Source organism: Macaca mulatta, chromosome 1, assembly GCF_049350105.2.
Source record: "Macaca mulatta isolate MMU2019108-1 chromosome 1, T2T-MMU8v2.0, whole genome shotgun sequence".
Classification (NCBI taxonomy): domain Eukaryota; kingdom Metazoa; phylum Chordata; class Mammalia; order Primates; family Cercopithecidae; genus Macaca; species Macaca mulatta.
The window spans coordinates 17,442,225-17,514,313 of NC_133406.1; the positions used below are offsets into that span (position 1 = coordinate 17,442,225).

Below are 72,089 nucleotides of genomic sequence, written 5' to 3' on the forward strand. Positions count from 1 at the left end.
CACCATGTTGGTCAGGCTGATCTCAAACTCCTGACCTTGTGATCCACCCACCTCAGCCTCCCAAAGTGCTCGGATTACAGGCGTGAGCCACCCCACCCAGCCGATGTAGCTTTTTAAAAGTGGCAAAGCCACTTACCTCCTCAGTGACTCAGTTTTGTCTACAAAAAGATAGCAACATCCCCACCTTTGTTTTACTCTCTCAAAAATGCGATGAGGGTAAATGAGATTAAAAGATGTTTATGATGTGGGGAAATAATTTAAAAACAGATAGATACAAGCTTTGAGCAATAGAAATGTGTGTATGTGTGTTGTCTACGGATACACTTATACATATCCATATGTACATGTGTGCCATTAGATGGCAGCAGGAAGCTAATTCATAACAAAGTCAGCTTCAGCCAAGTTTTTCCCTTTATCAGACAGATTTCTTGTGACTTGGTCTCACTGACTCAGTCTCAACAGGATTCTCTATGTCTCTGTCTCTTTGTCTTCTCTCTTTTTCCCTGTCTCCTTCCTCTCTTTCTACCCCTTCTCCCTCTCTCCCCAACTTAAAGAAAACACCTTTTATTAAATTATGAAAAATGCCAAATGTGGCCGGGCGTGGTGGCTCATGCCTGTAATCCCAGCACTTTGGGAGGCCAAGGCGGACAGATCACAAGGTCAGGAGATCTAGACCATCCTGGCTAACACGGTGAAACCCCGTCTCTACTAAAAATACAAAAAATTAGCGGGGTGTGGTGGCAGGCGCCCGCAGTCCCAGCTACTCGGGAGCCTGAGGCAGGAGAATTGCGTGAACCCGGGAGGCGGAGCTTGCAGTGAGCCGAGATCATGCCACTGCACTCCAGCCTGGGCCACAGACCAAGACTCCGTCAAAAAAAAAAAAAAAAAAAAAAAGCCAAATGTTCACAAAAGGAGAATAGTACAGTGAGCCCTCATCAACCCAACACACAAATTCAACTAATTCTGCCATACTTGCTTCAACTCTCCATCCATTCTTCTCTCCTTCCCTCACTCCCCACTGAATTTTAAAGCAAATCTCAGACTTCACGGTTTTCCACCTATATACTTCAATATGCATATGTAAAAATTATGATCATATCCATACATAATCATAATACCATTGTGAAACTTATAACATGAATGATAATTTCTTAGAATCTTATCATGTCTCTTTTCAAAGGTTTGAAACAAGAATGATGGCCATATTTTACATAATTTATAATTTAGCAAATAGAATATTTGAATAATAAACCAATTCCATTTTGAAGGTTTCTGATGTAGCACTCTGTTTAAAAAAAAAAAAAAACAAACAAACTACTTGAGAAAAGTATGGATTGATTGTATTGGAAGTTGCAAGGCCTGAGGAATGTTTTCCCATGATTTTAGTCCTTCTCATCAATGTTCTATGCCTCAGTTCTGGTAACCCCAGAATGATGCTGTTACCTGACAGTATTCTAATGAAGATTAAAGAAATAACATCTGTTAATCTTATTAAGTTCACTGAGGCAGGATGGGGCTGGGTGCTGGTAAATGGAGCAGATAAATGATGTGAGCCATCTACACTTTATTTTTCACGTTGAAAAGTCATTATAGAGAAACTTTCTCCTTTGGTGCACGTACTGATACTTCAGAGCACGTATGAACTATGGTAGGTAGGAAAGTCGTGCCAGAGACTACCTCTTAGTAACCTTAGCAGAAAATTACAGCGTAATGCCTACAGCCCTGGGAAGAGACACATATACATCCATTTCACACCATGTGGAGTTTACATAACTGAATCAGAATTTTTAAAAAGGAATCTGGTTGATAATTGTTCCAGAATAAATCAACTCAATTTTTCAGTAAATATCAAAAACATTCATAAGACCTAGGTATTCTACTTTCAGCAATTTATACTAAGGAAATAAACATAGATGGAGGCAAAGATGCAGTTACAAGGACGTATGTGTCAGTGTTGTTTATAAAAACAAACTTTTAAAAAATAACCCTTAAATATTCAACAACAGAGATGGGTGAATAAACTGCATTATAGAACCATGATGGGATACTTTGTAGCTATTAAAAATCACCTGGTAGGAATACATTGATTAACATGTAAATGTTTTGACAATATCTTTAGTGAAAAAAATCATGTTATAAAATAGTACAGGCTGGGCACGGTGACTCACACTTGTAAGTCACACTTTGGGAGGCCGAGGCAGGTGGATCACCTGAGGTCAGGAGTTCAAGACTGGCCTGGCCGACATGGTGAAACTCCATCTCTACTAAAAATATAAAAATTAGCTGGGCATGGTGGTGCATGCCTGTAATCCCAGCTACTCAGAAGGCTGAGGCAGGAGAAGCGCTTGAACCCAGGAGGCGGAGGTTGCAGTAAGCCAAGAGCATACCACTGCCCTGCAGCCTGGGTGACAGAGTGAGACTCCGTCTCAATAATAATAATAATAATATAGTATAAAGGCATCAATTCCTCTTTAGTTTAGCTGTATTTATACATGTGCACATATACCTGTGCACACACACACACAGAAATGAGATTAGAAAGACATGGAGTAAACATAATGCTAATAGCAGTTACCTCTATAAGCAGAATTATAAAAGCTTTTTTTTTTTCTGCCTCTAGGTTTTTCTATAATGTGCATATAAAAAATAAGTAAAAAATATTTTTCTTTCAAAAATTTGACTAGCAGATCTGGCAACATGGAAGACAGACCTAAAGTAGAATGCCACATACTATAAACACAAAGAAATAACAGATACAAGGAAAATAGAAAAGCAAATCCCTTAGAAATGTGGAAGGATCTGAATACGGATTGGGATGCACATTAATTAACAAAGCAGCTGCTCACAGTTGGAGGCAAGGTGGAGATGAGGTCAGTGTTCCCTGATAACAAACCAGACAAAGATGTCATACACATGCCAAAACACTACAGACCAGTATCTATGAATACTAACACAAAAATCCTCAACAACGTACTAGCAAACTGAATCCAGCACATAAAAAGGATTATACATCATGACCAAGTGAAATTTATCCCAGTCATGTGATATTTGAACATCAATGAATGTAACAGCCATATCAAGAGAAGAAAGGACAAAAATTGTATGATCATTGCAACAGATGCAGAAGCACATGATAAAATCTGACACTCTTTCATGATAAAATACTCAACAAACTAGGACTAGAAGGGAACTTCATCAGCCTGATAAAGGGTATTTATGAAAAACCCACAGATAACATCACACTTAATGATAAAAGACTAAAAGCCTTCTCCCTAAGATCAGGAGCAAGACAAGGATGCCTACTTTTGCCACTTCTGTTCAACATTGTACTGGAGGTTCTAGACAGAGCAATTAGGTAAGAGACAAAAATAAAAGGCATCAAGATTGGAAAGGAAGTAAAACTACCTGTAGTTGCAGATGACATGATTTTGTATGTAGTAAACCCTAAGGAATCTGCTTTAAAAAATAAAAAATAAATAAAAACTATTAGAATAGGCCAGGTGTGGTGGCTCACTTCTGTAATCCCAGGACTTTGGGAGGCCAAGGCAGGCGGATCACTTGAGGTCAGGAGTTCGAGAGTAGACGCCAAAATGGTGAAACTCCGTTTCTACTAAAAATACAAAAATCAGCCAGGTGTGGTGGTGCATGCCTGTAGTCATGCACTACATGACTCAGGTGGGGCTGAGGCACGAGAATTGCTTGAACCAGGGAGGTGGAGGTTGCAGTGAGCCAAGATACCACCACTCCACTTCAGCCTGGGTGACGAAATGAGACTGTCTCAAAAAAACACAAACAACAACAACGAAACAAGGCCGGGCATGGTACTCATGTCTGTAATCCCAGCACTTTGGGAGGCCGAGGCTGGCAGATCACCTGAGGTTGGGAATTCGAGACCAGCCTGACCAACATGGAGAAACCCTGTCTCTACTAAAAATACACACACAAAAAAATTAGCTGGGCATGGTGGCGCATGCCTGTAATCTCAGCTACATGGAAGGCTGAGGCAGGAGAATCGCTTGAACCCAGGAGGTGGAGGTTGCGGTGAGCCAAAATCATGCCACTGCACTCCAGCCTGGGCAACAAGAGTGAGACGCCATCTCAAAAACAGACAAACAAACAACACTATCAAAATAAATAAGAACACTGTCCATGAATGTTCATAGCATTGTTCATAAGAGCCAAAAAAGTGGAGACAACCCAAATGTCCATCAACTGATGAATAAATAAATAAAATTTGGTGTATCCATACGACAGAATATTACTCAGCAATAAAAAGAAATGAAGCACTGATACTTGCTGCAACATGGACGAACCTTGAAAACATGCTAATTAAAGCAGCATGCTAATTGAAACATGCTAATTGAAAGAGTGGAATTTTATGATTCCATTACATGAAATGTCCATAACAGGCAAATATATACATATAGAAGGTAGATTAGTTGTTGCCTAAGGCCACGGGGGTAGGGGGGGTTAAGGGTAATTGAGAGTGGCAGGTAATGGATATTGGTTTTAGGGGGAGGTAATAAAAATGTGCTGAACTTGATGGTGGAGATGGTTGCATAGCTCCGTGAACATACTGAAAACTTTTTTTTCCAACTTTTGTTTTAGATACAGAGGGTACATGTGCAGTTTGTTACATGGGAATATTGCATGATGCTGAGATTTGGAGTATGGATCCCGTCACCCAGGTAGTGAGCATAGTACCCGATAGGTAGTTCTAAAATTATATTTCAAGAAAGTTGTTAAAAGAAGACAATACATAATCTCAATTTGCTCAGACAGGTAAAAGTATTGGAAATGAATAAACAATTAGATGTTGTGGTTATGCACATTTTAAAATCCCAAGGAATAATTAAACCAACTATTAGAACAAATAAGAGTTTGGACACATTGTTAGACACAAAAACAATATAGAAAAGTCAACATTGTCCTCGTGAAAATGTCAATGAGAAAGTAAAATTTTGAAAAAGATACTATTCTCCCCAATAACAACACTTATGGGACCAAGGAATAAACGTATCAAAAAGAGCAAGATCTCAAGCCAGACACAATAGCGCATATCTGTAACTGAGGTGGGAGAATCGCTTGAGCCTAGGAATTCAAGTCCAGCCTGAACAACACAGCAAGACTCTAACTCTTGAAGAAAAAAAAATGAGCGCGATCTAAAAACAAAATTATAAAGCTTCACTGAAAGACACAAAAGACACAAAAGAAGACCTAAATAAAATGAAGAAATATACCATGTCCATAAATGGGAAAGCTTAATACCATAAAGATGGCACTTCTCCAAATATTAATTCAGGATAATTAAAATAATAAAATGTTAAAGGCTAACAAGTTGGTTCTAAATTTCAAGGAAGAGAAAAGGAAAGAACCTGAAGACCATTTTGAAGAAAACAAGATGGGAATAGTTGCCCTCTCATTTATTAAAACTCATTATAAATGTATAGTAATTAACGAGTGTTGTATTGGTGCAGGGACACACAAACAGACCAATGGAATAGAAAAGAGAGAGCCTAGAAATAAATCGTGATTCTTATGAGAACTTAATATAATAGAGATGGTGTTGCAAATTGATAGGAAATTTCAAAATAAGCTTCAGATTGATTCCATACCTGAATAGGAAAGAGTGAACCTTTAAGACTTCTAAAACGTTTTAGACACAAACACAAGATAATAAATATACGATTCAGGGTATGGAAGAAGTTCTTAAATAAGACAACAAAAACACAAAAAATGTAAGAAATTTGATGGCATCAAAATTTCTCTGTAAAAAAGACAATATACTCTCAACCATAGACCAGGAGAAGCTATCTGTAAACAACTACAAAAAGGAGAAAAGGGGGAATCAGCAGTTTGGGGAAAGACAATTTAATAGAAAAATGTCAAGAATATAAGGGCAAATAATATATAGACAAAATCTGGGTGGCTAAATTTTTCATTGTAAAGATATTCACTATTAGATTAAACCTCATTAAATTGCCAATACTTGATAGTTTTAGCTCACAAAAATGCGATTTCATATAGGTAAAATTAGTAGCAGTAGGAGAATTAAAAATTAACAGATACCATTGGCCTACTGTGGTGGCTCGTGTCCATAATTCCAACACTTTGCGAGGCCAAGGCAAAGGGTCACTTGAAGCCATGAGTTCAAGACTAGCCTAGGCAAATGGTGAGACCTCATCTCTACAAAAAATAAGGAAATTAGCCAGGCACAGTGGCCTGTGCCTGCAGTCCCAGCTACTAGGGAGGTAGAGGCAGAAGGATGGCTTGAGCCCAGAAGTCTGAGACTGCAGTGAGCTATGATCACACCACTGCACTCCAGCCTGGGCAACAGAGCAAGACCCTGTCTCCAAAAAAAAAAAAAAGAAAGAAAGAAAAAAGAGAGAGAGAGAAACCATTAAAAATCCATTAGATTGACTATCAGGACTCACAAAATTATGTGGAAACATAAACTATTAGACAGTTGTAGAAGAAAGCTTAGATTGGTAAAGCACTTTGGCAATACCTAATAAAGTGGAACGTACATATACCCCTAAGACTAAGCAACTTCACTCCTTCATAATCTTCCTAGAGAAATTCTTACATAGGCACGCAAGGAGATAAGCCAAAGATACTGTATTACCCAGAGTCCTCCAGAGAAACAGAACCAGAACCAACAGAGAGAGAGAGAGAGAGAGAGAGAGAGAGAGAGAGACTCTGTGTGTGTGTGTGTGTGTGTGTGTGTGTGTGTGTGTTTAATTATAAGGAATTGGCTCACAGGATTACGGAGGTTGAGAAGTCCCAAGATAGGCAGATGGCAGGCTGGAGACCCAGGAGAATCAATGTTCAAGTCCAAAGGCCTGAGGACCAGAACAGCTGATGTTATTAACACTTGTAAGTTCCAGTCTAAAAGCCAGCAGGCTCCAGACCCAAGAGCTGATGTCTCAGTCTGACCCTTTTTTTTTTTTTCAGGTGGAGTTTTGCTCTTGTTACCCAGGCTGGAGTACAATGGCGCAATCTCAGCTCACTGCAACCTCTGCCTCCCGGGTTCAGGTGATTCTCCTGCCTCAGTCTCCTGAAGTAGCTGGGATTACAGGTGCCCGCCACCACACCCAGCTAATTTTTGTATTTTTGGTAGAGACGGGGTTTCACCATGTTGGCCAGGTTGGTCTTGAACTCCTGACCTCAGGTGATCCACCCGCCTCAGCCTCCCAAAATGTGGGGATTACAGGCGTGAGCCACCGCATCCGGCCAGTCTGAGTCTTAAGGCCAGAAAAGACCAATGTCTCAAGTAGCCAGGGAAGAGGACTTCCCTCTTACTTAGCTTTTGTGTTCTATTCAGGTCTTCGACTGATGAGCAGAGGCCTACCCACATTAGGAAGGGCAGTCTGCTGCATTCAGTCTGTCAATCCAAATGCTAATCTCATCTAGAAACACCCTCACAGGCACACCCAGAGTAACGTTTGGTCAAAAGCTTGGGTGCCCATGATCCAGTCAAGTGGACACATAAAATTAACCATCACAGATACTCACTTCAGTATTGCTTGTAATATCAAAAACTTGGGCTAGGCATGGTGGCTCACGCCTGTAATTCTAGCAATTTGGAAGGCTAAGGCGGGTGGATTACCTGAGGTCAGGAATTCAAGACCAGCCTGGCCAACATGGTGAAACCCCATCTCTACTAAAAATACAAAAAAAAAAAAAAAAATTAGCCGAGCATGGTGGCGGGTGCCTGTAATCCCAGCGACTTGGGAGGCTGAAGCAGGAGAATCACTTGAACCTAGGGGACAGAGGTTGCGGTGAGTCAAGATCACAGCACTTCATTCCAGCCTGGGTGAAAGAGCGAGACTCTGTCTCAAAAAAAAAATAAAAATAAAAAATAAAAAACTTGGAAATAATCTAATTGTCTATTTATTCTACAAATACGCACTAGGCATTCATTATGTGCCAGGGACCATTCAATATGTTTGGGATACACCAGTGAGTACAAAAGACAAACATTCCTCTCGTTGACGAGGTGACGTATTAATAAAAGAAGACAAACAATAAGCCTAATACCTACCTAGGGTATATATTACTTACAAAATACGGGAAAGCTACTTTCCACAACTTGAAGGATACCATTCATATGATATTCTATGTAAATGCCACCCTCTGCAAATGTGTAAGGCAATAGTGGGGTGGGGAGTGGGTGGCAAGTGACAATTTAAGTTAGAAGATCAAAGTAGGCATTATTAAGTAGGTGACAGAGCGCAAACTTAGATGAGGGAATTATTGCGCAGGTATCTGGAGGAAAGAGCAAACCAGGTGGAAGAACCAGACTGTGTAAAGATCCAAAAGCTCGAGGCTGGTGAGACTGTGAAGAGAGCCAAGGGGAGAGGGTTAGAATAAGATGAAGTGGAACAAGGGGTAGGGCCACTGTAAGGACTTGAGGGCTTTTTAGTCTGAATGAATGAGTAGCCATTACAGAGGTTTAAACAGTGGAGCAAAGTGATCTGATTCCATGTTGAAGGGATCACTCTGGCTACACTTACAGGGAAGCAAGGATGGAAGCAGGAAGCCACTACAGTAATTCAAGTGAGAAATGGTGATGGCTTGGGCCAGAATGATGACAACAATGTTGGGTTCTAGATATATTTTGAATATAGAGCCTATAAAAATCCTGACAGATTGGATGTGGAATGTGAGTTAAAGAGAAGACTCAAGGATAACTCATATTATGCCTGATCAACCGGAAGGATGAAGTTGCCATCAACTGAGAAGTGTGTAACCCATGGAGCAGGGTTTTTTAAAATTTTTATTTATTTATTTTTGAGACAGAGTCTCGCTCTGTCGCCCACACTGGAGTGCAGTGGTGGGATCTTGGCTCACTGCAACCTCTGCCTCCCGGGTTCAAGCGATTCTCCTGCCTCAGCTTCCTGAGAAGTTGGGGTTACAGGCATGCACCACCGCGTCCAGATAATTTTTGTATTTTTATTAGAGACAGGATTTCACCATGTTGGCCAGGCTGGTCTCAAGCTCTCGATGTCAGGTGATCCACCCACCTCGGCCTCCCAAAGTGCTGGAATTACAGGTATGAGCCACTGTGCCCAGCCATGGAGCAGGTTTGAGGGGAGAAGACAAGCTGAGTTCTGAACATGTTTACCTTACAGGTATATTACACATTCATATGAAAATGCTGAATTGGGAATTAGGCATCTTGAGTTCCAAATTGGAAATTAGGCATCTTGAAGAGATATCTGAGCTAGAGTTGTTCAGTGTGTAGACAGTATTTTTTTTTTTTTAAATAGAGATGTGGTCTATGTTGCCTAGGCCAGATTACAATGGCTACTTACAGGCAAGATCATAGTGCACTACAGGCTCAAACTCCTGAGCTCAAGGGATCTTCCTGCCTCAAATTCCCAAGTACTGGGACTACAGGTACACCACCACTCCCAACTAGATAGTATGTAAATCCATGAGACTGTAAAGACCACTATAGGGGGTTTGATGTAGCTAGAGATGAGATTCAAGGATTGAGCCTTGTTAGAAGGTTAAAGCCATGAGAAGGAACCGGTAAAGGAGACTGAGGAGCAGCCAGTGAGACAGGAGAAAGACCAAGAGTGTGGTGTCTGGAAGCAACTGGAAAAGTGTCAAGGAGGAAGGAAGGGCCACCCGTGTCAAATGCTGCTGACAGGTGGAGTAAGATAAGGACAACAGGTTAAACACTGGACTAAACAATAAAAGACATCTTGAGAAGAGCAGTTCTGATGAAACGTAAGAGACAAAAGTCCGAGCAAGTTCAAGAGAGCATGAGAGGAGAATTGGATCTGGAAAGTACATACATCTCCTTCAGGCTTTGTTGCAAAGGGGAGCAAGGAAATGGAAGACAGTTGATGGTGAAAGGGAAAGATAAAAGGGCTTTAAGACAGGCAAAATGAAGTGTTTATATGCTAGCAGGGAGCTGCAATGGAGAGAAAAAAAAATGATCATTCAGGATAGAAGTGAGCATTGCTACAGCAGTCCTTGAATAGATGAGTAGGACCTAATTCACAAGTGGAGAGGTTGGCTTTAGAGAAAAGCATGAATACTGGTAGGCAAGAAGGCAGAGTATGTGAGTGCAAGTGAGGTCAGTAGATGCGATGAGATTGTGGAAATTCTCCCCCTTATTACTTGGATTCTCTTAGCCATTAGCCAAAAGGGAGGGTGGGGAGGAAGAATGGGAGTTAGATGAAACAGGAGACAATGTGTCATATGTAACAGTTATCAATGAGAGAAGAATGAATGGACTAAGGAAACACAGTATGATTGTCAGGCAGTATTTGAGACCCACAAGAAATTCACGGTCATAAGGTTAAAATGGGACCAGTCAGTATGGCTATTTTTCCTTTATTTTCTTCAGTGTCAAAGGGGCAGGGAGTAGCTGGAGGATGGATTTAATCTGGGCTATAGTTTTGCCAGTGTGTATGATGAAGAGGGGAGCAAGGGAGTTGAAGAGGTATGAAAGGAGTGGTAATGACTGCAATGGAACTGAAGCTGGAATATAAAAGAGACTGCAGAGGGGTTAATGAGCAGGTGAAAGATAATAGGATCAACAGAGTTAAGGTCCCAATGGGGTCTAAGGACTGTTGAAGCTGGGATACTGGAAAGGGGTAAACTTGAAAGATGAGAAGTGATAAACAGAATGGATGCATAAAATTGAGAACATGAATGGGTAATGGTAAGGTCTTGAGTATAATCATGAGGGTGAGTAGCAAGAGCTACACTCATCAAGAAAGAAGAGTGTGGCCAGGTGCAGTGGCTCATGCCTGTAATCCCAGCACTTCGGGAGGTGGAGGAAGGTGGATCACTTGAGGTCAGGAGTTCAGGACCAGCTTGGCCAACATGGTGAAACCCCGTCTCTACTAAAAATACAAAAATTAGCTGGACGTGGTGGCTCATGCCTGTAATCCCAGCTACTTGGGAGGCTGAGGTAGAATTGTTTGAACCAGGGAGGCGGAGGTTGCAGTGGGCCGGGATCATGCCACTGCACTCCAGCCTGGGTGACAGAAAGGAGGGAGAGGAGTCTGGGGTACATCAGATTATAGGAGAAGGGAAACTGATAAACTGGTCTATCAGTTTATGTGAGTGCAAGTGATAAACCGATAAAATGATTTATCAATTAAATTGATAAACTGGTTTACCAATAAACCAGTTTATCAATTAAATGGATTAACTAGAATTGTCAGCTAAAATGGATTAACTAGAATTACACACATTGATGCATATAAATCTCAAAAACACTAATATTGAATGAAAAAATCAGTTGCCAAAAGATACATACACTGACATTATTTATATGTAAAATTTTAAAACCAAACAAAACATAAACTGTTAATGGGTAGATAGTTATATAGTAAAAACATGAAAATGTGTATCAGAAAAATATATATTTGAATTTCTAGTTGGTAGTTGCCTCTGGAGATGGCAGGGTTGGAGTCAGGTTCTGTAACATTTTAACTCTTTAAAAATAGCCTGAAATAAATGTGGTTTTAAGAAGTTTAAAGCAACTAGTTGTGGATACTTAGGAAACAGAGTTTCCTGTGTATTCTCCCTGTAAGCTCATGACCATGAAATTCTTGTGGGTCTCTTACAAGGCTTCATATGATGTAACTCAAGATCAGGAAGTGATTCCAGCAGCTATTCTCACTGTTTACTAAAGATAAAGTTTCGGGGCTGGGCGGGGTGGCTCACGCCTGTAATCCCAACACTTTGGGAGGCCAAGGGGGTAGCTCACAAAGTCAGGAGATAGAGACCATCCTGGCTAACACGGTGAAACCTCATCTCTACTAAAAATACAAACAATTGGCCAGGCGTGGTGGCACGCGCCTGAAGTCCCAGCTGCTTGGGAGGCTAAGACAGGAGAATTGCTTGAACCTGGGAGGCAGAGGTTGCAGTGAGCAGAGATCCCGTCACTGCACTCCAGCAACACAGCAAGACTCCATCTTAAAAAAAAAAAAAAAGACAAGGTTTCTGGCTTCTCTGATCTACCTTCCAGAAACCTACATCTTTTTACATCTCAAATCCTCCTCAGAAAAGATTGAAACAAGATGAATAATAATACCAATATTATCTTTGGTTTTAAGCTCTTTACATCAGAGAAAACCTAACAAATGTGCCACCTCTATTTTCAGGCTTGCTCACTGCTTCCCATTTGAAAGAAAGGGACCCAACAAACACTATCGTCAATTTGTATGGATTTTTCTAGACATATTCTGTGCATTTTAAAAACATACATATTTTTAATTTTTTTCACACAGTTGTGACATATACAAAATTTGATTTAGTTAAAATAGCTTGGATATCTTTTCATAACCATACATGTAGAGCTGTCTCTTTTTTTTTTTGAGATGGAGTTTTGCATTTGTTGCCCAGGCTCAAGTGCAATGGCGTGATCTTGGCTCACTGCAACCTCCACCTCCCAGGTTCAAGCGATTCTCCTGCCTCAACCACCCGAGAAGCTGGGATTACAGGCCCGTGCCACCGCACCCTGCTGATTTTTATATTTTTAGTAGAGATGGGGTTTCACTATGTTGGCCAGGCTGGTCTCGAACTCCTGACCTCAGGTGATCCACCCACCTCGGCCTCCCAAAGTGCTGGGATTACAGGCATGAGCCACTGTGCCCGGCCTGTCTCATTCTTTTTAAAGGCTTTACAGTATTTAATTTATAGTTTTGCCATAAATTATCTAACTTGTTCTCCATGGAAGGACATTTATATTTCAAACTTTCTGATACTTGAAACAATGCTGTAATGAGTATTTTTTGAATATGTAAATTCACAGATGTATGAATACACTTGGTAGATATTGCCAAAATCCCTCCATATAGGGATCAACATTGATTTCCACTTTTCACAGCAGCATATGAGTGGCCATTTCTCCTAGGTCAACAGAGTATTCTTGAACTTCAAACTGTACCCCATCTGATAAAAGTGGTAAAATAGTTTAAATCTGTAATTATGACAGAGATCAGCCATCTTTTCCTATGCTTAAGAACCATTTGTATTTTATATCTGAAAACTCTCTCAGTCAGCATTCAGTCAGGAAAACAGAAGGCACTCAAGTATTACACTCAGGAAAGGATTGAACCCAGGTGCTTCCAAAACACTGGAAGGGCTGGAGGAAAGGAAGGTCAGGGAAAGCTGCCAGTGAGTGCAGGAAATCAAGAAGTCACAGGAATGGCAGGAAATCACAGCTGATGATCTCAGCTGCCTGCAGCACTGAAGCAGGTGATTAACAAAATGCAGAAGGTCCTGCAGAACCTCACGTATGCCGTCTGAACAAGCCTATATACGCCTGCCCGCTGGCTGAAGGAATAACAGCTTGTTTCTCTTTTGCCTTCCAAATAGTACACGTGCCTCTCATTAGCAGAATGAAAATAAACCCTCTTAGCAAGAAAATCAAGGAAGTGTGGTTTCCAGGCTTCTAGCTCCTACAATAGAGTTTGGAAAGCAAGTCTGAAGTTGAGTATCAACGGGCAATGCCCAGCACATTGGTTACTTGGTAACTTTTTGGTTACTTGGGATTCATACACATCCTGCTAGCAAGGTTTAAACTTCCAAACATCACCTAATGTGATGCAATCAGGGCATGATAATCTTTTTGCTAAAGGAGACAAAGTCCTGTCAGTTCCTATCTCCATCTCTGATATTCATTCCTTTTAGCGCAATACAACTTGCCTTTGCCATACTATAACTTGAAGCCTAAATTAAAAGGTTAACCAACACTAAACACCCTATATAAAAATAACAGAGTAAAAGGGAGGGAGGAAAAGACACAAATGGCCTATATATGTGTGTGTGTGTGTGTGTGTGTGTGTGTGTGTGTGTGTGTATATATATATATATATATATATATATATATATATATATATATATCTCAAAGCAAGGAGAAAATAAGCATTGTGACTAATGTCCTTGTTGCTGCATCTAGTCCTGAGGTGATAGTTGATATTTATGATTTCCTTCTACTACCCATCCTATGTTCCCTTCCTGTGTATTCAAAACTTCAGTTAATTGAGGTTTTTTTTGTTTTGTTTTGTTTTCACCTGGTGGGTGACCCAAATCTTCACTCCTGAAGAGGCAGTGCCATTAGGATTCTGCCTGTTTGGTGTTGCTAGTCTTTTACCCATTTTACCTCCATACATGGAAGTACTAAGAAGTGTCCCAGAGAAACTCCTGTGTGTGTGCATGTATGTGTGTGGTATCAGGTAGACAAAGGCAGCTTTAGAGGCTTTTGTGGGCATTATGGATATGGAAAAAAGTTTTGTATTTTGAGTTCTGTGTTTTTATGTCACCCAGATATTGTTCTGTCATGTTTCATAAAGCAACATTTAGGATTTGGAAAATGCAACTGCTTATATTATTCAAAAGATCATCGACAATGGTTACAAACAAGACCTTCTCAGAAAAAAAGTAGACCAGTAAGGATGACTTTTATCTTAAAATCTGAAGATATAACTAAAAATTAACTATAGATATTCCTTTTATTCTGCAAAGGCAAAAAAAAAAAAAGATTTTTCTTGAGACACATAAATCATATATACATAGAAAACAATCAGAATCGGTAATCTCTGAATTAAAATCAGTGTGACTCTACAAAAGGAGAACTTTAGGGGAATAGGGTGCATAACTATGGAACACTCATTCAAGAGAACTTCATTTAGTGTCTGCCGAGACGGGCGGATCACGAGGTCAGGAGATCGAGACCATCCTGGCTAACACGGTGAAACCCCGTCTCTACTAAAAAATACAAAAAACTAGCCGGGTGAGGTGGCGGGCACCTGTAGCCCCAGCTACTCGGGAGGCTGAGGCAGAAGAATGGGGTAACCTGGGAGGAGAAGCTTGCAGTGAGCTGAGATCTGGCCACTGCACTCCAGCCTGAGCGATAGAGCGAGACTCCGTCTCAAAAAAACAAAACAAAACAAAACAAAAAAAAAAAGAAAATCCAAATGCTACATAAATCCTGAGAACTGCTTCATGTAGTTAAAATCCTAATAGATTGGGAAAGCCTTTGATGGTGCATGGGACCTTAAGAAAACATCTATGTGATGGCTAACACTGAATGTCAACTTGATTGGATTGAAAGTTACAAAGTATTGATCTTGGGTGTGTCTGTGAGGGTGCTGCCAAGGAGAGTAACATTTGAGTCAGTGGGTTGGGAAAGGCAGATCCACCCTTAATCTGGATGGGCACAATCTAATCAGCTGCCAGCTTGGCTAGAATAGAAGCAGGCAGAAAAATGTGAAAAGAGAGACTGGCCTAGCCTCCCTGCCTACATCTTTCTGCTGTACTGGATACTTTCCACCCTCAAACATTGGACTCCAAGTTCTTTAGTTTTGGAACTCGGATTGGCTCTCCTTGCTCCTTAGCCTGCAGACGGCCTATTGTGCGACCTTGTGATCGTGTGAGTTAATACTTAATAAACTCCTCTATCTCTCTCTTTATATATATATATTCCATTAGTTCTGTCCCTCTAGAGAACCCTAATACAATCCATACCAGGTGGTTCTTAGTTTTAGGTCAAAAATCCATTTGAGAAAGATATGAAAGTCATGAATGTTTCTCTCTAGAGAAACACTCTTTAATGCCAGGCATGGTTGCTCACGCCTGTAATCCCAGCACTTCTGGGAGGCTGAGGTGGGTGGATCACCTGAGGTCGGGAGTTTGAGACCAGCCTGCACAACATGGTGAAACCCCACATCTACTAAAAATATAAAATTAGCTGGGTGTGGTGGTGCATGCCTGTAATCCCAGCTACTTGGGAGGCTGAGGCACGAGAATGGCGTGAACCCGGGAGGCAGAGATTGCAGTGAGCTGAGACAGCGCCATTGCACTCCAGCCTGGGCAACAAGAACGAAACTCCGTCTCAAAAAAAGAAAAAAAAAGTAAGAGACACTAACATAATATCAGAATTTCACTCACATAACTTATATAACACAATTGAGTTCTATCCCTTTCAAATATCACCATGGAGGTGTCATGATTATCCAAGGGCACAACATGGAACATTTTTGGATTCCTCTTATGACAAGGGTTCTTAATCTGGGTTTCAGCAACATAGTTTTAGAGCATCCACAGATGAATTGCAGAGGATCTATGAATCTCCTTACATTATATGCAAAATATAATTACATATGATTATGCATTTTATATAATTGTGGATATAGTCTATCGAATGAGGTATATTCCTGGGAGGCTGAGGCAAGAGGATAACTTGAGCTTGGGGATCTGAGACCAGCCTGGGCAAAATAGTGAGACCTTGTCTCTACAAAAAAGAAAAGAAGGCTGGGTGTGGTGGCTTATACCTGTTACCCCAGCACTTTGGAAGGCCGAGACGGATGGATCAAGTGAGGTCAGGAGCTCGAGACTAGCTTGACCAATATGGTGAAAGCCCGTCTCTACTAAAAATACAAAAATTAGCAAGGTATAGTAGTGTGTGCCTGTAGTCCCAGCTACTCGGGAGGCTGAGACAGAAGAATTGCTTTAACGCCGGAGGCGGAGGTTGCAGTGAGCCAAGATCGCACCACTGCACTTTTTACTTCCGTATGGTTGGTAGTAACATTCCCTCGTTCACTCCTGATTTTAGTAATTTGAGTCTTTTTTTCTTGATCAGTTTAGCCAAAGGTTAATTTTGTTGATCTTTATGAAGAACCAACTTTTGGTTTTGTTGCTATTCTCAATTATTTATTATTATTTTTGGATGGAGTCTCGCTCTGTCACCCAGGTTGGAGTGCAGTGGCTCACTGCAACCTCTGCCTCCTGGGTTCAAGAAATTATCCTGCCTCAGCCTCCCAAGTAGCTAGGAATACAGGCACATGCCACCACATCCAGCTAACTTTTGTATTTTATAGTAGAGACAGGGTTTCGCTACGTTGGCCAGACTGGTCTCAAACTCCTGACCTCAGATGATCCACCTGCCTCAGCCCCCTAAAGTGCTGGGATTACAGGCGTGAGCCGCCAGGCCCAGCCCTCAATTGTTTTTCTCTTCTGTATTTCATATTTCTGCTAAAATCTTTATTACCTTTCTTCTGCTTGTTTTGTGGTTTAGTTTGCTCTTTTCTGATTTCTGAAGGTTGAAGTTTAGGTTATTAATTTGAAACCTTCTTTAAATGCAGGCATTTAAAGCTATAAAGTTCCATCTGAGCACAGCTCCACTGCATCCCATATGCTATTGTGTATCAACTTTTTCTTTCCATTCACCTCAAAGTATTTTCTAATTTCCCTGTGACTTCATCTTTGACCCACTGGTTACTTGGGAGTACATTGCTTAAGTTCCACCTATTAGCAAATTATACCACTTTCCTTCTATTGATTTATAGTTTCATTCCATTGTGGTATAAGAACACGTTTTGTATGATTTTAGTATTTTTAAATTGATTGAGACGTGTTTTGTGGTCTGAAATTTTGCAAAGAATGTTTCATGTGCACTTGAAAAAATATGTATTCTGCTGTTCGGTGGAGCGTTCTGTATGTATGTCTGTTCAATCCAACTGGTCTACGGAGTGGTTCAAGTTCCTTACTGATCTTCTGTCATGGTGTCCTAGCCATTGGAAGTGGGGTACTGAAGTCTAGAATGATTACTGTTGAATTTTCTATTTCTCTCCACTTAAATTTTGCTTTATGTATTCTGGGGCTCTGTTAGAAATGTGTGTACATGTATACACACACATATATAATTGTTATGTATTCTTGATGGGTTGAGTCTTTTATTATATGTTGTTTCTAGCAAAAAAATAATTTTCTTAAAGTCTATTTTGTTGGATATTTTTCATATAGCCACGCTAGCTCTCTTGGTTATTGTTTGCATGGAATATCTTTTTCCATCCTTTTACTTTCAATCTACTTGTGTGTCTGAATCTAAAGTAAGTCTTATGCAGACAATAAAGGGATGGGATTAAATTTTAAAATCTGTTCTGCCAATCTAATTTAAATATCATCTTTCTTTGAGGTACCTTCAAAAAGCCCCAGGGCTCTCATTGTGTACTTTAAAAATCACTGACGGAGGCTGCGCACGGTGGCTCACACCTGTAATCCCAGCACTCTGGGAGGCTGAAGTGGGAGGATCACTTGAGGTCAGGGGTTTGAGAACAACCTGGCCAACATGATGAAAACCCCATCTTACTAAAAATAGAAAATTAGCCAGGCATGGTGGCACGTGCTTGTAATCCCAGCTACTCAGGAGGCTGAGGAAGGAAAATCGCTTGAACCCAGGAAGTAAGTGGAGGTTGCAGTGAGCCGAGATCACGCCACTGCACTCCAGCCTGGGCAATAGAGAGCGATTCAGTCTAAAAAAAAAAAAATTTCACTGATGTAATACGTGCCAGAAATTATTTAAGAAAGAAATATCCCAATATTCTTTCAGAATTTTGTCAGCAACTTACCATATGACCTAGAACCAGTTTCTTTTTCTATTATAGGTGAAAAATGTTACCACACGATGCCATCATAGAAAGCATTTTAAAAGTGAGACACTCACAGTTGGCGTAACACCCACAGTATTAAGTGTGATGCGAACTGTGGAGATATATCAGTAGCAACGGCACCAACTCACCTGCAGTGAGCTGACTGCCTACCCAAAGTCCCCTTCTCCTCTAATAGCAAAGCCCTGAATCAGTTTATCACGTCTGCCTTTCTCCCCTAGGAAAAATCCACTGGTGTATTATTATTATAGACTCCTTTTCCAAGGACTGGTTTAGAGCAATGTAAATGTTATCCAATCCGGTCAATGAAATGTGAAGAGATGTCTTCCCTGAGAGCTTATGGAAAAGATTTTCTCTCTCTTAAATGCACAAGAAGTCTCTACCCTCTCATGTTAAACAGTGTCAAGTCTTCATGATGCCTGGAAATACAGCAACTACCCTGCAATCAATAATGGAGTTCATTTGAGGAGAGCATAACGACAGAGGGCAGGAAGAAAGAATTCTGGGTCCCTGATGAAGTCACTGAGCAACTGAGTCAACCAGGTTAGAAACCATCCCTACCTCTAGCCTTTAAAGAAAGAATCCCCAATATTTAGCTATTCTACATTAGGTTTCTGTTTTAACCAAAAATTCTACAACAGTTTTATTAAGTATTTCTCAATATCATCAGACAATAAGCTTAATTGCTATATTGTAATATTTTATTCAAAAGACTTCCATTTTAACCATCTGTAAAACATTTAGCCATCCATTATTATTGGACTTTTAACATTATAAATTTCACTTCAAGTGGCAGAAGGAACAAAAAATATGTGATGGGACTTTCGGCAGTATATCTTAGAATAGATATTCTAATAAATATTTGTATTAAAGATGAAAACCATTACCGCACACAGTGCCATCATAGTAAGCATTTTAAAGTGAGACACTTGGAGTATGTTTAGATCGTCTCCCATCCTGTAGTGAGCTGACTACAGGTGAGTTGGGAAACCAAAAAAGCCACCATCACTAACACAAACAAACAGAATTTACTAGGCATGTCCATGTTTTATTTTCTTTAGGTGTTTTTCTGGAAAATTACATTTTCAAGGAATCAGCCCTTACAAACAGAGCTAATTTTTCAAAAAATAAAACCCAGTATCTAGATTCTCAAAACTTACAAAACCAACTGAAAATGTCTGGTTGTCATGCTCAAGTCAATTTCACATCACAAGTAATCATCTATAACTAATTTCAGTAGGCAAATTCCAATTCTAAATATTACTAATGATTACCATTGTTATTCTCAACTGTGTTGACAATTGTCTTATTGCTGAATTGTTCATAATACATTTTCTTTGGCAACTTTATTAACACCACGGGACAACTAAAGGTCTGGATTAACTTAGTATTTCAAAACTTCATTATAATTATTTAAATGTAAATGCTAGACTTAAATTATTTAAATTTAAATGCTAGATTTAAATTATTTAATTTTAATAAAATTTAAATTTAAATGCTAGAATAGGAAAGCCTCCAAACATGCCTAATATAACAAAAACAAAAATTGCTAAATAATCACTACTAAAAGCATTTCCATTGTATGTACAAGCATATAATTCAACTTAACTTTACCAACAAAAATATTATAATTCAGCTCCAATTCTCTATCAGACCTTCTGTGATAAAAAACAAAAAAATAAATGGAGAAAGTAACATCTGGGCACCTGTCAAATTTTTATGGAAGGTTGTTTTGTATAAATTTTAAATGGCCTAAAATCAGACAGAATGTGAATTTTTCACTATAATACTTTATAAACTTCTACTTTTTTTTTTTTTTTTTGGATGGAGTCTTGCTCTGTTGCCCAGGTTGGAGTGCAGTGGCACAATTTCGGCTCACTGCAACCTCTGCCTACTGGGTTCAAGCGATTCTCCTGCCTCAGCCTGCCAAGTAGCTGGGATTACAGGCACATGCCACCACACCCAGCTAATTTTTGTATTTTTAGTAGAGACGGGGTTTCACCATGTTGGTCAGGCTGGTCGCGAAATCCTGACCTCGTGATCTGCCTGCCTTGGCCTCCCAAAGTGCTGGGATTATAGGCGTGAGCCACCACGCCCAGCCTAAACTTGTATTTAAATTATATATTGATAGCTTATTCATTTTTAATTCTTGTTCCATGGAATAAACCTATTTTTGAGGCTTGGCACAATATTAACAAGAAATTTAAATAGGAAGCTCAAGTCCAGAAGTTTAACTAAAAAATCTTTTCTATATATAATAAAATCACCAACTTAAATTACAAATTGCTTCCACTAAAAATTATCACTCCAAACTTCAGAAAAAGTAAATTAAGATAGGTTATGGCAAAAAGTGCACTGTGAAACAGGTTCACATTACAAAGATAAATGATAAAGGTTAACCAGCAAAAATTCAAAAAGGCATATATGCAAACATCTGTATGCAAACTTTCATGAATAAGATATAAGAAATGATTCATTTCGCTAATTTTATGTACAGCTTGTATACAATTTAAAACAAGTACAACTGAATATGTTTCTATGTAAAAGCCACAATAAAGTTAAATGAAATACTAAATAAGTCTTACAAATTGGTCTCTTAGGAGTTCTCAAAAGAATTAGTAACTGAGTAATGTTATTCTAAGAAATACCCTCTTCTTGATCTATCATTTCTGTTTTAACTGAAAACACATCTGCCAACATATGTTTTGGAATTTCTGACCCTCTGACTTTCAAGGCATAACAAGCATTCTCCACTTTGGCCAAACTTTGTTTCAAGGTATACAGCTTCTTAGAGACCTCGTAAGGTCCAGTGTTGCCAATGAATGAAAACCCATCATAAACCTGACGTAAAAACTGGCTCACTTCAAAGGGGGTGTCAATGTCCCCATTCCCCACACTGTTAATACACATCCGCATCAATTCTCCAGTTAAGTCAGCCACTCCCAGAAGGTAATCGACAGGTGTGACTCTCAGTCTCCAAGTACCAAACTGCTCATCCTGTGTATCAGAAGAAGGCTGGTTTAAAAAAAAAAACAAAAGACTGTGAAAAAGAGTGAATATAGCATGTATCACATTTATTATAGAAGTACAAAATCAATAGCAAATCAGTCATACTAATTTTTTCTAAATAAAATAAATCTATTTTGCTTAATAACCATTTGGGATGTTACAGGAGGAATCTGTGCCCTGGGTAGTGAATTGAACCATATGCCTTCAAGATGCTTTTGAAATGTATCATTATGAAACCAACTATTTCCAACTCCACTTGACGTACAAAATAAAAATATTCTTAAACAAGGCTTAATAACTTTATTGCAGGACAATTACTTACTTAAATGGAAAATCATACGGCCCTCCAAGTTTGTGATCCATTAATGTTTTTCTAAGTTGCTCAGTCTTTTTCTGGCCTCTTGTCTTTCCCTACTCAGCACTGACCATCACAATTTATTATTCTCTCACTGCATCCTCAATTCCCTTAGACTGCTGTATTTTCTACTGCACCTACCCAGCAAAAACAGAATCCTCAATCAACACTAAAATCTACTCATTAGTCCTTTATTCAGGTGGCTGAGTACCACTCACCAAGTTAAAAAATGGTAATCACAACTGCAGAGTTTTTACCACTACAAATTACTCTCCAATCCTTTTACTTATCATTAGATGGTTCTCTCTCCAGCCTCTTCAAACACGATTTCAAACCTTTCACCCTCAGTGCTCTACTCAAATCCCAAACCTCTTCACTTTCAGTAGACAAGCTTGCGCAACTTCACTGACCTGGTCTCATTTGCCAGCTTACCTAGCACAATTTCTCGCAACTGCCTTCATCCCTACCAAAAAAAAAATATTTATATCCACAGCCATCTTTACCTTCTATCCTCCAGTCTCAGATGATGAGTTGTCCCTCCTCTTGTTTGAGGTTAACTCTTCCAAATGACCTTGACCCATCTCCTCCCACCTCTTCCAGGACCTTGCTTCATAAGGTGTATGCCCTTGGGCAAGTTATTTCATCTCTCTAAACCTCAGTTTCCTCATCTGTAAAATGGGATAACAGTACCTACCTCAGAGGTTTATTTTAAGGATTAAATGAGATAACATTTACCAAGTTCTTGGCATAATGCCCAACACAAAGTAAATATTCAACAAATGCTAGCTGCTATCATGATTACTATCATCATGAAATCTCTCTCCACATCAATTTCCCTCTATTGAATTCTTTCTGGCAGAGACAATGCCTAAATTGCTATTAAAAGACTGTATGTATAAAAGGGTAGTTGAAGTTTCAGTTACATCAAAGGACATTTTAGGTAGTGGGAACTACAAAGGTGTGCAGGTAAGAATTGTGCATTTGAGGAACTAATAATTCTTTTGATTCAAGTTTAAAGGAAGTTACATAAATGTAAGCTGAGAAGAGGGAGATAGCTTTCTTAAGATCACTCTTTGCTATGTATCTAATATATGACTCCTAACACTGAACTCTGCAGAGACCATCTGGTGCAACGTCCTCATCGTTTAGCGTAAGAAATCAGGCCAGAGAAACATCACAGGTAATATGATGTTGAGCTATGGGAATATGATGTTGAGCTATGGGAATATGATAGCTAGTTAGTGGCACTATTGTTTCTAATCTATTTTTCTGCACATTTGAAATTTTTTCACAAAAAGTTTTTTAAATAAAGATTACATAGTTTTGACAATATTCTCAACAGGCAAGTAAGAGCAAAATACCTTTCCCAATCAAATTCCCAGAATTTTCAGCACCACGCATCTTTAGCACTAAAACTTATTTATGAACATAGTCTTAATTTGAAACGTGTGTATGAACATTATAGCCCCATAATCTTAAAATAATCTAGTACCTAAGTCCTGAAAACAGTACTCTGACTCTCAATTTTCTGGCCTTTTCCCCAATATTTTCATTTTGAAACAGAGAGAACTTGAAAGTGTGGAAACTTCCCTAATATTATGTGAGAAGCAGGGTCAAATAGGCCTGCTTTACTTCTTTGTGCAATTCAGTCTACACTATACGAATAAAAAATATGAAGAAATGTTACTTCTCAAAATAAACTTCCTCCTTAATACACTTTATATAATTTAAAAAGTTAATACATGGCTTCCTTAAAGTAAGTTATACCTGTCATGCCAAATTAGTCTCATTTGTTTTAATATTTTAGCTGATATTCAAGAAAATATTATTTCTACAGTGTCTTCCATCTCCTGCCTACCTATCCTGAATATATGGTGTTTTTAAAAGTGATTTTAAAAAGATAAAAAATATGAAAATTTAAAAATTTTATTTAATTTGATCTTTAAGTGTACTGGTATCTCTGAAAGTATCAAATAGTCAATACAGCTTACCTTATTGCCTGAATGTTATATCTTGAAACCCAGAAGGAAAAAAATAGTATTTGTTTAAAAGTCAAACTGCAAAGTTTTTTTTCTTAACTCAGAAAAGCTACATAAATTTCAGATACAAGCATTATTGAGTAAATGATTAACAGCTCTCACTATATAAAAACTACTTTATAACAGCAAACTACTGAGCACTCCCGTGTCAGGTGCTATATACAATGTATATTACGTGTCAGGTGCTGCTGTATATTGCCTAATTAATAACCTTTAGGTCAAATCCTTTAAAACAACCCTTTGAGGTAGGTACCTGATGCAAGGGATCCCTGTAGCACACTGTGAGAAGTGCTGGGAGAGCAGACAAGGGCACAGGCTTGGATTCCAAACCTAACTTCAAATCTTAGTTCTGCTACACTTTTTAGTTGTGTGGCTTCTGGTAAGTTACCTAACCTCTCTAAAAGCCTGTTTCTTTCTGTGTAAAATGAGAGTAATAATGCTTACCACATACGGTTAATACAAAGATTAAATAAGATAGTGCTTACAAAGGGCAGGTGAAAAATAGAGAGTAAAACCAAAAGAGGACTTACAGTAAGCACTCCATAACGCTTTAGGTAAAGAGCATTACTTTCCCAATATGCCCAGAGTTGTTCTTGTTCTATCCACTAACTGAAATATTTAAAAAGACCATTTCCTAGTTGAGACTCTACAAAACCACACTTTAGAAAGAACATTCCCATCTCAGTCTCAGCATAAGCCAATAAATCTACTAGAATCATCATACTGTTACATAAATTATATCATAAATGTGAAATAAACTTTAAATTCTCACAGTTTTATTTTCTTTCCCATTGTCGTCGGTCGTAAATATCAATTGTTTATTAATTTCATCCATACTAATTAATGATCGTGTTTTGATGAAGTGTTGAAAAGAGACAGCTTCCACATATTCCTGTAGTCCTGAAAACACGACAAAGAAAATTAACTCAGAATAAGCACTTAATTATAAGAATGTCATAATAAAAAACTTCAAATTGATCATCATCTAGCTCAAAAAAAAAAGCTTAATGGATGCCTACTATAATGCCACTACTAGACTAGATACTTGGAATAGAAAGAATGGCATGGAGGCCGGGTGCGGGGCAGGTCAGGAGTTCGAGACCAACCTGACCAACATAGCAAAACCCCATCTCTACTAAAAATACAAAAATTAGCTAGGTGTGGTGGCGGGCACCTGTAATCTCAGTACTAGGGAGGCTGAGGCAGGAGAATCACTTGAACCTGGGAGACGAAGGCTGCAGGCTGCAGTGAGCTGAGATCATGCCATTGCACTCCAGTCTGGGCAATGCGAGCAAAACTTCATCTCAAAAAAAAAAAGAATGGCACAGATGGTGGGAACTGCCACTGAACAAAGCAAACATTCCTGTGACAGCTCATATATAAATGTATTCAGTTTCTTCTTTCTACATCATAAGTCATTAGTCTTAAAATTCTACTTTATCCTACAGAGAGAAATATCAAAGATTTTTAGGGTTTTTTTTTTTTTTTGGAGACAGAATTTTGCTCTTGTTGCCCAGGCTGGCACGATCTTGGCTGACTGCAACCTCCGCCTCCTGGGTTCAAGCAATTCTCCTGCTTCAGCCTCCAGAGAGTAGCTGGGATTACAGGTGCCCACCCCTACGCTTGGCTAATTTTTGTATTTTTCGTAGAAACGAGGTTTCACGATGTGGGCCAGGCTGGTCTTGAACTCCTGACCTCAGGTGATTCGCCCACCTCAGGCCTCCCAAAGTGCTGGGATTACAGGCGTGAGCTACTGTGCCCAGCCAGAAAAAAAAAATTTTAAGAGTTTAAGTAATAAGGATTTAAGAAAAGCCTATTCTTGCTGGGCGCGGTTGGCTCACGACTATAATTCCAGAACTTTGGGAGGCTGAGGTGGGTGGATCACCTGAGGTCAGGAGTTCGAGACCATCCTGGCCAACATGGCGAAACCTCGTCTACTAAAAACACACAAAAAATTAGCTGGATGTGGTGGCAGGAGTCTGTAATCCCAGCTACAGCTACTTGGGAGGCTGAGGCAGGAGAATCGCTTGAACCTGGGAGCCGGAGCTTGCAGTGAGCCAAGATCGCGCCACTGCACTCCAGCCTGGGGTACAAGAGCGAGACTTTGTCTCAAAAAAAAAAAAAAAGAAAAGAAAAGCCTATTCCATAAATTTTGATAGACTTTAATAAAAATTATACAAATTGATTTTTGTTGTATTTTGCTGGTTAATGAAGCAATGATTCAAACAAATGAGACACAAAATTAAGAATCATTTGGGCCAGGCATGATAGCTCATGCCTGTAATCCCAGCACTTTGGGAGACTGAGGCGTATGGATCATGAGGTCAGGACATCGAGACCATCCTGGCTAACATGGTGAAACCCCGTCTCTACTAAAAATACAAAAAAATTAGCTGGGCATGGTGGCAGGCACCTGTAAGTCCCAGCTATTCGGGAGGCTGAGGCAGGAGAATGGCGTGAACCCGGGAGGCGGAGCTTACAGTGAGCCAAGATAGCGCCACTGCCCTCCAGACTGGGCGGCAGAGCAAGACTCCGTCTCAAAAATAAATAAATAAATAAATAAATAATTTTTAAAAAACAGAATCATTTGGATCTTTCTTAAAGTTTTAATAGGCAAAATCACTTTAAGTAATGTAGGTAAAAATGTGAAAATACTGTTTATCTCTTAATAGTTCAAAATGGATCTAAGACTAGGTAACTCCTTTCTGCTTTGGTAGTTTAAACAAAAAAGAGTTATGTAATACAGTTTTGTACAAGATAGAAACAACTCTTGAAAAGTAAATTTTGGTAAAGATCAAAATGTAAGTATAGTTTTAAAATTTTTTATATAAATGTAAAGGCCACACGTGCAATTTTGTTACATGTCTACAGTACTATACTTTTCCAAGTGTTTTAAGACAACTACATTCTATAGCCACAATTTTCAATATTATTTTATTATGTCTTAATCTAAAAGGTGATACATGGAAAAAGCATTTCTTAATTATAATTATTGTTAGCTTAAGAAACTTTGTCTTTTTAAGGGTTTGTTGTAAAAACAGCAAGAGAATACATTTCTGATTATGCAAAGAAAACTCAGAACTTAACAGGATCATAATACTTAAGTTCTCCAACATTTTTTATGACAGAGTCCTGCTACTTACAAATCTCCCCCACCTGACACTACACTTCGGGTCTGCCGGCAACAGTGTTGGGGAGGCTAATAGCTATGGTATCATCACATCAAACACCAGGCAAAGGTCAAGGATACCAGGGAAAATGGGTGACCCTGGTTTTGGTAGCACTAAGAGTAAACTTAACTAAATGAAAATATCCCGACTCATTCTGAGCTGCAAATGATGCCCAAATATAGGTCAGAAGGGATAATTTGTTTAACAAACTATAATGTTCTGAGCAATTAAACATTAACAAGATTAAGTTTAACAAAAGAGAGGATGTCATTTATATTTATAATTTAAAATATTTTTATTAAATGTTTAATTTTTTGAAGTATTAGTTTTATGAATAGGTGACACCATCCAGTTCCCCCCTCAAAGAAAATCGCTGTTATTTCCTTCTAAAGATACTTCACGCACACAAAAGCAAACAGCAAAACGTAAAGATTAATAATCACATCTCTATGCTCTAATGTGGCTAGCCTCTTACGAGCTAAACAAGAAGACATGCACAAAGATTTACATACAAGGATGTTCGTCATTGTAACAAAAAAATTTTTTAAAGTTAGAAGACCAGTAATAGGTGTATCACTTGTCAATTTTTGTCTCTTACTTCCATTATTTCAGAAAAAAGAGGTAGATGCTTAAAGCATGTCTCCTATGCCAGCTGGCAATATATTAAGCGTTGCTGGTACAGGGTGCTAGGTGCTCAAAGAACTGTAAAGGAAAGAGCTCTCTGCCTGGTTCTGCTGTGCCCCTCTTCACAGCCCTCTGAGTGTGGGGCAGCCAGCATTTCACGGTGGCCAGCAGCAGGTAGTACCTGCCTGGGGACAGCTTCTTTTGTACTCCAGAGAATGCCTTTCCAGTAAACTGCCTCCTTGGGCAGGGAATTCCTTTCCATGGCACTTCCCATGGACAGCTTCCCAGAGGTTCATCAGCACAACAGCTCAGCAAACGTCTCTGCCATCTGATGGGCCATGCCCACACTCTCCAGCATGGTCTGGACCTCATCCTGTGAAGGGTGAGGGTGGGGTTCTGCCAAATTTACTTCCTTGGGTGCTCTGCCTCTGCCCTAGGGGTAGAGGCTGCTCACTCTATCTGAGATTCCAGTACTCTTTAGAGTTCTCTTTTATAATCCCCTATACAGTTAATAAGTCTGTATGTTGTATTTAACTTTCCCTGTTCATATTACTGTCTAATTTCTGTTTCCTGTGTAGACCCTGATGAATACAATAGGGAATTAGGAAAATAAATAATGGTATTACTTCTTCAGCCCTATTACCTATAGAAGGTGTTCCATTTTCTGTAGCCAGTCACTGTATTAGGTTCAGGATCAAGATTCAGTACCAGCTGGGAGCCTCAGATGAATTTTCCCTTTAACGTACTAGGTGTTCCCACTTTATGTTCTATACTGAATGCTCATAGAAATACTGAAACATACTCAGATCTGTCCTATCCATAGACCCTATCTTTCCTCTCAACTATTGCTCCATCTCTCTCCTCCTCCTCAGAGCTAAGTTTCTTGAAGTAGCTGGCTACATCATTTCCTCAATAGCTTCATCTCACACTTCTCAACCTACTTCAGTCTAGCTTGGGTACACCTCTAAACCAAAATAGTTCTTGCTAAGATGACCATAATAAATAAGACTAATGGATATTTTTTCCATCTTAATCTCAGGAGCATTCAGCATTTTGGGCCACTTCCCCTCTTTAAACAAGTTTTCCTTTGATTCCTTTGACAGCATCATCTCCTGATTTCCCACTTTTCTATCTCTCTAGCCACGTCTTCTTAAGTCTCTGCCTCTAGTAGTCCTAGGCTCCCTCCAGTTCATCTATACTTGGTTTCAAGTAACCTTGCTGTCCTTAAACTTCACATCTCTGGCCTACAGGCACACATATCCAAATGAATATCTGACACCCTTATCAAAGATACCTCAAAATCAACACTTCCAACAATGAACTATCTTCCTTCCAAACCTGGTTCTCTCAGTTTTGCCAATTCTAAGCATGTCCTGGTCTCTCCCCATCTATTCTTGACCTCTTCTCATCCGTTCTCACACTGCAGACTGTTTACCTTTTTAATATGTAATGATGACCACATCATTCCCCAGTTTAAAGCCCAAATAGCTTCCCATGGCGCCCAGAATACAGGGCAAAACCATTAAAGTAGCTTATAAGACCCTGCTTAATTTCACCCCCACTTACACTATCAGCCTCAATTCACGCTATAGTTAAGTCATAACTCACAAAGGCTTACATTTCCAAGATGGGTACATAAACATATGTCTGTATGTATGTTGAGCAAAAAATAGCACTGCTTTAAATGTCAGAATCAAACACAACTGGCAAGGTGCTTGTCTTACACATGGCAATAGGTAGGGAGGGAAACAGTATAAAAACTAAGACGGTGCCCGTTGAAGGCAGTACACAATATTTTCCTGAGCCTTGAATAATACTAAATTCAACAAACGGGATAAACAGCATTACATGGGAAGGGGGCTGTCATTCTCCCCACCCCGCCCAATGTAACACTGTTTATCCTATTTGTTATTTTTAGTATTATTTCATATGTAGCTGTTGATAAGACCACAAACACTTTAGCAACAACATACCACCAATGTTCTGTATCATTCAGCAGTGCCTTGTTACAGAAGCAAGTAGCATTTCTGTTTGGCTGCCATATAGTTTAATTTCATTAAAGTACTTTTTGTTTTTCATATTTCACTGGAAGAACAGTTCAAAATACTCCAAATTTTAAAAGTACCATAGAGATCATGGCATCTAGTACTTTTACAACTGAGGCCCAGGCCTGGAATTTAGTGGTACCTAGTTGATTTTACTAATTACAAATTATTTTTAAAAATAAATTCACTAAAACCATTTTCCATGCTTTGAATTGACTCATGGACAAAACAACTTTTTACAACTAATGAAGGTGAACAAACTTTTTTTTCCATTGACAAATGCATATTTTACCATATAACTGTCTCCGTAATTGTCATCTTAGTTCAATAACATTCATTCAGAAGCAGTAGTTTTAAAAATACTACTTTGCTTTTTGATTGCCCATTGTTTTTCTTTCCCCTCTTCCGTTGTGGAACTACGAAATTTAAAATTATTCATCTTTTCTTATCCAAGGCTCTTTGGTCCCTCCCCTCAACTTAGCTCCATTTCTACTCTTGCATGTCCAAAAACTCCTTAAGGACTGTATTCAACAAACGGACATCTACCCTGGGACAATATCCTTAATTATCACAGAGAACCTAGGAAAACAGGAATTTCAGTCTTTCCTTGAGCAGGAGCAAACTCTAAGACATGCTTTTACTCCGATCATCTCTGTAAGCCAAATACTGCAATACAGCAGGCAATATTTGTTCCCAAGAAAATGAATTATGGCATCTTGCTTAAAGAGCTGAAGTGGTCAGAATTCGTTTGATTTTTTTAAAAATTAGCAGTTTCATTTTATTTTTTCTCTGGTTTTTTTATTGTGGTAAAATAAACATAACATTTACTAGCTTAGCCATTTTTAAGTGTACAGTGTAGTGGTATTAAATACATTCATAATGTACAACCATTATTACCATTCATCTCCAGAATTCTTTTATTAATCTTTCCAAAATGAAACTCTGGACCGAGCATTTCTTAATCTAACTCCCCATCCTTCCTCCCCTCAGCTCCTGCCAACCACCATTCTACTTTCTGGTCTCTACGATTTTGACTAGTCTAGGTACCTCATGTAAGTAACAAATATGGTATTTGCCCTTTTGTGATTGGGCTTATTTCACTTTGCATAATGTCTTCAAGCTTCATCCACGTTGTAACATATGTCAGAATTTCCTTCCTGTTTAAGGCTGAATAATATTCTGTTGTATGCATATATCACATTTTGTTTATTCACTCATCTATAGATAGACTATTGAGTCACTTCCACCTTTTGGCTTTTGTGAGTAATGCTGCTGTAAACATGACTATTCATACCTGTTCAAGTTCCTGCTTTCAATTATTTACGGGTATCACCCAGAAGCCCTCAACAAAACTTTTTAAAAATAAAATAATAATTTACTAAGTCTTGAATGTCTACTACATGTAAGAGTATGGATCTGGAACTTTACATCCATCTATTTAATGCTCACTAATGCTCACTATTGTGTGACTGTATTACTATCCTTAATGAACAAATTGAGGCACAGAGAAGTTAAGAAATTCAGCCAAGTCACACAGTAAATAGTGAGTTTCTAGAATTCAAAAGCTCACACCCTTCCCACCTTACCTACTTCTTTACAGTCATCTCCATATAAAACATACCCATTTTTCTCAACATTTTTCCTCACTAAATTCCTGGTTCAGCTTTTCTCCATGTTTTGTTTAACCTTATTCTGTAGTCTTCCAAACACACTATATACTTTCATGATTCCATGCCATTCTGTTGACTGTGAAGCCTTCTCTCACATCTTTCTCTACCTACAACAATAGTTTAAATGTTTTAATATACCCTAATCAAGGTGGCACTTGTCTCTTCATTCTCACAATATAAAACTTATACTTTAATTAAATGTTTCAGTCAGTTTTAGATTACAAACAGCTGTCTGATCACCTATTTTGCACCCTAGAACTCTGAGGGTGGGGACAATGCCCAGACGACTTTGCTCCTTGGCCCTCTCCCAAAGATAGAAACTCATATGTACAAGAGACTCAACTGTTTTCCATAAATTCCTTCTAATAATCTGTTTCTCCTCACCAAAGTCTATGAAACTGTAAGTGCCTCAACAAACAAAACTATTTTAAAATTAGGTATTCAATTATTCAGTTGTACTTAATTTATAATACTTTCTAACAAGATCAGAGTTCAAACTGATGAAGAGCAGAATCTGAGGTCTTGATTTATTTTTTAATAGGGAAAAGACAGAATACGGAATAAGAGTCCTCAAACTTTATCTTTGGTGTCAATCTCTATTAAACGTGGGTAGGTGTCAGATATTTAATTTTCAAGCATATCTAGTCATTATTTCAAGTACATCTAGTCATTATATAAGTTGTCCTTGAAATGTGTTAACAAAAGTTACTTCCGAGATGAGGTGGCCATTTTTGCTCCATAGAAATTAGGTTTCATGGGCCGGGCGCGGTGGCTCACACCTGTAATCCCAGCACTTTGGGAGGCCAAGGCGGGTGGATCACCTGAGGTCGGGAGTTTGAGACCAGCCTGACCAACACAGAGAAACCCCGTCTCTACTAAAAATACAAAATTAGCCAGGCGCTGTGGCGCGTGCCTGTAATCCCAGCTACTTGGGAGACTGAGGCAGGAGAATCGCTTGAAACCGGGAGGCGGAGGTTGTGGTGAACTCTCGCCATTGCACTCCAGCCTGGGCAACAAGAGCAAAACTCCGTCTCAAAAAATAAATTAAAAAAGAAAGAAATTAGGTTTCATGCTATAACGTCGAGAAAGTTCAAGGACATCTGGCCCAAAACACTGAAAAGCATTTTTGGTCACATGTAGGTAAGAGGATGTTTAAACAAGTTATGTTTCAACCTGATAAAAAGGACATCCGCTATTTTCAGTGAATAATCCCCAAGGTGAAAATTTTCAACGTACTGCCGTATTCCATCAAACAATGCCTTCCCCTTCTGTCTTTGCCTTGGATAAAATCCAATTAGAATTATTTACAGAACCAGCTGCCAGTAAGAGAGAAGTCTGTATGTCGCTTTTATGTAAATTGTTATTTTTTCCCTTGTTCTCCTATTAGAACATGTAACAGGGAAACCCAGTTAAAGGCTTCTGATTATTTTTACATATTCCTTTAATATTTAAACAATATGCATCCAGTTCAACTCTCCACCAAAAACTATATATAAAGGCCAACAGATATGACACAGGTTTCACTATAAATTTGAACCTCACATGTCTCAATTTTGTTTCTTGGTTTTTAATGCTTTTTCAGAAATTGTTTAACATATGATCTGGCAATTCTGCTCCTAGGTATATACACCCAAAGGAGCTGAAAGCATATATTCACACAAAGAGTTGTAGGCAAATACTAACAGCAGTTATTATTCACAAAGGCCAAAAAGTGGAAACAACCCAAAAGTCCACCAACTGATGACAGATTAACAAAATACGGTATATCCATAAAACAGACTCAAACTCAGTTACTAAAAAGGAATGAAATACAGATACATGCTATGACATAGCTGAACTCGGAAAACATGCTCAAAGAAACCAGACACAAGAGGCCATATATGGTTTGATTCAGTTTATATGAGATATCCAGAATAGACAAATTCATAGAGACAGAAAGTAGATTAGTGGTGACCAGGGGCTAACCCTGGTATTAGAAGGGGGAACGGGGAATGACTGCTAATAGGTAAGAGGTTTCTTTTGAGTGTGATGAAAATGTTCTGGTATTAGACAGTGATAAGTACATAACCTTGTGAAAATAGTAAAAATAACTGAATTATTCAATTTAAAAGGGGTAGTTATGTGGTATGTAATGTCTCAATTTTTAAAAATTGCACTTAGAACTAATTCTCTGAGTACCACATGAATTTTTAAAACAAGTTAACATCACCAAATCAATCACTGAAATGTTAAAATGAAATCAGATTTATAAGGGATTCACAGGCCACTCTGCTAAAAATCTACTTTCAAATACACGAAGTGTACATTGAAAATAAATATATCTATATGCCTCAGCTTTGTAAAGTATGTGTGCTTATACTACCAACAGTAAACTCTAAATAGAATTCCACTAATTTGAATTTTGTCTGAGTAGGGTTTGTTTTGTTTTGTTTCAGACAATCTGGCTCTGTTGCCCAGGCTGGAGCGCAGTGGCACGACCTCGGCTCACTGCAACCTCCGCCACCTGGGTTCAAGTGATTCTCCTGCCTCAGCCTCCTGAGTAGCTGGGATTACAAGTGCCTGCTGCTGCACCCAGATAATTTTTGTAGACAGAGTTTCACCATGTTGTCTATGCTTGTCTCGAACTCACGACCTCAGGTGATTCGCCCACCTCGGCCTCCCAAAGTGCTGGGATTACAGGTGTGGGCCACCGTGCCCGGAATGGGTCTTTTTTTAAAAAGAGACATGGTCTTGCTCTGTCACACAGGCTGGAGTGCAGTGACACAATTGTGGCTCACTGCAGCTTCAAACTCCTTGGCTCAAGCGATCCTCATGCCTTAGCCTCCCCAGTAACTAGGACTGCAGAGCAAGCAAATATGCCTAGCTAATGGCTTTTTTATTTTTTTTACTTTTTTGTAGTGACAGGATTTTGCTAAGTTGCACAGTCTGGTCGCAAGTGATCCTCCCACCATGACCTCCCAAAGTGCTGGGATTACAGGTATGAGCTACCACTTCCAGCCCTAAGCAGGGTTTTTATATTAGCACTGAAGAACGGGTATTGAGCAAATTGGTGCCACTGAGTTTTTATCCAAAATGAAAATAAATGTTAAAATTTAGTACAATATTACAGATTAATTTTGCTAAATTCAAGAAGAGTTAGGAACAAATATTTGTTAATGGTTATATGTCAAAGTAAGAAATGCTTTCCATAAATGTATTTTATTTAATTTCCAAAAAATCCAGGAGGTAGCTATTAATGTTCTCATGCTAAAGAAAGAAAGCTGAAATTCAAATAGGTTGTACGCTTTGTTCCAAGATTACAGAGCTATGGAATATTAAAACATAAAAGCCCAGGTCTGTCTGATGGCAAAGTCTATATCTTTCTACTTCACCTCACTAAGCAAGTCTTATCTCTTATAAGGAGACCTCACAGACTAGAAAAGTTAATACCAATCTGGGGATCTTCTAAAATTGACTTTCCTAATACCAAAGGACCACATTCTCTTCCTATCTTGCTTAATTCTTATAATAATCATTTAAATAACTCATCTGCACTTTCAACTACTTTGTCCCTTGGAGTCATATTCCAGGTATTTGAACAGGAATATAAAGTGCTATATAAATAAATATAAACCCCAAACTTTAAATATATTTTTATTTTCTTAATACACTAAATTATATTTATTATAGAACTGCTTACCAAGTGACATAAAATGTAACCAATTATTCCTCAAATCATTCTGGTAATTCTCAAATCATTTCTTAATTTGTAGATGCTGTTGGAAAGGGCTTTTGATTTGACTTCCCTTGTCTGAGCCATGATTTGATATGGAGAGTATCATCACACTCTTCCTATGACCTCCTCCATTAAAATGACGGTTATCAGGCAACTGGGTTCCTGCCAATGTAGGGGATTCACACAGGCCTGCCCTCATTCTCAGCTTCCAATTCCCCCGACCATTCCTTTAGTCTCTGCTCCTCTCTCATCACACTCTCCCTCCCAACCAATGGGGGATGAAGGGAGTAGAAGAGGAAAACGAAGGAAGGAAGAAGAAAAGAAAGAAAATCTGTGCTCTCACTTGCTGGGATGCCTGCAGTCCTGTGATGGTTATCATTAAGGCTCCCTTCCCGCAGACTTTTTCCCTTATGTGCAGAGACAGCCACTTCTCTTTCCACCGGGGGGCCATGCCTCAAATAAAGCAATGCTTCTGAACCCACCTGAGATTATAAATGCAGCCTGAGAGAATATGGTCTGCATGAAATATCTGTTTATATCCCTGGTTCCCGGAAGAGTTATCAGACACTATTTGCTTTTCCCCTTAAGGCACCTCTTCTTGGGGGTTTACAAAGGAAGTCCACAGCTCAAATGCACAACACAAAACCCCCACCCACCCCTGGCCTTAAAAGCAACTCCCCAGTCCCTCCACTCCAAAGTAACATTTGTAGCTCATCCTCTAGCTGCAGTGCACAAACCAAAAAGTATATGTTATAGACTGAACTGGGCTGCCCCAAATATGCAGAGCATATGTTGAAGCCCTAACCTCTAGTACCTGAGAATGCGAGTGTATTTAGAGACAGGGTCTTTAAAGGGGTGATGAAGTTAAACTGAGGCCACTGAGGTGTACCTTAATTGAGCATGACTGGAGATATAAGGAAAGATTAGGACACACAGAGACAACGGAGATGTGTGTGCATGTGTGCACAGGACATGTGAAGACCCAGGGAAAAGACAGCCATCTGCATGTCATGGAAAGAGGCCTCAGGGGAAATCAAACTTGCCAACACCTTGATCTCAGACTTTAGGCCTCCAGAACTGCAAGACAATAAATTTCTATTTAAGCCACCAGTCTGTGGTATTTTATTATGGCAGGCCTAGTAAACTAATATAGTATCTTGGATTCAGTGCACCTTTGGCTTCTGAGATAAACCACATGCGCTGAAATTTGTATTATTAATTTTACTACTCATCACAGTTGACAATATACTACTTACCAACAAGCACAGAAGTATTTCTATTTTAACAACAAACATGGCCACAATAATGCATCAGGCTGCTTATCTTTTCCTACTTCTCCCATTGTCATCCTGCTGCCAAATAATGAGCACAACCGAAACCATGAATTAATCTAACTTTCTGCCTCATTCATTCCTATTGCTATACAGAAAGGATTATATTTACTGCTCAGGTAAACTTTCAAAAATGATTAACAATAACTATTAAATATTCCTGTTTAAGTATCCATCCCCATTACACTCAGAGTCATTCTTTTTTTTTTTTTTGGCTGGGGGCGGGGACGGGGTCTTGCTCTGTCTCCCAGGCTGGAGCGCAGTGGCGCAATTTTGGCTCACTGCAACCTCCGCCTCCTGGGTTCAAGTGATTCTCCTGCCTCAGATGCACGCCACCATGCCCGGCTAATTTTTGTATTTTTAGTAGACACGGGGTTTCACCACGTTGGTCAGGCTGGTCTCGAACTCCTGACCTCGTGATCCGCCTGCCTCAGCCTCCCAAAGTGCTGGGATTACAGGCGTGAGCCATCAGAGTCATTCTTAAATCTCCAGTCTCCCATCAATTCCATACCATTTCCCCACCACATCCCCTTTTCTCAGCACATGACATGAAAATGGAAGTGACTGAGCAAGAATTTTCTCAATTCCCTACCTCTATACCCATCGTAACTGCCCATCTGGGAATAGGGAGCTGTCCTGTCATATAAGGCTTAAGCTCTGGATCCCATCCTCAGGTCTTGATTACTCAGGGATATTATTCCCTTAAATATTATATTGTATTTTCTTTAGTTAAGGTTCCAAGCCTTTGGTTTTATTCTCACTCTACACTCTCCTTAGACAATCTTATCCATGTCTTTAAAATTAACTACAATTTATGAGCTCATAACTCCAAGGCTGTAACTACAGGTGCATCCTGAGTTCCCTAGACCTACAGATCAAACAGCCTCCTAGGCAGCAATCTGTACATCCTAAGAGTTCCAATTAATTTTATCCAAAACCCATTCCACCTTCCTGTTTTCTCCGCTTAATAACATTCCTATTCATCCAGTTGGCCAAACCAGAAGCCTAAAGGCATCCCCAGACTATTCCCTTTCTTTATGCTTTTTAAAAATAAACTGTCTTCTAAAAACATGCCCGTTCCTCTCTATTCCCACTGCTAACACTAAATGAGGCCCTATTCATTTCACACCAAGAAGGACCACTACAGCTGCCTCACCTCTCTGCCTCTAGCTTCCCACTGAATAAAATACGGTAATGGCAAAACAGAAAGCAGAGACTTGAAGTGAGGATGTCCTAGGTTCTAAAGCTAATTCAGTCTCTTGTGAGCAGTGTGAACTGAGATAAGTTTACTCATTTTACTGGGCTCCAATTTTCTCATCTGTCAAGTGCATGCATCTGTTTACATAGCAGGGTTTATATAGAATAATATATCAGTATCTGGTATAAGGGCCCTGTGTATCTGTTTACTAAACTATGAGAAGAATAAGAATTACTGCCATTAATTTTTGTTAGATAATATTTTATAATGTCTTTTTGTTCCTTCGATTTGTTTTCCCTTTTATTAGCTTACAATTAAAAGGGGATGTTATTCTTTTAAAATGTTATCCTAAGTCAATATGTACTACGATTCTCAAATACTTTTTGGTTTGCTAAGAAGTAATAGCAAATTGGCTGGGCACGGTGGCTCACGCCTGTAATCCCAGCACTTTGGGAGGCCAACGTGGGTGGATCAGTTGAGGCCAGGAGTTTGAGACCAGCCTGGAGAACATGGTGCAACCCCATGTCTACTAAAAATATAAAAATTAGCTGGGCATGGTGGCGTTTGCCTGTAATCCCACCTACCTGGGACTCTGAGGCACAAGAATCACTTGAACCTGGGAGATGGAGGTTGCAGTGAGCCCAGATCACGCCTCTGCACTCCAGCCTGGGTGACAGAGAGAGAGACTAAAAAAAAAAAAAGAAGTACTAGCAAACTATGTTAGTAGAACATTATTTGTATCCTACCAAGCCATGATAAATTAAGATAGAGTATGTCAAGGAATAAGGATCTCTCTGACTTGGTGCAATACGTCCGAAACTGAGTAAGACACTGTTTCTTCTTCTCCATGTTGCCTGTTTAGCCCTATCCTTATCAACTGGCAGACAGACCTCAGGTCAAAAGAATAACCTTTGAAACAAGATTTCAGAAAAGGAATGGGAATGCTCAGAGATGAAAAGAGAAATTAGACTAAAAGACCATCATACATTTGGACAGTCCAAGTAGTGTGTACCAGACATTTATCTAGAAAGAGTATTTACAAACCGAGTTTTCGTAACCCGGAAAATGCCTATAGACAGATTTTCTCATGGTCATAGTAGTCATCACAAAAGCTCACAGTGTGAGATATACACTTACTAAATTGTGATTGAAACAAGTCACCAAAAAATGCCTAAGGAGTCATCTGACATTTACATGCAACCCTAAACTGTTTCTATTTCACATAATTAAATTACATAAATTACGTAATTTGGCTCAGTACGGTGGCTCACGCCTGTAATCCCAACACTTTGGGAGGTCAAGGTGGGTGGATCATAAGGTCAGCAGTTCAAGACCAGCCCGGCCAAGATGGTGAAACCCCATTTCTCCTAAAAATACAAAAATGAGCAGGGCATGGTGGTATGTGCCTGTAATCCCAGCTACTCGGGAAGCTGAAGCAGAGAATTGCTTGAACCCGGGAGGCGGAGGTTGCAGTGAGCCTAGACTGCACCACTGCACTCTAGCCTGGACAACAGAGCGAGACTGTCTCAAAAAAAAAAAAAAAAAAAAATGCATAATTTATGTAATTACATGTATAGGTAAAATTAAGGATGATGAGAGTCTTTAACAAGATGCAGAATCTTCAAGAAAAAGCCTTTGACTTTAGATAAAACAGTTTAAAGCACTAGATACTAGCTATCAGAGATGGATGGATGACAGTCTAGCAGAAAGTCTATCAGAATAGATAAAACAAGTCAGATTCCAATTTCAATACTATCGCTCACCTTATTTACAAAATTAGGTAATACAACTAGAAGTCTTCTCACCAGTTATAATATCACTTTCAAACAGACAAATGAATGCTTTCAAACAAAAGAAAAATCTATACAGAAAAAATGTTTAAATCAATCAACAGGCATATACCTGAATTTTCTATTACACCAAAAGAACATCAAATTACCATATCAGGCAGAGAAAAATTAACTATTCATCAAACATTTTGTTTTCCTTGGCATGCACAGAGACCATATTTCCCATTCTTCCTTAAAGCTGGTGTGGCCATGTGACTAGCCAACAAAATGTAGGCAGAAGTGCTCTATGTCACTTCCAGAGCTGGTGCATAAAATCCTCAGGCACCATCCCCAACTCCTCCCTTTTCCACAATCTGTCAGCTGTATGTTGATGCCCTGGCTGATCTTGGAAATCATGTACTGGTAACAGCAGAGCCCCACAGAGCATGGATCTGTGAATAACTAAGTGGGCAGAGCACACTCACACTACCACCATAAAGCCTGGTCTTCAAGAGAGAAAGATACAATTTCTATTTTGTTAAGCCACTGCAACGTCACAGTTTATTAATCTGCTTCTGCACTTAGCTTTACCCTAACTAACCGACATCTCTGGTACTTCTCTCTTAATCTCACTCATTAACAGACAAATTCAATTTTTAGCTTTATTATTCCATCCACTACACGCTTCCTACTGTTACTCCAAAGGCTTACAGAGATTTGTATCATAGTTCATTTTTCCAGTGAGCACTCACAATTTTGCCAACATGCTGAACCTACCTCTAATTTCTCTGTACTGCTATAGCTTTGGAACTTCCCTAAACCTTAATATTGATCCTATTCCTGCTACTATGTCTAAAAAATAGCTCCTGGAAACATGCTTTCTTTTGGAAGAAACAAAAAACAGTAAAAATATAAACTCATGAAAGCAAATCATCAGATAAAGCATATGGCTGAAAAAAAAAGCCTTTTAAAATTGGTTTTGTTCTTCATTCTTTCAACATTTGTATTTACGGATACTTGTTAGGTGTCTGGGATATATAAAGTGAAAAACAGGAATGAAATCTTTGTAGAGATTTACAGAGTCTACATTCTAGTAAGGGAAAGAGAGATAATGAAGAAATATATAAAGAGATTACATGTTAGAAGTTGAGAAGTGCTACGAAAAAAAGGGCCACAGTGTGTGCTGGGTGTATGAGGAAAACCTCAGTATTTGGGGTAAGCGAAGTAAAGCCTTTACTAGGAGTTAGGTTGTAAAGTCAAGAAGTAAATGAAATCCATGTGGGAAGAAACCAATGGTACTACCACGTGCTAGCTTATGACCCTGAGCATAACTTGTGAGCCTCAATCTCCCCACTTGTGAAGCGGTAAAAATATCTATGATTTAGAGGTATTGCAAAAACCTATGAGATTGTGAATATAAAGAATAGTGGCTAAAAACATATCTTAACTGGCCCTAAACATCCACTTTACCCATCACTCACATTCTTGGATAAAAGAATTAAAATATTAATTAGCATATAAACTTACTTTTGTGTAACGAAATGTCTCAAAAAATGACAATTCTTATCATTATCAGTAATATAAAGAAAAAAAACAGTATTTTTTCTCTGAAATGGAGGACATTTCCCCCACAACTGTTAATTTTTCAACAAGAGGGAAAAAAAAAATGGCAGGACAAATTTTTTTTAAGTGACATTTCAAGCAACTAATTATTTGTTCATTTGTTTAACCACCCCTTGGGACAATCTGTAATCTACTCTGATAAGAAATGTGTAGAAAACAGACCTGACGTTGTGTTGTTGTTCAATTATTAAGATACTCAAAGTTTGAGCTCACACAAGTATCCCTTAGGGAAATGCTCTGCGTGCCATTAGCACTATTCTTAATGAGGAAAAGCACAGAACTCCTTTAGTTCATTGCCAGAATTGTTTTATCTTCAAGTCAAAAGAACAACTATTTGGAGTAATACCAAAACAAGCATTTAACAATTACAAGCAGCAAGCTGTTCATAAGCATCATATTGTTAATGCTAATCCAATTATAAATAACCTTATTTTATCAAATAAAGTATCTGTCGGCAAAATTTTCAGTCCTAGACACCTCTTTACTTGACCGCTTTATTCCTTAACTTTAAGAAAAAACATCTTTATTGCTTCAATTCAAAGAACCTCATTTTAAAGACTTTTTACAGAAAAGACATAGAAAATCCTTCATTATTTTAATTCATGAGTAAGTTATCTTCAAAGAAAACTTACAAATCATAAACGAAGGCCTAAAAGAGACCACTGGGCTTATGATAATCCTCAATGATACAGTGAAGTAGGAAAATTTGAAGATGGATCATTCCCATTTTATTAATGTCCTATCTTTCCAAGAGTACAGCACTTCCTTCCTGAATTAGGAAATACTCTACTGAATATTTCCCTCTCACCTTTTTCTCTCCATTTCTCTGTTCTGTAAGACAATGTATAGCTTTCTAGGTTGCTTCTGGTATCATTATGTATATGGTCTTTGCCCTTATTTAAACTCTTATCTTTATACTTCACTGATGCATGAGGATATACAAAATAGAACTATGGGCCAAATACAGCAAATTTGCAATGTCCAGTATGTCCCATAGATATTTGGGGAACTTGATGTTGTCACAATTAGTAGAGCCTAATCATGCACTAATAAGGAATTGAGAAGTTTAAACATGAAAAACATCATTTTTCACACATGAGGACCAACATTGTGGGGAAAAATATATGAATTTTTATTAAAATACAAGTTTTACGCAGATTGAAGTCCAAAGTGAGAACAACGGTGATCAGCTTTTATTATATTTATTAACTGTCATGAACTTTTGCAAGATAGGCATACTACATGATGATGTGATAGAAAAAATGATAAAGATTATGGAAGTTATTCAAACTCTTGCCTTCAGTCATGCAGGTTAATAGGATACTTGGGAAAGGCTGTAGAATTGGATTTCCGTTTAATACAGACATTTAGACTGTACTGCTGCTTCAGTTCAAGCACTTTCCAGAAACTAAGAGACCTAACTTGGTCCCCCACCACCACCGCCACTGCCACTCAGTAGCCCTCAAGATTACACATGCATACCTAACTTATGTATAGCAGAACTACTCTGTCTGAAATATTTTCCTGCTATGAATCTATCTGTAGTATCGTCACAGCTACTATTATAAAGATATTCTCGTGTTTTCTGCTAAGCTTGATTTACCTTTTACTTCATCCTTCTTCCCACCAATACTTCTGATCTTCTCTCCCACTCCAGCCAAATCTGTCACACTTTATAGGTTGTGTCACTTTACAACAAACTAAATTCATGAAGTCATCTTTATTATGTGTGCTGTTATTAAAATATCAAATAAACTCCTGATATTAATAAATTATGATGGCAGACTGTATTTCACTTGGTAATGTTATAATGACTCCTCACAGGCTGTTTTACACTTCAGTTTCCAACAATGCACCCTCGGTTTTAACTAATGTATGCTGGTACTTTCTCCTACCCATATTAGAAGACATTTCAACATTTCTGAAAAAACAAGTGCTGAAATTATAAACGTTTAGGCTAAAACTGGATATAAGTATTAAGCAGATACCAAATAAACTCATTTCCCAGTCTTCCTGCAAATCTTAGGGTACTGATATTGAGCATTCCTAATCCAAAAATCCTAAATCCCAAATGATCCAAAATCCAAAACGTTTTGAGTGCTGCCACGATGCTCAAAGGTCATGCTCAAAAGAAATGCTCATTGGAGCATTTCAGATTTCTGGATTAGAGACGCTCAAGCAATAAACTGTGAATATTCCAACACTCGAAATCTGAAACACTTCTGTTCCCAAGCATTTTGGATAAGGGATACTCAACCTGTATCTGAATTATCTAGTATCTGTCCTATCAATGAACCCATATTAGAAAAAGAAGGAAGAGGAAAGAACCAAGCACTTTATACATTTATTCAATTTATTTGAAAATAATGCTAACTACCAAGATCCAGTATACCCTCAAATTTTTCTTTTTTTTGAGATGCAGTCTTGCGCTGACACCCAGGCTGCAGTGCAGTGGTGCAATCTCAGCTCACCGCAACCTCCACCCCCTGGGTTCAAGCGACTCTCCTGCCTCAGCCTCCCAAGTAGCTGTGATTATAGGCGCCCACCACCGCACCTGGCTAAGTTTTGTATTTTTTAGTTGAGTCGGGGTTTCACCATCTTGGCCAAGATGGTCTGGAACTCCCGACCTCGTGATCCACCGCCTTGGCCTCCCAAAGTGCTGGGATTACAGGCGTGAGCCACCGCGCCCAGCCTACCCTCAAATTTTTTTAAGTGAATATAAAACACCCAGATGTGGAGTCACATTATGAGATATTTGGGTTTATCTGGCAACATTTTCTTTCATGAACGTACTTGAAATGGAAACTTAGAGCCATCAGTGAGATTTACTTGTACTTAGAAATGAGATGTGCCCTGTCTGAATACATCCTACATGCTCAAGAATAAAGTTCGTCCTATTAAATCTGTGTTCTCAAATACTTTATTAAAATCAATCAATGACTATTACTACACTGTTAAAAAAAAAATAAAGCCAACTTGCCTTTGAATTACTTCTATGTTACTACAAAGTTGCAGTTCTTTAAAGCCAGTATTATTATTTCATCAGGTGTCACTTAAAATTCATTCAACTCACATGTTAATCATGTAGCACACTATTTAAAATATTTATTACCCCTGAAACAAACCTAGACTTACCTGTAGTAATGGCTCGATGGAATTGATGCATATCTTCCCCTGACAGCTCTTGGGCTACCTGGAATATCTTTTGTCTGACACCATCCAATTTAATTTCTGATTCAGTCAATATATCTTCCATATCAGGAGCACTATGATCAAGATATTGGGAACTTTTAGAACATCAGATGCTTCAATAGTGAAAAACTAAAATAATCTAATTATCAACATAGGGCTAAATATCGTATACATTCAGATACTTCTAACTCAAAACTACTGAAAACTATTAATAGTATGGAAAACATAAAAATGCTATTAACACACTGTTAAGTGAAAAAAGTATACAAAAAATTATACGTGTAATATAACTAAGAAAAATTTTGTTCATAAAAATATGACATATGGATAGACGTCTGCTTTCAGTAAAGGGCAGAGTAACATGGATTGGATTTATCCTCCCACCTTAAACAACTAAAAAGAAAAATAAATACAGAAAACAATGGTTACAGACACTGGACTACAGGCAGCCTGGAGCAGTGATCCCTGGGGAAAGGGAGGAGCACAACATATACCCTCTGACTGCCTCATCTTATTGCCTGGAAAGCTTCCAAGTGACAGTACAGAGACAGGAAACTTAGGTGGAGCCTGGGAGTCAGTCTGAGTAGAAAAGGAGTTGGGAGTTTTGGGGGATCAAGACAGCTAAAATTTGCAGAGCAGAGTAACAATGAGGAGAAAGCTGTATAAACAGAGAGCTTCAGAGATTTATAGAAGCAACCTTCTCAAGTCTTCAGTTGAGTACTGATCAGTGCAGGCATGCGAGGAAACTACCTAAGGCTGGAAAAAGAATTGCCCAAAGTGAGCAGGCAGAACAATCCCCTTAGTTCACAGAGCCAGAAAGAATTGATTCATCATCAGCAGACTGACACTACAAAAAATATTAAAGGAAGTTCTTTAGGCGAAAGGAAAATGATACCAGATAAAAATCCGAATCTATTCACAAAGGAATGAACATTTACCAAAAATGGTAAATGTGGATAAACATAAATATTTTTCTTATTTTTAAATCATGCTGTTTAAAGTAAAAATCAGTGGAAACAACAAAAGTAGAAATAACATGAATCATAACAGCTGCATAAAAGGCCAAGCTAGTAGAGGGGAAATGGAAAAGAAAGTATAAGATTCTCATACCATATGCGAAGTGATAAGTAAATAGTCCTTACTTTGCATGATACTGTGTTGACTGAAACTGAGGCACATCAACACTGTGATCTTTATCGGCAAAGTAACTGTTACCAAAAAATCATGCAAAGTGAAAAGATTCTTATATGCATAAATTTTAGTAAACACAGTATTGTACAAAGTGAGAATGGTTGACAATGAGATGTATATTATAAACCATAAAACAATCACTACAAAAAATTTTTAAAAGGCATAGCTAATAAGCCTACAAATAAGATAAAATGGGATCATAAAAAATTATCCAAAATAAGGCAGGAAGGAGAGAATAGATGGTAGATTTAATTATAACCATACGAATAACTACATTAAATGTAAACGATCTAAACACCTGCACTAACAAGCAGAGATTTTCAGAATGGATTTTTAAAAAGCAAGAAACAAGAAATCCATGTTAAATATAAACACAAACAGATTAAAAATAAAAGGATGAAAAAATACACATTCTGATAACAACCAAAATAAAACAGGAGTAGCTACATTAACATCAAACTTTGGGCAAAGCCTATTTCCAGAGATATATCATAATGATAAAGGGTCAATTCATTCAATGCATAACAATCCTAAATATTAATGTACCAAATAAAAGAGCTTCAAGATACTTGAAGAAAAAACTGATAGGACTTCAAGGAGAAAGCCAAATCTACAATTATCGTCAAGAGATGCCACCCTCTTTCTCTCTCTCAATAACTGACAGAGCAAGTATACAGAAAATCATAAGGAAATAAGTGACGCAAACACTATCAACCAATCTGACTTAATTACACCTAACAATAGCAGAATACACACTTTTCAAGTGTACACACAACATTTACCAGACAGACCATATCCTGGGTCAAAATTAAGGCTCTATAAATTTAAAAGGATTCAAATTATAGAAAGCATGTTCTCTGACCATATGAAATTAAATTACAAATCAGTATCAGAAAGTCGTCTGGGAAACTCCCAAAATATTTGGACACAAAATAAGATATTTAAATTACTCTTGGGTCAAAGGTGAAATCAAAATGAAAATTAGCACCCAAAAATTTCAAAACTTAAGAGGAAATGGCAAATTCCTTGAAAGACACAAACTACTGAAGCTCACTGAAGAAGAGTTATCTTATGTCTATTAAAATAGTTTTGTAGTTAAAAGACATGAGGTCTTCTCATTAACAGTTTTTCAGATGTACTGTGACTGGCTCATTTCTTTCATAAAGTTTTTTTTTTTTTTTTTTTTTTTGAGACAGAGTCCCATTCTGTCACCCAGGCTGGAGTGTCATGGCACAATTCTGAATTCAAGCAACCTCCACCTCCTGAGTTCAAGAAATTCTCCTGCCTCCGCCTCCCAAGTAGCTGGGATGCCACCACGCCTGGCTAATTTTTATATTTTTACTAGAGATGGGGTTTGGCCATGTTGGCCAGGCTGGTCTCAAACTCCTGACCTCAAGTTACCCGCCTGCCTTGGCTTCCCAAAGTGCTGGGATTACAGGAGTGAACCTCCACACCCAGCCTCTTTCATAAAGTATTTTTATTTTCCTCAAGTTTCTAATATTTCTAAAGTTTCTAATTTTTCTGAAGTTTCTTATTTTTCTGAAGTCTATTATTTTCTCAGTTTACTAGTCAAAACTGTATGAACAGTATGATCTCAACTATGGTAAAAAATAGTGTACAAAATAAGAAATCTGCTAGTTGATAGAGGCTATCTTTGGGTATTACAGACTGATTTGTCTCATTAAGTACCTTTATGTCATTTGTAATTTTTCTAAAGCCTACCATTTTCTAAGTTTACTATAATGAGCATTTATTTTTTGGTGGAAAAATATTTAAAAGTGGACTTCACACAGTAATGTAGATTTTTCTAAAATATTAAGGTCTCCTGTCATATTCCTATTACAGGTTGAGCATCCCTAATCTGAAAACCCAAAATCCAAAACGCTCCAAAATCCAAAACTTTCTTAGCAACAAGAAGACACTCAAAGGAAACGCTCATAACAGCACTTCAGATTTCAGATGTCCAGATTAGGGATGTTCAGCCCATACATTATCTGCAAATATTCCAAAATCCGAAATCCAAAACACTTCTAGTCCCAAGCATTTAGGATACTCAATCTGTATGGTTTTTTTTTTTATATTATTGCTTTTATTATTTATATTACTGCTGAATATTGATGGCAATTGTTTTAGAATTGCAATAGGTACTAAAAAAAAAGTGTCCATAATTAATCAGAACAGTATTGCTTCTTTCCATAATATAAGCCTTACTATGCACAAGCTATCTAAGAACGATATAAGAAAACAAGCAAAAACTAATTTTACAGAGTCAGGTAGGAAAAAGAAAATGTTAACAGTGCCATATTTCAATAAATCTACGTATGGCAAATTAGATTCCATTTAATGAAATAAAAACTAAAACGTGAGAATTATCTTAAAAGTTTCATGTTACTGAATGGAATACTTCAGTATCTTTTTTTTTTTTTTGAGACAGGGTCTCATTCTGTTGCGCACGCCGGGGTACAGTGGCACAATCATGACTCACTGCCGCCTTGACCACCTGGGCTCAATCAATCCTCCTGCCTCAGCCTCATGAGCAGCTGGGACTACAGGTGCATACCACCTTCCCCAGCTAGTTTTTTGTATTTTTTGTAGAGATGGGGTCTCATCATGTTGCCCATACAGGTGTGAGCCACCATGCCCAGCCAATAATGTCTTCAATAATGAAAAGCTAATAAATTCTATTTGGTCTTCCCTACATTCTCTCTATGATATATAGTATAAAGCCAACCACAGCTACCCTTCTGGAGACATCTGGAATTTGTAACAACAATCCATCTTCAGAAGCTGGGGAGTTGTAGGGTAGATACTATTCTACCTCTAGTGAAACAGAAAGGCAAAGGAATCAGGTCAAATGAATTATGAAGCAAACAAAGTAGCAAAGATGGAAGATGGAGATACTCAGCTGCTCATAAGATAGTGCTGAATCTTGAGAAGTTCTAATTTTTCTGGTCTACTATGTTCTCAGTTTACTAGTCAAAACTGTATGAACAATATGATCACAACTATAATAAAAAATAGTGCATAAAATAAAAAATCTGCTAGTTGATAATGGCTTTTTATAATTAATTTCCCTGTTCTGCTTAGACTAGTTTAAGTTAGTTTCTTTTACTTGCAATCACGAAGTCTATCAAATATACAAAGACTGTAGAAAAATAAAGTCCTAGAGAAAAAAAAATTTAAACAAAAGTCACAAAACTGAAAGAAGAGGAACTTTCAAAAAAGAATTAAGTAGTCAACAGTATCATATGCTACAACAATGTAAAATAAGAAAACAGAGACTTAATAATATGAAGGTAACAAGGGCATTTCAATAATTGAGGCAGAAAGCCAGATTGCAATGAGTTCAAAACTGAATGAGAAAATACGTTATGCAGATTTTAACATTTATGTAATATTAAAATTTTCATGCATATCATCCAAATAAAGTTTAATGTGACAGGTTCTAACAATCAAAATATTTAATATATTTTCACAGATAATAGTTATATCTTAAAGAATAATCTTAACAGAACACAAAATCCTTAGCTCCTCTGAAAGTAAGAATTTTTCTTTCCTATTTTTAAGTCCACCCAACCCCTACAGACCTTTTCTTTTAGACAGGATCTGGCTCAGTCGCCCAGGCTGGAGTGTGGTGGTGCGATCTCAGCACACTGCAGCCCCTGCCTCCCAAGCTCAAGCAAGCCTCCCACCTCAGCCTTCCAAGCAGCTGGGACCATAGGTATGCATCACCAATCCTGCCTACTTTTTGTATTTTTAGTAGAGACAGGGTTTCACCATGTCGCCCAGGCTGGTCTCAACCTCCTGAGCTCAAGTGATCTGCCCATCTTGGCCTCCCAAGGTGCTGGGATTACAGGCGTGAGCCACCACACCCAGCTGAGACCTATTTTTATTAAAATATTAACTCCTAAGTTGTACCTGCTGCTGCTGTCTTCTAATCCTCACATTCAAAGTCACAGAATACTCTAATAGCTAGTATCAAATGATAATAAATTTTAAAGATGCTTACTCACCTTGTAATCCTATGGAGGAGAAAAATTGTCCTTTTACTTTCAACGGTTATATCCCGACTAAGTTTCACAAGTCTCTCATATTTGTCATGCCTTGCATCAAGTTCCTGCTGAAATGCTAAAAACACATTATTATGATCATAAGTATGTATATATTCTATACTCAAAGCCTACCAAATAATATTTTTAAGATGTATGTCACATAGGCTGGGTACAGTGGCTCACGCCTGTAATCCCAGCACTTTGGGAAGCCGCGGTGGGTGGATCATGAGGTCAAGAGATCAAGACCATCCTGGCCTATGCAGTGAAACCTTGTCTCTACTAAAAATAAAAATTAGCTGGGCATGGTGGCACGTGCCTGTAGTCCCAGCTACTCAGGAGGCTGAGGCAGGAGAATCGCTTGAACCCCGGAGACGGAGGTTGCAGTGAGCCGAGATCAAGTCACTGCACTCCAGCCTGGCAACAGAGCGAGACTCCATCTCAAAAAAAGAAAAAAAAAAAAAAAAGATGTCACAATGTAAATGCAGACGACTGCAGTCACCCGACTTCATTCAGAAGTAGAACACAATGGTAATGACACTAATTCTCAAAACACAAAAAGGTGAATATTATAAACAATCTCTAGCACCAACTTTAGTGTTAACTGTCAAATATCCCAGGTATACATCACTAACAGTGCTAAAGTACCTCAAGAGGTCCACATAATGTTCCCAGATTTCTAAACCTGTAAAACTAAGTATCTACTAATGATTTCTGTAAACGCCAACAATGCACAGCAGCTCACACACTCCTGAATCCTTGAAGATTTTCTAAAAATCTGTCAATTGTAATAAGGTAGCACATGTATATTAAAATGAACATGAAACAAATTTCTTAAAAGCGAATGCCACAGTATGTGAATTATATCTTAATTTTTTAAAAAGCTACAAAATTATGAATATCACATTTAAATATTAAGTAAAAATCTAGTTAGCCCATTTATTTTAGAAAGTACATAATCTCAAATTTACTTTGTTTTACCACACAGTAATATTGCATACATAAGCATAATATACTTGAGAAATATTTTCAGAAAGATTAGTAAAGAGGAAAAAAAAGAAAAATGACTAAAAATAGACAATCGCTGAGTGAGTTCATTTTGTTATAACTAGAGAACTAGATCATAAAGTAGTTCTGCAATCAATAGAAAGCTGTGGCAGAGTTCATCTGAAAATGATCAGTAAGAAACATCGAAATTTAATTAGGCTGGAAAAAAGTCAGCTGAAAATTGAGGTAGGATGTTAGAAATCTAGGAAAAGAACTAAAAGTAGGAGAAAATGAAGAGTTCCTGAGATCGATGAAAGGCTGAATACAGGCTGTAGTGTCCAATTCTTAAATACTACCTTTGAAGACTCAACCCTTCCACATAGAAATTAATCTTCAACCTGTCAAATTGTTATGGACACAAATCTCCCATAACATAATATTACATGAAGAAAAGATTTCCTCCCTACTTTCATACATCCTTTTCCTTACAGAACAAAACATTTTCACAATTCTAACATGTCTTGCCTTCAGGAAATTTTTCACACATTTGCCTCCTTAAATGTCAGCACTTTGATTCCTTATACTGATTTCTCCTTGCCCGTATTCTATCAGCACTTAATGCTGAATGGAATACTTTTATCTATATCTATTACATATAATTGCCAATCTGCTTCCTTTTATGCTAACTTAAGTTTCATCTATTCTGCTTAATTTTAGTCTTGAATATTGAGACTCAAATAATTTTACCTCGGTAAACTTTTTTCAGAAAGCCTAACTTGAGACTGCCAAACAAAAACAGTGTTTTAAGTTTTTTAAAATAACAAAAAGCTTTCATCATACCACTATCAGATGTTTCAGCCTCAAAATTTTTTCCTTACTAAAATTCTTAACAATTAACAAAATAATTACTTTATTGTTGTTTAAAAGACTACACCTAAAGTTTTGTGAATAATATACTTAGAGCAAAAGGTATTAAGTAAATTTAACTGAAGGAAAACTGTTTACCTTTTCTAGAACACAAAGTTATACGTACAGAACGTTTTATATACCTAACATTTAATAAAACAGTACAACGACTTGGAGTCTACATAAAGATTATATTACCTATGGGAAAAATAACCTGCAGAATCTAGAATCTTTTCATAAATTCATGCCTCTAACACATTAAACTGCCTCATGTCCTGCCCTTAGCTCGTGAGCCAGCCAGAATATGTCTTCTTGCTGGTCCCGATTCTCTAAGCTTGCACCTTTCTTGATGCCTCTATTTTTGCTACTGCCTGTCTAAGAACACTATTCCCTCTCATCATCTCACATTGCACTTTCATCATTCAGGTATCATTCTGCTCAAGGACTGCTTAGGACTCACCTGTCTCCCCCCTCCCTTACTCTCCATTCCTTACCACGCTTCACTGATTTACATTTATCGCTAGCTAACATTATACTGTTATTTATTTATTTGCAAACGTGCTTGTTTCAGCACTGTATCAGAGCATAGATCCGTGTCTAGCAGCATATGTTCACAAAACATTTCCTGACTGAACTGCTTGTTGAAGTCATAAGCAGTATAACATATTGGGTAAGAGCATGTGTTGTAGTTTGAGGTAAACATACCAAGGGTATGCAGTCTCCTGGGAACTAAGAAATTGTTGAAAAGGAACTGCAAATCCATGTGCCCAATAAGCACTGCCCCTAACATGGAAAACTGTCTTATTATTTTGCTGCTTAGCTATTACTTTTTCAAATGTATGCTAATGCAGTTGGAATAAAATATAAATTACTCATAATAGTAATAAAATTTTATAAAGCACTGTTGAATCTGTCTTATCAGCTTCATTACTGTCATCCAAATCTAAGTCACCTTATTATTACCTCTAAGTTACCTTACAAACACCTTACTGTACCCGAACTACAACAGTCTCTTGTCTGGTCTGCCTCTGCCCACCTTGCCTTTCTATAGCTGCCAGAGTGACATTTCCCAAAAATTTACTTTAGTTTTTAAGACTCTCTAATGACTCTGCATTACATTTTACAAACTCCAAACTCCTTATGAAGCCTTACATTACTTGGTCCCTTGCAATACCCCCCAAAAGAATAAATCATCATTTATGTAGTATTCCAGCCAGGGATGCATAACCTGAATCTAATCATGAGAAAATATTAATCAAATCCAAGTTGAGGAATATTCTATTAAATGAGACCTATATTCTTCAATCAATATCATTGTCATAAAAGACAAAGAAAGACTGAGAAACTGTTCCAGATCACAGAAAACTAAAAAGAGACATTACAGTGTAACATGATCCTGTTCTAGATTACTGAACTAGAGAGAAAAAAAGCTAGAAGGAACCTTATTGAGACAATTGTCAAAATAAGCACTGTAGATTAAAGTACTGTGACAGTGTTAAATCTTCTGAAACTAGTAACAATACTATAGTTATACATGAGAATAGTCTTCCTAGGAAACATATTCTGAAGTATTAACAAGTAAAGGGGTACGATGAATGCAACTTGTTCTTAAATGCTTCAGAATAAATGTATGTTTAGACATTTAAATTTACATATATAGAGAGAATAATAAAGCAAAAGTGGCAAAATGTTAAAAATTGGTCAATCTAAGTCAAGGCTATATAGAAGCTCTTTGTATTATTTTTCCAACTGCATAAGTCTTGCAATTTTTAAAATAAATTTGAAATTACTTCAAAATAAATTTAAAAAGACAGTATTGCTTTACTCAGATGATTCAACAACAGAATATTCATCTGATAACTCCTTTTAATGTAATTAGCTCAAACTTTGATAGCAAAGTGGTTGCTCGGACATTAAAGATCCTGGATTAAAGTTGGAGTTGAACAAACTATACTATCTCATGGAATTTTCTCTGGAAGCTAGTGTTCTCCTTTAAGACTTTCTGGGCTGAGTGCGATGGCTCACGCCTATAATCCCAGCACTCTGGGAGGCTGAGGTGGGTGGATCACTTGAGGTCAAGAGGTCGAGAACAGCCTAGCCAATATACAGTGAAACCCCATGTCTACTAAAAATACAAAAATTAGCCAGACATGGTGGTATAGGCCTGTAGTCCCAGCTACTTGGGAGGCTCAGGCAGGAGAATCACTTGAACCCGGGAGGTGGAGGCTGCAGTGAGCTGAGACTGCACCACTGCACGCCAGCCTGGGTGACAGAGTGAGAGTCCATTTAAAATCTCCTCTGACAGACCTGGAGGCTTTTATGTTAAACTTTTCCAAAACACTTGGTAAATCTTATGAAAGGAAAAAAAAGGGAAAAGATTTTAATTTTCTTAGAATGCAAATGGCTGAAAGCAAAAACAGTCTGTACCTAAAAGCACTGTCTCTATATGTAAGAAAGCAACTATTATTCAGTTTATAAAAACGAACAGAATAAAATCATCTTATTTATTTCTAAATTACGTGAAAATCGAAAAGACTCTAATAATTAAAGTATTTTCTCCTTTAAATATAGGTATGCCTTAACTGGGTTTTACCACTCAGTCTCACAATGGGAATACTGTACAAGTTATAAAAAATGAACTGAGTAAACAAAAGATTATCACAAAATGACACATAACAAATATTACTTTTATGTAACAAAAAGTTACATAAAGTTTAAAAATTACTTTAACCACATATATTAATAATATAAACACCTCCAAAAAAAGAAACTTTGACCTTTTTTTTTCAAGTTTATTAAAATTTTTTTTCCGTGTTCTTTGTCTTCCTGCTTCTCCACCTTTACTGGGGTATAACTAACAATTAAAAATTATAGGGCTGGGCATGGTTGATTATGCCCGTAATCCCAGCACTTTGGGAGGCCAAGGGGATGAGATCACTTGAGCCCAGGAGTTCGAAACCAGCAGGGGCAACATAGTGAGACCCTGCCTCAACAAAAAAATCTAAAAACTAGCTACACATGGTGGCACATGCCTGTAGTCCCAGCTACTTGGGAGGCTGAGGTGGGAGTATCACTTGAGCCCAAGAGGCTACGCGTGCAGTGAGCGAAGATCACACCACTGCACTTCAGCCTGGGCCAGGGTGAGGCGCTATCTCCGGAAAAAAAACTGCGTGTGGAGAGTGACATATAGATATATATATATGTAGTATGTGACACTTTGATATAAACTGTGCAATGATTACCACTATCAAGCTAATTAAAATAGCCATCACATCACACAGTTAGCTTTTTTTTCCTTTTGAGTCAGGGTCTCCATTGCCCAGGCTAGAGCGCAGTGGCCCTAATCACAGCTCACTGCAGCCTCAAACTTCTGAGTTCAAGCAGTCCTCCTGCCCCAGCCCCTCCAGAGTAGCTAGGACTAAAAGCATACTACAGGTGCATGCCATCATGCCCAGTTAATTGTGGTAAAAACATTTAATCTACTTACTTGGCAAATTTCAAGTATAAACTTTCTGAATTTATCAAGCTCTATACATTGAAATACCCTTAAACCACTTAACTGTCTTAATAACGCCTTTATTTCCAAAGTCTTTTCACTGCACTGCCCCACATGTTGCCTGGCCTATAGGAAACGCTCAATCATGTATACTGCATGAACTGAAAAAAGAGAACTTAAACTATTAACTAAATTAGTAGCTGACAAGGACCTAAATATATCTAGTCTCTTATTACTAAGATAATAATTAGGCCAGGGTTAACATAATCAATATGTATTATTTATTATGGCTACATTAATGACCACTGTAAGTCAGATACTATGAACATAAAGTTAGATAAGGTAGAGTTCCTATCCTCAAGGAGCTCAGTCCTATATAAGGGACAGAGTTGTAAACAAATAGAATGTAATGATGCTATAACAAATATATGTAAAAAACTTAGGAAAGCAGAAACCATGTTTCTTATTCACTACTAATACATGGTACAACATAGCAGATACTCAATATTTCATGATGGTCACTAAGTCGGCTTTAGAGAAAAATCAGAACGGGTTCATAGGAAAGAAGCTACTTGACCTAGGTCTTAAAGAAAATTGTAGTTCAGGCCACGCGCAGTGGCTCATGCCTGTAATCCCAGCACTTTGGGAGGCCGAGGCAGGCGGACTGCTTGAGCTCAGGAGTTCAAGACCAGCCTAAGCAACATGGCAAAACCTTGTCTCTACAATAAAAATTTTTTTAAATTAGCCAGGCATGAGACAGAGTGAGACTCTGTCTCAAAAAAAAAAAAAAAAAAGAAAATTGTAGTTCAGCAGACAGGTAATGAGGACACCACCTTAGAAGCAACTCCACCTTCTTTTTCTTCTTTTTGAGATGGAGTCTCACTCTGTCGCCGGGACTGTAATGCAATGGCGCGATCTGGGCTCACTGCAACCTCGGTGTTTCCGGTTCAAGCGATTCTACTGCCTCAGCCTCCCAAGTAGCTGGGACTACAGGCGCCCGCCACCACGCCCAGCTAATTTTTTGTATTTTCAGTAGAGACAGGGTTTCACCATGTTGGCCAGGCTGGTCTCAAACTCATGACCTCGTGATTCACCTGCCTTGGCCTCCCAAAGTGCTGGGATTACAGGCGTGAGTCACCACGCCCAGCCGCAACTCCACCTTCTGTATCCGTATGCTCTTTATTCAATTACAGCCAGCTGTCTTAAACTTCTGAAGATCACAGTAGATACTGTGGTGGTTTTAAAATATATCCACAAAACACTTGAGACTCCTTCCTCCAAAGGGTAGGACATAATTTCCTTCCCCTTCAACCTGAGACAGTTTTTATCTAATATATAAAATGTGACAAAATGACAGTGTCTGATGTTTAAGATTAGGACATAAGGAGACTGTGGTTTCCTCCTTGCACTCTCTCTGAAGGAGACCAGATGCCACACCAAAGGACACCCAAGCAGCACAAGTTCATGTGGACAGGAACAGAGAGCTGGTTGCAGGCAAAAGGCCTGAACTGTCAACAGCTGTGGATCCTTCAGCCCCAATCAAGGTTTCAGGTGATTGCAAATCAGAATCAACCAGCTAAGCCCTTCCCAGATTCCTTAATCACAGAAATGTAAGGTACAGGATAGTGGATAAGAGGAGGACAAAAGGAAGAGAACTTTGTTTTATGTTTGTTTTGAAATGAGGAATAACTTGTCCAAGTTAATATGCTGAGAAAAGAGGACTGTGAAAATCTGTGTATATAGACACACAAGATGTACTAATAGATACAAGCTCCTATTCTGTGCAAAGTGTTAGTTAAAACAAAGATACCCTCCTTGACTTCAAGCCTAGTAGAGGATACACAATAAATGAAAATATATTTTAGCATATAACAGATGAATAAATATTATCAGGTACACAATTCTTGAGTATGTGACATGTCTAATATTAGCTAATGTTTACTGTTTCTTGTGTTTAAGTCATGTTTACCTGATTACTAATATTAATATTTCTCTTAATGGGACATAAAAGTGAAGGCCTTTGTAATCCAGACTTTTAGGGTAGTTCTAGCACCATCACAAAACTTCCAGCTAAAGTTTCACATCCACATTCTTAGGGACTGTTTTCTTGCGCATAATCATGGCTACATAATTTTGTTCTCTCCCCTTCATCAACTTACATTGCAGAGAACTTACATTTAAAGGCCAACATCACTGGTGAAGATGAATTAACATCCTTCCCTTCTCTTCTTTGGTTATGTGGGAAATTGTCATGTTTCCTTTTCCTGAACCCTCCTGATCCTTATATAGAGAAGAAAAAAAGTTAGAGATCTTCCATCACCAACAGTTTGCAAAACAGAACATAGGCAAACGTTCTCCTTGCTTTAAAACCAGACACGCACAGGGCCCTCGCCTTAGAGGCTTTCTCCGCAGACTGACAGAGACGCTGCCCAGGCCTTTCCACGCAAACCATCCAAGCTTCCACCAACTAGTGCTATGATCTGGCATTACAGCAACTACTAAACTAGGATAAAATCACACCTCAAAGATTTAATAAAAAAGGAGGTGTAAACAGGGCCAATCTGGCCGGGGAGAGAACCAGAGCTGCCGCCCCCGAGTCTGCAAGGCACGAAGGCATCCTTCAAGAGTGAAAAGGGGAAAACGGCATAGAAAGAGTGGAGAACCTCCCCCTCTGGATAAATAACGCCCCGTGTTGTTGAGGACGCCACCTTCTTTGTTGCTCATGTCGTCACAGCCTACGGTGAGACGAGCGGAGACTGAAGGACCAGGAGCCAGAGGAGTGCGCGAGGTACAGGCCCAGCTAGCCTGGGAAAACAGCCGGCGGAAGACCGCTCTGCAGCCCGGCGACTACAACGCAGTGGCCGGAAGTCTCCCGTCGCGTACTTCCGGCCTGCGTCCGGTGGGGGCGGAGGGAGGCCGCTGCTGCTGGCTCCGAGCCCCGCGTGGTCCAGGGACGCCCGCGACTGTGTATTATCGCGGCCGCCCTCTGCTATGCCTGAAGACAAAAACTACTCTACACGACTCACAGCATGTACTATTAATAAAAAGACGATGCGTCTTCCTGGAACTGAGATCTGTGTGATCGTGGGAAAGCGACGTAAAAAAAAGTACGTAATTTTTTAATGAAGGGACCTTCGGGACACCTTACCCTTCCCTCAGCGGGGACCCAGCTTTCCGCGCGGTGCATTGTGGGGGTTGTAGTTCGTCCGCGGGAGCAGGCCCTCTGGTGCCCCGGGCCAGGGTTGTGAGAAAGAAGGGAGGCCTCCCTGGAGCTCCTCGGAGCACGTGGGAAGGTTTTTTTCAGGATCCAGGCAAAACCTTACAGAGCTAGGAGTTTTTTTAACTTTCTATTCCTGGCAGTGAGGCCAGGAGCTTTAAGTGATGGAAATATGCGAATCGATCAGTGGATGGTGCTGGTACTGTTTTCAGGAAGATCAAGCCTGCCCTTCGGGTCTCCCTCCTCCCCACTGGCTCTCAGGAGCCAGACAGCCTGTGTTCAGTTTGCCTCACGGAGTGGTTGTGTGACCTTGATGAAGCATGCAATTTCTCTGCCTCAGTTTCCTTATCTGTAACATAGGGATAGAATACCTGCCTTGTAGGGTTATTTGAGGATGAAAGGAGTTAAGGCTCACGAAGATGCTCTTTCACATATAACTGCTCAATTAAATATTAAATACCATACTTCTCTCCCACACAAAATGAAAGAAAGGTAATAGGTGTATTCCACTAAACTGTGGGTCTCTCATTATGGGCAGCTACTGCCATATCTAGACTTTGTTCCCCCACTAGCCCCAGTGCTTTTCAGTGCTGTGGTCTGGCCCCATGTAAGCCTCCGTCAACGTTTGTTGAAGAATCACGTTCCTGGTGTGTCCAGAATTGGTGGGTTCTCGGTCTCCATGACTTCAAGAATGAAGCCGCAGACCCCTGCAGTGAGTGTTACAGTTCTTAAAGATGGTGTGTCTGGAATTTGCTCCTTCAGATGTTCAGATGTGTCTGGACCTTCTTCCTTCTGGTGGGTTCATGGTCTCACTGACTTCAGGAGTGAAGCTGCAGACCTTGGTTCACAGTGTTACAGCTCATGAGGCAGCATGAATCCAAAGAGTAAGCAGCAGCAAGAGTTCATCACAAAGAGAGAAAGAACAAACCTTCCACAATACAGAAAAAACCCCCCTCCCCGCCCCGCCTGCTTTTATTTCCTTATGTGATCCCACCCACATCCTGCTGATTGGTCCATTTTACAGAGAGCTGATTGGTCCATTTTGACAGTGCTGATTGGTCCATTTTGACAGAGTGCTGATTGGTGCATTTACAATCCTCTAGCTAGACAGAAAAGTTATCCAAGTCCCCACTAGGTTAGTTAGATACAGAGTACCAATTGGTGTATTTACAAACCTTGAGCTAGACACAGAGTACTGATTGGTGTATTTACAAACCCTGAGCTAGATGCAGAGTGCTGATTGGTGTGTTTACATCCCTCAGCTGGACATAAAAGTTCCCCAGGTCGCCACCAGCCCTGCTGACCTCACCCAGTGGATCCTGCACCAGGGCTGCAGGCGGAGCTGCCCGCCAGTCCTGAGCAACACCTGTGCTCCTCAGCTTTTGGGCACTCGATGGGGCTGGGCGCCATGGAGCAGGGGGTGGCGCCCATCGGGGAGGCTTGGGCCGCACGGGAGACCGCGGCGGAGGGGGAGCTTGGGCATGGCGGGCTGCAGGTCCTGAACCCTGCCCTGCAGGGAGGCAGCTGAGGCCCGTTGAGAATTTGAGCGCAGCGCCCGGGGTGCTGGGAGACCAGGCACAACCTCCGCAGCTGCTGGTCCGGGTGCTAAGCCCCTCACTGTCCTGGGCCAGCGGCGCCTGCTGGCCGCTCTGCGGGCCAGCGAAGCCCGCGCCCACCAGAACTTCCGCTGGCCTGTGAGCAGCCCCGGTTCCTGCCAGAGCCTCTCCACATCTCCTGGCAAGCAGAGAGAGCCGGCTCCCGCCTCTGCCAGCCCAGAGAGGGGTTCCCACAGTGCAGTGGCAGGTTGAAGGGCTCTTCAAGCACCACCAGAGTGGATGCCGAGACCAAGAAGGTGCCAAGAGCAAGGGCTGCTAGCATGTTGTCACCTCTCACTGGCCTCAGGATGGGTAACTAGGTGGCAATTCAGCACCGTCTAGAGAGAAACTTAGGCCAAGGCTTGGTAAGTGGGATGCCCTAGGCCTAGTAGAGAAAACACAAGTACATTTTAAGCTTTCTCTAAATAACCTTTATATTGTAGTCATGTGTTGTATACAGTCTTTTCTCCTTGTTAATTTAGGAACAAAGGAACAGTAAATGAAATAACTTGGCTAGAATATGGCAGTAACTACAAGGCACGTTCTGCTCTGGCAGGAAGGTAACCACCACTCATACCTCTGCAGCTCTGGGAATACGTGAATTAACTAAGCAGATTCCTTGAGGATAAAGTAGGCTCCTGGGGACCTTGCTTGTTGGGCTACTTGCTTTGTGGATGTTGAACAAATAATTGTCATGAATTTGAGTGACGTCTCATCTACCAGTGTTCCCCCTACTCTGATTAGAAATGACTTGATCATGCCAAAAAGAAAAAAAAGACAGCTCTGATACAAATCTAGCCATTTTAATATGACTCCCTCTAGATCCAAGGAAGCCAGTACTTATGAACATTTTCGGAGTCAATACTTACTTTACCGTACCATAATTGAAGGAAAGCGTATTTTTCCTAACTCTCCTGGAATAGCACATCCCAAGATTTCAACTTTCCAAAGCCTGGATCAACTGTATTTCTTTTCTTTCTCCAGCCACTACTGCCCTACCCTGTTCAACTACAGCTATGTTACCTGAACTGCTTTCCACTCTTTCCCGTAAATATGATGATTAGAACACTAAGTTTCATAACCCATAATGACTTCCGAAAGTATTTAAGGGAGGTGAATCCCAGGAGCACTTTCTCAGCACTTATTTGCATATGCATTTACCCCAGGCTTCCCCAGGTGTCCCAGCTTGTAGCTACTCCTTTGTCAGGAAATAGATTTCAATGTCTGTAACAACCTGCATCCCTACCCTGTCTCCTTGTTTTATTGCTTCAGATGTAAACATAGTTTTGGTACTTGGCAAAACAGTTTTTTGTTTGTTTTTAAAGTAAGACTACCACCCCAAGTCAGGGAGACGAAGGTAAAGATTTTTAGTAACATCTTATCTCTGATGTTGATTTTACTTGCTTTTTTTTTTTTTTTTTTTTTTTTTTAAACAGTTTCACTCTGTCACCCAAGCTGCAGTCCACGGCTCACTCACTACAACCTTGACCTCCTCGGGCTCCAGTGATCCTCCCACCTCAGCCTCGCAGGTTGTTGGGACTACAGGCGCATGCTACTATGCATGGCTAATTTTTTTTTCTCTATTTTGTGGAGACAGGGTTTCGCCATATTGCCCAGGCTGGTCTCAAACTCCTGGGCTCAAGTGATCCACCTGCCTAGGCCTCCCAAAGTGCTGGGATTACAGTGAGCCACTGTGCCTGGCCTCCAGTTGCATTCTAATTGCCTATATTTGGCTCTGAATGAAGCTCTAAGCCTTTCAGTTGCATGGTTGTTATTCAGTTCATAAATCCTCTCATTTGTCACCATTAGATTAAGAGAAAAATCGCATATCAAAACTGGTTTGGGAGACCAAGGCAGGTGGATCATTTGAGGCCAGGAGTTCGAGACCAGCCTGGCCAACATGGTGAAACACTCTCCTAAAAAATACAAAAATTATTTGGGTGTGGTGGCATGTGCCTGTAATCCCCAGAGGCTGAGGCAGGAGAATCACTAGAACCCAGAGGGTGGAGGTTGCACTAAACCCAGATAGCGCCGCTGACCTCCAGCCTGGGCCACAGAGCAAGACTTCACCTCAAAAATAAAAAAAAAATTAAAAAAAACTGGTTTTGGATATTGAAAGAAAATCATATAATTGAGTAAAGAGAAGAACATAATTAAGAGATTATCTGTTTCAGCATTTCCCTTATTTAGTTATTACATAAATAACTAAATCCTGGGGTAGAAGAGATCATGGGGAATTGTAAGAATCTGGAGTTCCTGTTTTTTAAAAGATAACCATAATATTTAAAAGATATCTATGGGATCCAGAGTGATACTGTGAAGTGTACACATTACCTTTATGGTGAATAAATTCAAAGATTTATTTTTCAAGCAATGCTAGGATATAGTAGGAGAAAATGATGTTCCGGTTTTATAACACAAGAGAGAGAAGCTGATATTGAAGAAGAGTGATGGTAAAACCACAATGAGATATCACTTCAAATCCACTAGGATGACTATATTTAAAAAGAAGAGAGAAAACAATAATTGGTGAATATATGAAGAATTGGAACCCTGATCAATTGCTGGTAGGAATGTAAAATGGTACAGTCACTATAGAAGACAATTTGGCAGTTCCTCAAAGAGTTGGACGTAGAATTACCATATGACCCAGCAATTCTACTGTTAACTATTTATCTTGAACACAAATGTTCATAGCAACACTACTCACAATAACCAAAAAGTAGAAATAACCCAAATGTCTATCAGTAGATAAATGGATAAATAAAATGATATATCATTTGGCAATAAAAAGGAATGAAATACTATTGATGCTGCAACGTGGATGAAACTTGAAAACATTATGCAGAGTGAAAGGAGACAGTCACAAAAGACCACTTATTATATGATTCCATTTAATACAAAGTGTCCAAAATAGGCAAATCTATAGATAGAAAGTAGATTCAACTAGTAGTTGCCTAGGGCTAGGGGTCATGGAACAGTGAGGTAGAGGGGTGATAGCTAAAGGATGTGGGGTTTCTTTGTGAGGAGATGGAAGTGTTCTAAAATTGACTAGGGTGATGGTTTCACCTATTTGTGAATATACTAAAAATTTTTGAATCAGTTTAAATGATGAGTTACATGTGAATTATATTTCAGTGAAGCTATTAGAACAAATTTTTTAAAGTGTTGGGAAACATTCAAGTCTTGTAAATATATTGTAAATATATGTAAAGTTACTATATACATGTAAATATATAGATAATTCAATGTTATTAAGGAAAAGCATTAAACAATATGGCTTAAGTTTATTTTTATTTTTATTTATGTATTTATTTTGAGATGGAGTCTCACTCTGTCGCCCAGGCTGGAGTGCAATGGTACCATCTTGGCTCACTGCAACCTCTGCTTCCTGGGTTCAAGCGATTCTTCTGCCTCAGCCTCCTGAGTAGCTGGGATTACAGGCGTGTGCCACCATGCCCAGCTACTTTTTTTTGTGTGCGTATTTTTAGTAGAGACGGCGTTTCACCATGTTGGTCAGGCTGGTCTCAAACTCCTGACCTTGTGATCCACCCACCTTGGCCTCCCAAAGTGCTGGGATTACAGTCATGAGCTACCGCGCCTGGCCAGCTTGTTTATTTTTAATACTCCATAATAAAAAAGTATGTAAGTACTTTATAGGTTTGACAATATTTCAACAAATATTTCTGTGCCTGGTTTATGCCTGACAATGTGATTGGTGCCATACAGGATGCAAACATTGACTATCTCTACTTCTCCCATTCTTCTTGATCTATCTCTCATCAGGCTTTCACCCCATCGCTTCTCAGAAACTGCTCTTGTCAAAATCTAGGGATTTTGCAATGACTTCCGCATTGCTAAATCTGATCGTCAATTCTTACTCCTCATCTCACTTGACCCTGAAGCAGCATTTAAAACAGCTGTCATTCCCTGTGTCTAGAAACCACATTCTCTTGACTGTCCTTCTATAATACCTCAGTAGCCGCCACTTCCCAGTCTTTTATGGTTTCTCTTCACCTCCCCAAACTCTGAATTGCTCCAGAAGTCCTCCTCTCTTCTCTGTTACACTTATACTGCCTTGTTGATCCCATTCTTATGGTTTTAAATGCCATCTATAATCTGACAATTCCCCCACTTTATATCTTCAGTTCAGAGAACTCATATATCCAGTCCAAACTCATATCAAATTACCTATTTACTATATTCTCTCTTTTTTTTTTTTTTTTTTTTTTTTTTTTGAGACAGAGTCTCACTCTGTCGCCCAGGCTGGAGTGCAGTGGCGCGATCTCGGCTCACCTCCCAAGTTCACACCATTCTCCTGCCTCAGCCTCCCGAGTAGCTGGGACTACAGGTGCCTGCCACCACGCCTGACTAATTTTTTTGTATTTTTTAGTAGAGACAGGGTTTCACCGTGTTAGCCAGGATGGTCTCGATCTCCTGACCTCGTGATCCACCCACCTTGGCCTCCCAAAGTGCTGGGATTACAGGTGTGAGCCACCGCGCCTGGCCTACTATATTCTCTTGAGTGTCTAACATGCTTCTCAAAATTAACATGTCTAAAACTGAACATAACCATCTTCCAATACCTACTTCTTCAGCAGTGTTCCCTATTTCAGTTAATTTCTATTCTTCCAGCAAATCAGACTAAACACTAGAGTCATCTTTGACTCCTCTCTTTCCTATTCCATACCCTATTTTCTATGGACTGAATTGTGACCACCCTCCCCCACAAATTCACGTTGAAGCCTAACCCTTAGTGTGACTATATTTGGAGACAGGGCTTTTAGGAGATAAGTAAGGTGAAATGAGGTCATAAGAGTGGTGTTTTGATCCATTAGGATTGGTGGCCTCATAAGAAAAGACCTCTTTCTCTTTCCGTACACCAAGGAAAGGCTATTTGAAGACAGAGCAAGAAGGTGGTTATCTACAAGCCAGGAAGAGAGTCCTCACCAAAACACAACCATGCTGGTACCCTGATCTTCAACTTCTAGTCTTGAGCTGTTGAGAAAATAAACTTTTATTGTTTAAGCCACCCAGTCTATGGTATTTGGTTATGGCAGCCTGAACAGACTAAGATACTTTTTATTACCAAAATCCTTTTGGATCTACCTTAAAAACATATTCATATTACAACCAGTCTCCCCAAATTCTGTTAGTACCTTAACTCAAGTTACTATCATCTCTCACTTGAAATAGAGCAATAGCCTCCTAACTATATACAGATGTCAATCCTCCTCATTGAGATGCAGTCCATTTCCTCCCTTGAAACTGGGCTGGCCTTTTGACTTGCTTTGACCAATAGAATTTGAAGAAATGATTCTGAGCCAGTTCCAGGCCTAGCCCTTAAGGAGACTTGACGCTTTCTACTTTAGCTCTCTTGGAACTTTGAGCCACCACATGAGGAGTCTGATTACCCATTCGCAAGTGAAGCCTAAACAGCCCCTGTTCCTTCCAGACAACCCACCTGAGGTACCAGACACATGAGTGAAGCCATCTTGGACATCCCAGTCACAGCCAAACTCACTCCTGAGTGCATCTGCATGATGAACCCAGCAATCCCCACCATGGAGCAAAGGATCCATCTAGCCAACCCAAAGAATCATGAAAATAATAAATTGTTTTAAAGTTCTTCGGTTTTGGGATGGCTTGTTATGCAATAATACATAATTGATACACTGGTCTCCCACTTTCAAGTTTAATTAACTTTCAGCTATTTTTCCACATAGCAGGCAGAGTGATTCCATTAAAACATACATCAGATAATGTCACTACACTAAGTAAACTCTACAAGGACTCTCATCTCCCTCAGAGTAAAGGTCACAGTTGTTACAAGGCCCTACGTAATGTGGCCCTCACCACCACTCCATTACCTTTTTCTTATCTACTATTTGCTAACTTTGCTTTGTCGTCTTTTCTGTTCTGAAACAGGCTAGGCATGGTCCTGCCTCAAGGCCTTTGCACCATCTACTGTCTGCGTGAATTGTTCTTCCCACAGATTTCTTGCTCCCTTCTTCCTTATGAAGAAATGTCATGAAATGTCCTTCCTTCATGAAATGTCACCTTCTCATTGAGGCCTTCTGTAGTACCCCAAATAATGTCCCCCAAAGATGTCCACATCCTTATCCCCAGAACCTGTGAATGTGTTATCTTAATGGCAAAAGTGACTTTGCAAATGTGATTATATTTAAGGATCTTAAGGTGGGGATTATCCTGGATTATCCAGGAGGGCCCAATGTAATCACAAGGCTCCTTACAAGTGAAAGGGGTAGGCAAGAGAGAGAAGGAGATGTCATAATGAAAACAGATCCAAGTGATGAGATTGCTGGCTGGGGTGGAGGTGGAGGGGGGTACAATCCAAGGCATGCAAGAAGCCTCTAAAAGCTAGGAAATGTCAGGACACAGATTCTCCCCTAGAACCTCAGGAAGAAACCCAGGTTTACGGACACCGATTTTAACCCAGTAAATCCCTTTTCTGACTGCTGACCTCCAAAACTGTAAGATAATAAATTTGTGTTACTTTAAGCCAACTGAGTTTGTGATAATTTGTTATGGCAGCAATAGAAAACTAGCACACCTTCCTAGCCATCCTATCTAAAATGGCAACCCATGTCCTTCCTGGCACTTCCTATCCGCCTTCCATGTTTTCTTTTAAATCATATATACAGTATATTTTACTATTTTACTTACTGCCTTTTCCACCAGAAAGTAAACTTCATGTAAATAGGGATTTGTCTGTTTTTCTCTTTGCAATATCTCCACTGCCTAGGATAGCATCTGTACATACCGCACACTCAGTACACATTTGTCCAATGAGGCCGGGCGTGGTGGTTCACACCTGTAATCCCAGCACTTTGGGAGGTCAAGGCAGGTAGATCATCTGAGGTTAGAAGTTCGAGACCATCCTGGCCAACATGGTGAGACCACGTCTCTACTAAAAATACAAAAATTAGTTGGGCATGGTGGAATGTGCCTGTAATCCTAGCTACTTGGGAGACTGTGGCAGGTAAATCGCTTGAACCTGGGAGGCGGAGGTTGCAGTGAGCCAAGATTGTGCCACTCCACTCCAGCCTGGGCAACAGAGTGAGACTCTGGTTCAAAAAAAAAGAAAAAAAGAAAAAAAACCCCACATATTTGTTGAAAGAACAAATGAATAAATGATATGCAAATATATTATCCCTATCTGTATCTTGCCTTTTAATTTTATTATAATAACTTTGGTTGAAAGGAAGTTTTAAAATTTTTAATATAATCAAATGTATCAATCTTTTCAACTTGTATATTTTATGCCTTGTTTTTTTTTTTTGTTTTTGTTTTTGTTTTTTTGAGACAGAGTCTTGCTCTGTTGCCCAGGGTGGAGTGCAGTGGCATGATCTTGGCTCACTGCAAGCTTCGCCTCCAGGGTTCACGCCATTCTCCTGCCTCAGCCTCCCGAGCAGCTGGGACTACAGGCACCCACCACCACGCCAGGCTAATTTTTGTATTTTTAGTAGAGACGGGCTTTCACCGTGTTAGACAGGATGGTCTCGATCTCCTGACTTCATGATCCACCCGCCACGGCCTCCCAAAGTGCTGGGATTACAGGCGTGAGCCACCACGCCTGGCCAATTTTATGCCTTATTTAATCAACTCTGTCTTATATCAAAATTATAATAGTATTACCCTGTATTTTCTCATAAAACTTTTAAATCTTTTCTTTTTCCACTTAGATCATGAATCCACTTGGAATTGGTGTTATATACTGGTAAATGATTGTCCCAGGACCACATATTGAATATTTTACCATTTCTCCACTGATTTGTAACAACAGATATGCTGTTTATACATGGGTCTGTCTCTAGGTTTCCTGTTGTGTTCCAGTGGTCTGTTTGCTTACCCTTCTATGAACAACACATTGGCCTAATTACTATAACTTTATAATATGGCTCAATCTCTGGAAAGTCACATACCCCTCCCCTCCTCGTTCTACTATATTCTTATATTTTGCAACTGGCCTTTACTGTTTTATATTAGTTTTAACAATACCGTATATGACCACATATATTAGATGCTCTTAGCATCACTATTTATAGCATCTAAAAATTGGAAATTATTTAAATGTCCACCAATACATTAAGTAAATTAGGTTATACTCACACAGTGGAATACAATACTGGTTTTCAAAAGAATGAGGTAAATTTACATATTTACATTAAAAGGTATTCAAGATATCTCATCAGAAAAAAGGGCAAGTTGCAACACAATATTTAGAGTAAGGAGCTATTCATGAATTTTTTAAATTGTAATTTGGGTTACATGTAGAAAAAAATATGGGCAAGAATACAGCAAAATGTTAACAGTGGTTATATCTGGGGATCAGGAATAGAAAGAACATTCACTTTCTAAGGTATGTATTCCTATAATTCTTGGATATGACGGTAACCAAGTATTACTTTTACAATAGAATGTATAGGTTTTAACTTTGGTTAAAGCAAATATATCTTTTTTTTTTTTTTTTTTTTTTGAGACGGAGTCTCGCTCTGTCGCCCAGGCTGGAGTGCAGTGGTATGATCTCAGCTCACTGCAAGCTCCGCCTCTCAGGTTCACGCCATTCTCCTGCCTCAGCCTCCTGAGTAGCTGGGACTACAGGCACCCACCACCATGCCCGGCTAATTTTTTGTATTTTTTAGTAGAGACGGGGTTTCACTGTATTAGCCAGGATGGTCTTGATCTCCTGACCTTGTGATCCACCTGCCTCAGCCTCCCAAAGTGCTGGGATTACAGGCGTGAGCCACCGCGCCTGGCCGCAATATATCTAATGTTAAATGTGTATTTTTCTGATGATAAAATTATGAGAAATGTTATTTTCATTTTTGTTTTCCAAATTGTTTACAATAAGTATACATTATAAAGGTGGAAGCATTATTTAGAAAAATATTAACAATGTTTTTTAATATTGGGGTATGGTGATTTTTTTCCTTCCTCTCTCTAGAGCTCGAGTTTTCCATGACAAGTGTATTGCTTAATATGCAATTCTGCTTAGCATCCCTTCCTTGAATGAATCACCCCTTCATACTCTCCTGGCAAATTGCCCTTCAGTAGTCCTGGTGTGACTGCAATTTGAAGGATCTTCACCATTCCAAGCATAGGCTTTCCTGGTGAAGAAGTGATAGAACAGGGAAGAAGAGCATTCATGAAGTAACACTGACCTGAGACCCTCATTTGTCCCTTTAGGGCTCTTCAAACCACTAACCCAGTGGTTCTCAGCAAAAGGTGATTTTCCTCTCAGAAGATGTTTGGCAATGTCTGGGGACCTTTTTAGTGTCACAACTGGGGAGTGGGAATAGGGTCGCTACTAATATCTAGTGAATAAAAGCCAAGGATACATTTTACAATGCACAGGACAACCTCCCACACACAACAAAGAATTTTTCAATCCAAACTGTCAATAGCGTATAGCGTAGCAGCTATGAAACTAAGAAACCCTGTGCAGGGCAGTGGGGGCTTCACAGCAGGCAGACACCTGCTAACTGACCTTGGCTACCAAAAGGAAAGGAAACAGGATCACTGTTTCACAATAGAAGCTGGGAGAAGTACAGCTGGATCACAAGAGATCCCCAGGGGTCCTTTGTTGTATACATGGTGAAAATTATCAGCTGACTATAGCAACCCATCACAGGCAGAACCACTAAGGATTCAAGCCCCCAAGAAATAAAGGTGTGCATTGCCCCATCAAGCAAAGAACTTCAACCAGCTTTAGTGTGAGCCAGAGATAAGCAAACCATGGAGTAGGTGGTAGGAGAGGAAAATATCAGTTATAGCCTCAAGATCAGCTGTACAAAGAAGAACTATAGGCTCTACCTCTATTTCTTTGCCTGCTGCATCTTACATTAACATTTTTTTTCCTTTTCTTTACCGTGCAATTGTATCTGTGGTATAATGGTGGTGGTTGTATTTGCTGTTTGTCCATAACTATGGAGAAAATATTGACTGTGAACTAGGGTAGAAATAAACTAAAAGGATCTTGAACTCAGGGAACAGTGGTTTGTGGTATCATTTGTGATATTTTTATTTCTGTTTCCATTGAGTGGTATAAAAATTCCTTTCAAAAGAGGAATTTTCCAAGAAATTGTACCTCTCCAGGTGCCCAAGAATAGATATCACAAACTTTGGATTGAAAAGAAGACAAAAAGAAAAAGATATCTGCATGTAGGTAACTGATAGACACAGAGAATTAAGGACCTCACTGATGACTTTCATACAATTTTTTAAATGCTAAGGTATGAGGATGTTAGCCTTTAAGGAAATTAGCAATGAGGAATGGACTTTACTTCATAAATTTGTTTTGCCATTTTTGGGGGAGAGGGGAAGCTAACAACTGCATTTTCAGAATATTCTCTATGTATAAAGTCACATGAATAGATTTCAAGAGTTGTGGTTGGGTAAACAGCATCTTCCTCTTATCAAAATTACTTTTTCCATTTAGATCAGTTCAAATCCCTGAATAAATTCCTTTTCTGATAAACTAGTTAGAAAGGAGTGCATAGTTGCAATGAAAAACTGTTAATTGGTATAGAAAGTGTTATGAAGAAGAGTTTCAGGGCACAGATCCTCAAGGAAGTGATTATTGCGCTTAGTTGGATCTGAAGACACTGAGGATTCAGAGTGTTTCTCAGGTAGATTATAGCATATAGAGGCAAAAGAGTTATTGTTATTTCCTATGCCAACTGTAATGAAGTCCCCATTGAAGGAAGGTTTTGGGGGACAAGTGGCATGTTTCCTTAAGTGCTGCTGGACTTTAAAGAAAGATAATGACAAGCTTAAGATAAATATTGTTGACTCCAAACAGAAAACTAAAGGCTGGCTTTAACTGCTAAGAGATCATTTAGGTTACTAGCCTCAGAACTGAAGTGACAAAATCAAACTCAAAATTTGAACCTATGGACTATAATATTGCAGAGTAAGTTGTATTTACAGCATTACCAGATCTCGTACAAAATTAGTGCAGTGATTGGGATAGAGTGGAAGACGCTGAAATGAGGAAAGAGAGGAGAATTGAAATGAGGAAAGAGAGGAGAATTTGGGTGACTTAGGTTACTCCAAACTCCACTGCGCATTCCTTGCAAGCTGGAATTTGCCAACCCACACATCTAGTGAGGCTATTCTTGTTTTGCTTGAAGATCTTATCACGACCTTGCTTCAGACACGTACCTTGTAGGGGGTGGCCAAATTGTCTCATGCCCCATTTCTATCGCTACTAATTAGCCTTTGTATCTACAATTAGGGCCAATTGCATCAGGCACATGAAGGCCAATTATAAAGTCAAACTCTAAAGAAGAAGGCTCATAAAACAAAACAATTTTGTTTATTTATATGGCAAGAACCTGAAGAATATCAATGATAATGCATTCTTAGAGTGTTAGATGAGGCAAAGGGGAATAATTTAAGATTGAACACCTTTACTGAAAGGTGTTCAAGCAGATGTGAGTGACTCTAGTAGTTTATGTATTTGATCATCTAAAATCAGGACTCAATGGTAGCCAAAAACAAAATGTAATAATGTTGCAAGAAATTTTTTTCTACTAAGTACAGGAGGGAATATGGGAATGTTAGAATGGATTTATCAAATCTGTCTACTCAGCCATCATTAACTATGTCCAATAAGAGGACTCTTTTTAGTAGTCTGGGGGTACAGATAGTTGATTCTGCCATTGAAATGGGCTTTTTGGTTTCAGTGAGGTTTATGGGATAATAACTTAAAAAGCAAGGTGGGCATAGTTATTATAATAGACAGCAGGGTAAGAGTAATAATCAGAATGGTTCTAGATTACATAGACCCTAGGACCAAACTGCCCACTAAGTTCCTAGCAGATAGAGCCTCATGTGAGCCTCCTTGGTTGAACAACACTGTCTCTCATCTAATTCTCCTCCTGAATAAATTCAGGACTTAGAGGTCTTTGAAGAAAAAGCATAAGATATTCTTGAAGAAGACACCAGCAATAACATCACTAGTGCATTCTTTAAATTATCCTCCTAGGCTTCCACTTAGGGATTTGTGTTCATTTACCAGGGTTATTATGGCACAGACTAACTGGGATCCAGGAAGCTACTATGGTCAACTGGTAAGTGTGGGAGTTTATTGGGATTAGGTGATGAACAGGGTTGTTTTGTTTTTTGTATGCCTCATGGTGCACTCAATAGGACTCTTAGCCCATTCTATTGTCACTTCCTAAATAAATAAATATATAGTTGGAATACAAGTCCTCAACAATTGGCAGAATTTTCACTTTGACCTTCTGATCTGTGAAATATATACTATAATTGTAGGAAGGACCAAGTGGAAATCTTTGAAGCTCTTCCTATCAAAAGGCAAAGCCAAAGCAATACTACATTCCTAGAGAAATCTGAGGCTATTACCATCATCAAAGACTTGCAAGAAACAGGAACGACTATTCTTAGCACATCCCTGTTTAACTTCCTTCTTTGGCCAGTGCAAAAGGAGTCTTGGAC

At 39.1% G+C, this 72,089-nt stretch overlaps 1 protein-coding gene and 1 long non-coding RNA gene across 3 annotated transcripts in view; both read right to left on the reverse strand.

Annotated features, from left to right (window-relative positions):
* The window catches only part of LOC114678895 (uncharacterized), a 14,843-nt gene extending 7,826 nt beyond the window's left edge, over positions 1 to 7,017 (reverse strand). Inside the window, exon 1 of the long non-coding RNA XR_003730527.2 lies at positions 1 to 7,017. This exon is cut by the window's left edge and continues 6,855 nt beyond it. This is a non-coding gene — a long non-coding RNA (uncharacterized LOC114678895).
* A 12,432-nt stretch (positions 7,018 to 19,449) lies between these two features.
* Positions 19,450 to 57,666, reverse strand: TSNAX (translin associated factor X). 2 transcript variants are annotated; one of them, XR_001441692.3, is made up of 7 exons: positions 57,500 to 57,650; positions 56,967 to 57,071; positions 49,367 to 49,481; positions 44,106 to 44,236; positions 24,598 to 24,725; positions 22,290 to 22,454; positions 19,450 to 21,437 (listed from the first exon to the last, which is right to left on the reverse strand). XR_001441692.3 is itself a non-coding variant. In NM_001261354.1 (6 exon segments), coding segments are annotated over 6 exon segments (873 nt in total). In that variant the 5' UTR covers positions 57,516 to 57,666; the 3' UTR covers positions 20,495 to 21,059.
* Between the last annotated feature and the right edge of the window lie 14,423 nt (positions 57,667 to 72,089).